This window comes from Coptis chinensis, chromosome 4, assembly GCF_015680905.1.
Source record: "Coptis chinensis isolate HL-2020 chromosome 4, ASM1568090v1, whole genome shotgun sequence".
Taxonomy (NCBI): Eukaryota; Viridiplantae; Streptophyta; class Magnoliopsida; order Ranunculales; family Ranunculaceae; genus Coptis; species Coptis chinensis.
In genome coordinates this window covers 5,735,365-5,806,367 of record NC_141459.1, presented here as the reverse complement: position 1 = coordinate 5,806,367, position 71,003 = coordinate 5,735,365, and the positions used below count along the sequence as shown (strand labels likewise).

Here is a 71,003-nt window from a genome sequence, read left to right as displayed (position 1 = left end):
GAAATTATTTATCTGTAATTTGTTGTACTTGCCGTGTATCATATATTTCTTTATTTATCTTAATTTTTTTCTTTTCTTTTCCAAACATGTTACTTTATGGTGTTCTTAGGAAGTTCTTTACCAGATTTAGCATATAGCAAAGCTTTGTACCGTGAATATTTTTGCAAGTAAAAGTGTAGAACAACTAAGAACAAAGTAGAAAATGAATAATGGGATCTTTTAGGAAATTAATAGTACAATTCATTTTTTTATCAAAGGATAAAAACCAAAAACAAAATTCATATTTATACATTCTAACCTTGATCAAAAGGTTTTGCCTATCACGTGCTCGTTTGCTAGTTGTATTTAAATGAAACTATTGGTTAGTACTTTAATTAGGAGTTATTGGTCATTTCATCTGGCGAATTAAAAAATCAAATCCACGCCTCTCATTTGAATTGTTCGCACCATAAATGTCATTTAATTAGGTAATTAATTAGACGTTTAAAAAAATGAAAAGACATGAGAGAGAGCACACTTCTTCATCTTCCCCTCAATTTGGTCGAATTATTGTGAGTTCAAGACACAACACACGTACGTACACACTCCCATAAATTTTTTTTTGTGTGCTTTCTCTCAAAATTTGCTGCTTCCAAAAACCCCAATTTGAAAATTAATAAAAAATGGCGAAGAAGAAGACTTGGTGTTTTACGGAACCCCAATTGAGCGTGAAGAAGATATAACAAGTTGAAAGAAGAAATCAGTTGTTGAAGTTGCTGGTCAATTACGTGTCGTTGTACCCTGGCAACAAGTGGTATTTTTTTTTCTCTTCAAATTCCGATTTAATTGTACGAATAGTTCTTTATGATGTGTATTTTTAAGAAATTTGACTGAAGATTGGAACTCTGTTCAGCAAGGATGAAGTCATATTGATCAACCATATACTAATTGCAACATCAGAAACTACTAAAAACACTTTCCTACTTAATAATCCTCCGAAAAAAAGAGAAAAAAGTCGAGATCTATGCTAATACCCAAGTTCCTTCAACCTTTTTCTTCACGCCAAAAAAAGTTTGTCTTAAGGTATCAAGTTTCGTCCTTCACATCACTTAAGGTTAGCACGTTATGTCTTGCTTGAATAAAAAATTTTACCATGGAAAAAAAAAAGTTGAGGAGTTGTTTGTCAAAGATTTATTGTATTCGTTTCATTTCGTGGGTTTTAGTATATTTTCATTCTATATTGTTGCATTGATTTGGAATGTTTTTACTGGTTAAAGCAATGGTTGTTTCAATGGGATTAGGTAACTCAAACTTTTAGATATGTAATACATACTATGAAGATTGTCTACTGAGAATTTTGATCTTATTGCGCACATTTCATGTAAATTCATCTCTTAACATACATTTGTTTTTTCTCATATATCATTCCAATGTTTTTGAGTTTGATGTTACGTCTCATTTTATTAACCATTTTGTCTCTAATCTCTTTGCAAGGGGCCCGAGCTCAAAATATTGATAGAAAAGATAAATAAACGTGTATATGGATTACCAGCATGCAAAAGAGGACTCCATAGAATTAATAGTTTAGAGGTCTGCTTGCAAAGGTTTGATTCATTTCACTTTCTCTGTTCTCACCAGATTTTGTTTATAGAACTGCTTTAGCTATATATCTAAGGTAATCTACTCTTGGTTCACATAAAGAATTATATGAAAAAATATTAAAGGGGGATTATATTGTAGCAACACTAACGCCACATGAGGAAACCTGTGATTTCAAAAGAAGTAAATGACACAAGTCAATCGTGATGAACTTAATTTCCACAGCTACCACTCTTGGTGTGCTAAGAGCTTTGTGTGATGGCTAAAGATCGAATATCTTTTGCATGCTAAACCCATTTCCAGTTTCCAATCTAAATAACTGGCAATGTATGGTGCTGGCATTTCGATAATTAAGCAGGTAGTCAGGTACATGGGTTTTGTTGTTTATGGTTTAGGTTCAGCACGGTAAAATCATTCATTAACCAATAAGAATACATTTCTGCCATTGTAATCAATGTACATATATGTGTATTGTACTCATCATTTAGAAGTAGAAATTCAAGTGGAAAAAATCGACCAAGTTGAGAAATGTGCCAACCAACATTATGAATTTGGTCCTTCAATAAATATACTAATCTGTATTTTAATAAACCAAAGTCACATTCTTTGGTTGAATATGACCAAATGTCTCTTACAAGACGTCAACGAGCGCTTCAGTCGGGCAAAGATGCATCGACAAGTTTGATTGAATTCCCAAATGGGTTGCCTCCTGCTCCACCTACAAGTAACAATTTTTAACCTTTTTTTTTTTGTCGTCCTTTGAATTTTTTTAGATGAACCTGTTGGTTTTCCATTAAGCTTTTCTATTTTTTTTTGGTTATTGGGTGAGCAGAGCATAGAGAAAAGCTTACTAAAGTGTAGCAACAGCTGAAAAAGGCAGAGGCTGCTCAAAAACGTAGAGTGCAAGTGGCAAAGGCGGCTAAGGAGTCTGAGGTTTGTCTATTATTTATGTATAACATCTTCTATAATTTGTATTTCCCTATATTTCCTTAAGTGTCAACTTCTAGAATTCTAAATGAACAAATGATTAACTGGGGGTTTTTTAGGCTGAGGCTATTAGGAAAATACTGGGTCAAGATTCGAATAGGAAGAAGCGAGAAGATAAGCTAAAGAAGCGTCGAGATGAGTTAGCACAGGTACAGAGGCCTATTGAAAATTTTAATCTTTGTGTTAAAAATTATTGTCCGGTATCTACAGCCCTTTGTTTATGCCATCAATATTTTTCTGCTGCCAGGAGAAGGCTGCCAATGCATGGACACTTCCACCAAATACTATTAGATGGGTCATTCGTCCTACTGGAACAGTCGTTACATTCTCAGAAGATGTTGGCTTACCAAGTATATTTAGCTCGAAGCCGTGCAGGTGAAAATCCCTCCACGCTTCATTCTCGTGGGATCAAAATTGAGACATGACATGCCTATCCCCTCTAAACTATATGCACATTACATTCTTTTACAAAATTGACGAGGTATTTGGTTTGGACTTTCAGTTACCCACCTCCTTGTGAAAAATGTGCTGGTTCTTCCTGCACCAATCCATAAGTATATCGAGATTCCAAGTCAGAGCTTCCATTATGCAGTCCCAAGTGCTACAAAGCAATACATGAAAGCCAACACCTTGACGTGAGGGATTAATTTATGCTACTTAAAACTTCATCAAGGAAAAGCAGTTAACTGGAGCCTCTACAAGTGATAGTATGTAGTAAGTCGGTCTTTACCAATATAGTAATTGTAGTGTTCAAGTCTCACAGGACGCACTGGATGGGCATGCTGGAGTGATGCGAAGGGTCTTATCGGTTTCGTGCGTTCACTGATGTACCTGTTTTGGGTGTCATTCCCATATCTAAAGTTGCTCTATAAGATTTGGGTGTCATTCAAGGATGTACCTTGCATATGCATATTGCCATTTCAGCAGGTATATTTAGAAAGTGGGGAAAAAAATTCTTTGTAATACTGGTCAAATTGTGAACATTAGGAAAACATTAATGTTAGTATTCACGTCATTTGTATTTTAATTATAGTCAATGACCCTTTAAGGTTTCTGTTGTAGTTGAGGAAAGTCCACACCTTACAGATTGCTTATTTAGTGGAAACTTTATTATTATTACTACTATTATTATTATTTTATGTCTATGGAATGGAGGGGGCAATTACTATCTTTTTCCGTCAAATTTAGAGGAAGCAATTATTCTTCGTGCCTATGTTTACCATGTCGTCAAGACTTCAATTCAGGTTAGAACTTACGATGGACAATTATATTTGTTTACTTTTTTTGAACTTACACAGTATTATCTAATTGTGTCCCACACTTACAAGTTCTACCTCTAAAACTACGTAATATTTTTTCTAAGATTATATATGTCGCCACTCTGAACACACGATCATATTTGAAATTTTTGAGTATGTACATGCAGATATATGGTATGACGGTATTTAACGGCTACCATCTTCCATATTCTTTTAGCATGCCAGTTTATGAAGCTAATGAACTGAGTATGATAACATAATTTCATAAAAATGAAATGTAGACACCGATATTATATTCAAATTAAATACAAATACCTATCAACATTCAAATACAAATACCTGTCAACATTATCTATTTGCCATACAAATACCTATCAACATTCAAATACAAATAATTGTCAACATTACCTATTTGCCATCCATATGCAGAGCATGTGCATTTTGCTAGTGTCATTAAAGATGCTCTTATTAATAGCAGACCGGCAAACCCTACCTTAAACAAATTCATTAGCGCATGAAGCAAGTCACATTCGTTGTTGTTCATATCCTACTGGAGCCCATCTGAGTAACCCAACCTTTTTATTTTTTGTTTTTGAATCTAGGTTTGTTTTTTCCTGTTATATAAACTCCATTTATGCGAATTCTAAAAAAAACTCCACCATGAAAAACATTTTTTGTGGAGATATACTCTCCTCACAATATAGATCATCCTTAGAAAAAATCAGCACATTTGAAGATATCTAGACATATCAAAATTTGATTACAATGTTATAAAATTATCCAACGATTTAAATATTCTAAATTTCAAAACAACTTTTGACAAGGTTAAATATTTTTGTTTGGGCTGATTTTCTGTAGGAAGATTCTCCATTATGAGAAGATTATCTTCACAAAAAATCAGCCCTCAATTCATCTTATAAATCCACTTTTGGTGGTGGAGTTCATATAACGGGCTCGTTTTTTTTTACCACTGATAATCTAAACCTCAAGCAATTAGAACATAAGATGAACACAATAATGTTATATGCTCGCAACTGTCGAGATTTCAAGAGTAGGCAGTAGATTATCACTTCCTAAATTTTATTATCTATAATGTTGAAATTTCAAAACCTGAATTTTTCTTTGCATACAGGTAAAATAATTGAAATTTTAATCATTGATAGACTCCACAAATGGGTTTAAGTTCCAATGATTTTGGCATTTTTTAAGGTTAACTTGATGGTTTATTTTGAAGGTTATCTTCGTCAAGAGGTTGTCAGAAACCCTCATCCATCCATATGCGTGGAATGAGTAGTACTTTGAAACATTTCAATACCGTGCGTTTTGGTATGGCAATCTCCATGATGATTCACAAAAAGTAACAACTAATTCCATGTCCAATATTTACGTGTGAACACTTGGAACTTGGAAGCCAAGTTTCCCACTGAAATAGAAAGATGGAAAATAGAAAGTAGGATCCAACTTGTATTCGGAATCCATTGGACTTCAGGTTTACAAATTAAGCAACACTTCCAGATCCTGACTACACCCCACGCTTATAAATACGTGAGTAGGCCCCTTGTGTTATACCAATTCTGTTCAACTTCACCACAGCACCTACAGAGGCCGGAAAATTTATCAAGAAGGAAATCTCTCTTCTGAGTAGTGAAACAAGATTGAAAATGGAAAGAATGAGTAAACCACTTGATTGGAAATTAGTTGGCTGTTCGATTGCTAATGAAGCGATATTAAACAGCGATATTGCGAAATTATCTTTGAGTGGGAGCAATATAAAGGTATCAGCAGATGAGAAGAGTTCGAGTATGAGTTTACCTGAGGAGCAGAAAAGGATGTCGCTAGTTGGTAGGAAGAAAGATTTTGAATGCGTTGAAAGGGTTAAGGGGAGGCCGGTGAATGTTCTTCAGGGACTTGAGTTACATACTCGAGTTTTCAATGACGAAGAGCAGAAGAAAATTGTTGAATATGTTTACGATCTACAGCGAATGGGACAATCAAGAGAGCTTCGAGAACGCACATACTTAGAACCACAGAAGTGGATGCGCGGCAAGGGGCGTGTTACGATTCAATTTGGGTGTTGTTACAATTATGCAGTGGACAAAAAAGGGAGACCCCCAGGCATAATTAGAGATGAGGAAGTTGATCCAATTCCGCCTTTGTTCAAGTCAATGATCAAGAGGATGGTTAAGTGGCGTATTCTTCCTACTACCTGCATTCCGAACAGTTGTATCGTCAATATATACAACGAAGGAGATTGCATCCCTCCACATATTGACCACCATGATTTCGTTCGCCCATTCTGCACGGTGTCATTCCTGACCGAGTCTAATATACTATTTGGTACTAATTTAAGACCTGCGGGTGAAGGAGAATTTTCTGGTGCTGCAAAGATACCTTTACCTATTGGATCCGTGCTCATCTTGAAAGGCAATGGAGCAGATGTAGCTAAGCATTGTGTTCCTGCGGTTCATAAAAAAAGGATATCCATAACTTTTAGGAAGATGGATGACAGCAAGCTACCATTCAAGTTCTCACCTGACCCAGAGTTGCAAGGCATTCAGCCTCTTGGAAGTTCCCAGATGAACAAGTTACCAGCTCAACAAGTTCCGAGCCAACAAAAGTCTCAAAACCAGAATCGACTGTCAAACTCACAAAACCAGAATCGACTGTCTAACTCGCAAAACCAGAATCGACTGTCAAATGCAGCACCTGATACAGCTAGGAAGACGAGCAGAAGCCCTACTCAGTTTGGAAACGATGATTTTCCTCCACTTTGTGCGACGAGATAGTGAAAGCAACATCAAAGCTGTTGGCAGACCAACTACTATATTTCCATCTTAAATTGTTGTAGAATGAGAGTGAAAAGTTTTGAATCAGTTATGATGTAATTTGTCAGTACTTAGTGAATTAAGAGTCAGTTAAATGTTCATTTGTACTCTAAATTCAGATGTTTTTACCTGAGGTTCTAACTTATCAATTAACTTTTTCAACAAAAACAAAACAATAAGCCGATATTAATTCTGCAAAACTCAACACCATAGCAATCACTAGGCAGAACTCTTGTTGATCTACAAAGAGGGGCATAGAACAAAGGGAATACAAGACAAGTTTGGACAAGACAAGTGCTCGCAATGGTTTGGTTTTGGCTGTACAATCACTTGTTAAGTAGTGCATAATTTGAACACGTACTTGTGCAGCTGTGCATACCCTGTGACAGGTTACCTGTCCTCAAACACCTTCCCATGCCCCAACAGCCTTCATAAATAAGACCTTCCATATCAACCTTAAAGCATTCCAAATCCATCCTTGTGTTTTATACCAATATCAATCGATTCCCCACTACACATATAACTTGTATTTAAACAATAACAACTCCAGACAACAATCTAGATATTCTCTATAACCAAACTAACATGGCCAACTCGCTAAACAACTATTAACAATATATAATAATGTAAAGCAGTAAAAACATATATACCACAACACAAAGATATACCGTGGTTTGGTCAATGGTGCCTACTTCCACAAGAGCTAATCATTTTATAAAGTGGGAAGGAAGATTACAATCACTCATTGCAGTCTCTCACCTTACTAGATCACTCTTCTCTCTTTACAGGCTTGTCTCTCTGTAAAGGTTATATCTCAATCTTGATTGCTTTCAAGATTGGGTTTCTCTCTCTATTCTTGTGTATTTTCGTGTCTTCTAACTTAGTTAGGTTTTGCCAAAAACCCCAACTTATATTGCAAACTCATGGTCCACAAAAAATAGAATTCTCAAATAAAATAGGCATGGCGTTAAGGGCCGGGCAAGGCAAGGCCAAGTCGAGCGTGTGGCGCCCTTAAAGTACTAGAGGTCGACCAAGGCATGGGCGCGGGGCGCACCTTGGGCAAGGCCAAGTCGAGCGCACACGTGCTCAGGCTTCTCTATGCAGGCTGAACTCATTTTCTCCTCATGTGAGGGATAACTCCAACAATCTCTCCCTCCCGAACAGTGAGGGGGGAATATCTCCATGCAATTTCCAAATTAACAAGAGGAGTCTGCTACCATTCCGGCGGTAGCATAGCAAATATCAAACTTACCTTTTGATAAGACTTTGGTCATCATATCCGACCCGTTTTTGTCGATATGGATCTTCTCGATACACAAATACTTATCTTCGAGTACTTCTCTAATCCAATGATAACGCACATGTATGTGCTTAGATCTAGAATGAAAACTTGAATTCTTGCTCAGATGGATGGCGCTCTGACTATTACATAGAACTACAAACTGTTTCTTCTTTAGCTCTAGTTCGTCGAAGAACCTCTTCATCCATAGCATCTCTTTGCAACACTCAGTGGTTGCAATATACTCGATTTCTGTAGTGGAGAGGGTAACACACTTTTGCAACTTAGATTGCCAAGAAACTGCTCCCCCTGCAAAAGTAACCAGATAACCAGAGGTGGACTTCATCGAGTCAACATCACTTACCATGTCTGCATCAGTGTAACCTTAAAGTAAGGGCTTACTGCCACCAAAATACAAACACAATTCGGAAGTGCCCTTGAGATATCTTAATATCCACTTAACACCTTCCCAATGCTCCTTCCCCAGATTTGATAGAAATCGGCTTACAACACCAATGGCGAAAGCAATATCCGGTCTTGTACACACCATTGCATACATCAAGCTACCCACTGTGGATGCATAAGTAATCTTTTCCATCTGACTCTGCTCATGCTCACCCTTTGGACACATCTCTTTGGCCATGTGGAGCTGGCCACCAAGCGGACAACTGACTGGCTTCGCTTGATCCATGTTGAATCTCTTCAACACCTTCTCAATGTAGCTTTCTTGAGAAAGCCACAACTTCCCACTCTTTCTGTCATGAGTGATCCGCATCCTAAGTATCTGCTTTGCTTGACCCAAATCATTCATCTCAAAGGACTTACTCAAGTCTTTTCTTCACTTGGATATTTTGTTGATGTTTGGGCCAACTATCAACATATTATCCACATACAACAAGAGCACAATGAAATCCCCGTCTAGAAATTTCTGAACAAACACACAATGATCGGAAGCAGACTTCTTGTATCATTGTTTCGCCATAAAGGAATCAAACTTTATGTACCACTGTCTCGGTGCTTGCTTCAACCCATACAAGCTCTTTTATCGGCTTGCATACTAGGTGCTCCTTGCCTTTGACCTCAAACCCTCCTCGGGTCCATGTAGACATCTTCTTCAAGGTCTCCATGAAGAAAAGTTGTCTTAACATCTAGCTACTCAACCTCTAGGTTCATACTTGCGGTCATACTCAATACCACCCGAATAGAAATCATCTTCACTACAGGAGAGAAAATATTATCAAAGTACGTCAATCCCTTTCCTTTTACCGAATCCCTTCACAACAAGGCGAGCTTTGTGCCTTGGGTGTGGATTGTTCTTCTCATGATTGACTTTGTAAATTCACTTATTCTTGAGAACTTTTCTTCCTGTCGGTTTCTCAACTAACTCATAAGTGTGATTCTTATGCAAAGAATCCATCTCGTCATGCATGGCCTTTAACCACTTCTCTTTGTCTATACCTTCAAGTGCCTCTTGATAGTACATTGGTTCTCCACCATCAGATAGTAAAACATACGTATGTGGTGGATACCTGGTTGAAGCTTGTCTCTCTCTGTCAGACCTCCTTGCCCCATCTACTGGTGCCTCAGGAGGATACACTTCTGCTTGCTCAGGTGGTGGTTCATGCACTTCATCTGCATCTTCTATACCAATAGGTTCTATCCCATCATAAGCAATGGGATTCTCGTCATGAGCTTCAAACTCATGGTTCTCTACATTCTCAATGCCTTCTGCATGTTCCATAGTAGGAACTTCTAGTTCTGAATCAACAAGATCATTCATGAAAGCCTATAGCTTCTCACCCTCCTCAAAGTCTGCTATGATTTGGTTTTCCAAGAACACAATATCTCGACTTCAGATTACCTTCTTGTTAATCAGATCATAGAGTTTGTAACCAAACTTTTCATCTCCATAACCCAGAAAAATGCACTGCTTGGCTTTGTCATCAAGCTTGGATCTCTCATCCTTCGGAATATACACAAATGCCTTGCACCCAAATACCCTCAAGTATCCATAATCAACATCTCTGCCTGACCATACTCTCTTTGGATAGTCACTATTCGTGAGGCTTCGCGGGCGATAGGTTGATCACATGCACGATCAGATGCATTGCTTCTACCCAGTAGGGTTCTAGGTAGCTTATAGTGAGACAGTATGCATCTCATCCTCTCTACAATGGTACGGTTCATTCTCTCTGATATTCCATTCTATTGCGGTATCTTGGGAACGGTTTGCTCATGACGAATCCCATGACTCTGGCAATACTTTTTAAATGGCCCAATGTACTCACCCCCATTATCTGAGCGAATACACTTCAACAACTTTCCTGTCTCTCTTTCCACCATGCTATGGAATTTCTCAAACACGCCAAGTACTTCATCCTTGGTTTTCAGACTATATGCCCATACCTTTCTTGACGCATCATCAATGTAGGTCACGAAGTATAAAGCTCCCCCATGGGACTTTACTTTTATAGGACCACATAAGTCTGTGTGCAATAGTTCAAGGACATTGTCCTTTCTGTGAGATGGGAATCTTTGGAAAGACACCCTGTGTTGCTTTCCTACCAAACAGTGAGTACATCTATTTAAATGTGTACCTTTGATGTCTGGCAAGGCCTTTTGCTTAGCAAGAACTTCTATCCATTTTTCACCCATATGACACAGTCTTTTGTGCCACAGTTCGGAAGAAGCTTCTTCTTCTGCCGCATTCACTTCTACTTTATACAAACTAGCCTATGTTTTGTAAAGAGAGCAAGTTTTCTTCCCTCTGGCTGCTACAATGGAACCTCTGCTCAGTTTCCATACCCCATTACCAAATGAGTTTACAAAGCCATCGTCATCTAACTTCCCAGCTGAAATTAGACTTAGCTGAATGTCAGGGACATGTCTTACATCCTTGAGTGTCATGGTGTAGCCGACATTGGTTTCTACATGAACATCACCAATGCATATAATCTTCGAGACTCCACTGTTACCCATCTTCACTTCACCATATTCACCACAGCTATAGGTAGTGAAGAATCCCCTGTGCAGTGTGACGTGATAGGATGCTCCTATATCTATCACCCACTCTCATTCCTGGCCTGAGGTACTAAGACAACACACCCACAATTTGACACAATTCCAATTAGATCGTCGACTAGTGCGGTAGTATCTCTGCCTGTGTTTTTGTTCCTCTGTACCATGTCTTCATGTACACAGTTATTCTTCTCATCCATCTTCAGTGTTCTGCACTCATATCTGAAAATCCTTGGTGGCACAATAGTAACATTGCCTCTCTGCCTTAGGAATTCTAGCTTCACCCCTAGATTTACTTCTGTCATCACTGTCAAAACCGTTATTTCATAATGTAAATTTCTACAAACCGTGAAAACCATGCGCAGCGGAATTAATGGTTCTCACGATTTTGGATAGAAAAATTTACCTTTTAGATCAGCTTCTTGATATCTCTGAGAATCCAATAGCTATGAAATCTGAAATCAACCTCTTGATCTTATGTTGTATTCCTATGCACAGAGTGGACGTTGTGTGGGCAACAATCTTCCAACCTCTTCTTTCTCTCTTGGCCTCTCTCACTCACAAAATTGGAGCCGATTTCTGGGTCTATTTTTCTTGAGCAAAACCTTGATTTTTCTTGTGTAGAAAAAAATGGCCAGAGAAAGAGGTTTCCTTTACATAGGCTACAATAGGGACCATGAGGAGAAATTAAGGTTGGGCCTCCTGACAGGCTTGGGCTTCCTATGTTTGCCCAGAACACACGGCCCAAGTCCATCAACAAATGGCTTATTCCACTAAAGGCCATTGTTGCACTACCGCCCTAATCCTAAATTACGTGTCAGCGTTTATGGGCTCCATATTATATGCTTGTTGATCTCCCTGTGTTTAAGATATCGAATGCCCGTTGATTAAGTCAAGTTATTGACAACTACATTAATCAACTTCTTATGCCCTTGAGTAGTACCACTCAACCTCATTGTCATGTCGGATCAAATCCACCTGCAGGGTTTACATGACAATCCTTATAAGCTCCTCAAGGGGACATCATCACCCGACTTCTTGCGGGACACGGATTCCTTCTATAATCAATAGCACACCTTACATACAATGTCATTACCCAATCCATCGAGTTTGTTGATTCACAAATGAATCTCACTCATTGATGATTTAAAGCAATGTACAATGCACGTAAGTACCAGTTATTATATCCAGATTAAGAGGACAAACATCCATAATAACAGAGGCGTTTGTTCTCTTGTATAGTCAGTATAAAGAGAAACAACCTCACTTGGTCCTGTTCAACACACACAAAGTGTACTAGTGTAATCTTATAGTCAAGATAGACTAATACCAGATTATACTACAACTGTACCAATGGTTTGTCCAAATCCATCTAGGTTGTGAACGATTACTTATACTTTATAAGGTACTGATGATATGATCTTCTGTGTGTCACCACACACCATATCATCTACAACATAAAGTATTAAACACATGCATATAACTAATAACATATATAATATGCATAACATTTGCCCATATGATTCTCATTCAAAATATAAAGAATTAGAGTTAATACAAAATTAATGCTTTTAGTATATAACCCTATCAATCACCTCTCGAACGAGATGGTTTTCTGCTCCTACCTCTCCCCCCGTTTCTATGTGATAAGGATCTCTGAGTGAGAGGAGCTGCTTTTTGAACTCCTTCTAGTCTCCTCATTCAACAAAGATGCAATAGCCATCTCCATGGAAATGATTCCATCTTTGGCTGCTCCGTGTAGAGAAACTGCTAATGTCTCCCAACTTTCGGGTAGAGAGCCTAATAGAAACAAAGCCTCAATTTCGTCTCCCAAGTTAATCTTCATCAAATGCATCTAATTGATGGTATTTTGTACTTCGTTAAGATGCTCAGACATTGAAGAACCTTCTTGGTACTTCGTGTTGGCAAACTTCTTAACGACCAACACTTTGTTTCCGCCCGACTTCCTCTCATAGAGGTCTTCGAGTTTCTTCCACAAGCCAAAAGCTGTAGTCTCTTGGGATACATGGTGAAAGACATTGTCGTCAATCCACTGTCGAATGTACCCAATTGCTTTTCTGTCAAGCTTGCTCCACTCAGCCGCAACAACCGATTCCGGTCTTTCTCCTCCATTCTCAATGGGTTGTGCCAAGTCTTTGTAATAAAGCAAGTCTTCCATCTTAACTTTCCAAATGGTGTAGTTCTTCCTATTCAGACTCATCATGCGAGTGTTCACGAAATTGTCCATCTCTACAAATTATTTAAACTCAAATCTTCTCTCAGGAGTTTTGTTAAACACCTTCCGACCAAAATTTGAATAACACCCTAGGCTAATCTAACCAAGGCTCTGATACCACTTGTTGGGGTTTATACCAATACCAATCGATTTCCCACTACACAGATAACTTGTATTTGAACAATAACAACTCCAGACAACAATCTAGATATTCCCTACAACCAAACTAACATGCCCAACTCGCTAAACAACTATTAACAATAGATAATAATGTAAAGCAATAAAAACATACCACCAATGGCAAAGCTAGGAATTTATTCCAGGGTGAGCCGATTAGCACTACAAATTTTCAGCACAATTCAATTAGAGTGTACACGTATCTTTTTTACTTTTTTCTTTAGTTTAATATTTGTCAAATTTTCATTTTAGTTTTTTTTTAATGCAAAAAAAAATTGTAATTGTTTAGTTTAGTTTGTCAATTTTCAAATTCAAAATCATATTAAAGTTTACGTAACAAAAAATTTTAATTTGAAAGAACAACCGTAACTCACACCTAATATACTTCCTAAGGAGTAAACAAGATCATTAATTGCATAGATTAGTTCATCAAATTGTTTGTTTTGTTAATTGATAAGGTGCATTTAAATGTCTATACTCTTTTACTCCTTTTTTTGCTCTCATTTTTTGTTGTTCTTTTGTCAAAATATAATGCCACATGGCCTATGATGGTTAGAGGAGCATGCAAACATTTATATGACAAACTTACAGTAGCACTAGTGCACTACAATCTTTTCAGTTGAAGTGTACGTGAAAGTGTGAAACGTTTCAAATGCGTCAGGTTCAAGTCAAACAACTAATAAATTCCAAAATTACTTTTAAAACCTTAGCCTATCTAACTAGATACACTTACTGTATTTTACTCTTTGTAAGCATAATTGACAATTCAAAGCATAATGGGTATGCTGAAGCCCTTAAGGAAAGTGAAAATTTACAGTTTTACTAATACTAATTGTTTTTTCTACCCAAACTCAGGGTAAGCCAGAGCGTACCCTGGGGCCCCCTGGCTCCGCCACTGCATACCACAATACTAGATATACCGTGGTTCTGCCAATGGTGTCTACTTCCACAAGAGTTAATCTTTTTATAAAGTGGGAAAAAATATTACAATCAATCTTTGCAATCTCTCACCTTACTAGATCACTCTTCTCTCTTTACAGGATTGTCTCTCTGTAAAGGTTATCTCTCAATCTTGATTTCTTTCAAGATTGGGTTTCTCTCTCTGTTCTTGTGTATTTTCGTGTCTTCTAACTTAGTTAGGTTTTGCCAAAAACCCCAACTTGTATTGCAAACTCGCGGTTCACAAAAAATAGAATTCTGTCGAAAATAGGCATGGGCGCGGGCATGCCTTGGGCAAGGCCAAGTCGAACGCGCGCGCTCAGGCTTCTCCATGCAGGCTGAACTCCTTTTCTCCTCATGCGAGGGATAACTCCAACACCTTGCTGATCTCAAAACTACTAAGCGTCACAGCCATAGGTACGCTCTAATCCGGTATTCCGGTGAACTATACATGCAGTATTCCTCAACAACCCCCAGAAAAATATGTTCTATTAACTCCCCATTTCTTATGAGCCCAACGTTGAGTAAGACTAATGTCCATTATAAGTTGTTGAAACTACAGACTGCCTGTGCCGCATGAAAGATCCTAGACCACTCCATCATTTACTACTATGCTAAGGTTGCATTGACTAAGCAAACGAGGAAATTTAAGCAACTTTTGCCGTTGAGTTTATGCTTTTTAGTACCTATTGAAATGCACCATAAGGTTGCAGCTAGTGGAAATGATGAGCTATTCCTAGACGCAGCTGAGAGGCAGCTTCTAGTTAGTTACAACTTACCTGAACTTCAATCCACGCAAAAACAAAGCAACATAGATAATGTAATGGGCTGAAAGCTATTATCTAAAACGAAATTAATCTAATTTTTTCCATTTATCTTAATGCAATTTCAGCCAGAAAATATAACTCTTGCTCTTGGTGAAGCCCTTCGGAACTGCATCATATTCTCCAATGTACCTGTTCTTTTAGTGCCCTTTTCAACTGTTGCGTCCCATGTAATTCTAATAGTATGAAGCATCACTGCACACCTGAGGACGAATTGGACAAAACTTACTTCATTCTTCATGCCCATGAACCCACTCAACACCAGATTGTTAAGTCGAGCAAAAATGATCTCTTCATGTGGTATAGATTCCCAAAAACGACCATTGCCCAAAAGGGTATGCTGTCCAGAAAAATCACTCTGCAAAATACAAGATAATGGAAGAAATTGGACATTAATTTAACACAAATTCCAGTAAATTCTCTATCGCAAGAACCATCATCTACTGAACTGGTACTCACCGTAACATGCAATGTTAGCAAACAAGGGGAGCTTCTAAACAGGCATAGAGCAGTAGAATTCTCAACTAGGCTCTCAAAGTTCATCTCCAATAACATAGTGGTAAGAATATGATAGGTAAAGCACAACCTCTCCGGTATAATATGAGCAGCCAGGATCTTCAGATTCCATCAATAGAAGGCACTATTATAATAATTATCAGCAACCAAGTTACGAAAATTAAGTCCGGGATATGTACACAATTACCTTCATGAAATTCTTGAAAATACAAAGCTCTTGAACATTAACTAAACCAGTCAGACGAGCATCCAATCTGCTTGTCACCAGGTGCCTTGGAAGCGGAATCCCACCAACCATCATCGGCAGCATTTCGATACTTGCAATTCTTAATTGCGGTGTATTATCAAAGTAGATGCTCCCACATGGGCTATATAGAAAAACATTATAAGCTTTGGGGCACATACGTTGAGACAGGAGAAACCATCACAATAAATTAGAGTAAGCTTTTCCAGTGGACAGTCGACTATAATACTTGCAATTGTCTCATTTGTAAGGGTTACTTTCCAAAGATCGAGATCGACTAAATTTTTGAAACCTATGGTATGAGACGGCAATTTCAATATGGAACGTTTCAGCTTCAATTCTTCCAATGTTTGAATAGAGAACAGAGCAGAAGGGACCTTGTACTGGTTACCCTGTGGAAATTCTAAGGTAATCATTTTTACGGATTTCCTCGATAAAAGAAGTATCCAGCGATCAACATCATTACAAGAAGATTCCAAATAACCACTCATTCCAAACTTCTGAAGTGTTCCAGAGTGAAATGAAAGCACATGTGTAACGAAATCCACAAGGTTTCTTTGTCCTTGCAGTGAGGCTGAAGGTGGGAATAGTGGGATAGAACGAGAATCAAATACTATTTCTGGAATGTACATCCATTTGTACCTCCAATTCCGTGATAATGCACTCGTTCTTACGACATCCCTTATGGGCACAAGCGTGAGGATATTATTGATGAGTTCTGTAGGTAAACCTGTAAGCCTATCGGAGCTCTGCAAGAAAACTCCCCTTCGGGTTGGAACACATCTAACCATTTCCTGTGTATGGACTGTCCGTAAAAATAATTAGAAACCATTAAAACAAATATCAAAATCTTGTAGCATATATAAGAACATCGACGTAAACTACCAAGAAGCAACTCTTTTAGTTTGACAAAACACACTAACGGATATAATGCATTGGGTTGCATAAATTAGCTTGATAGATTGTGATGCAAGAGTCATGCGATGATGCGAGGTTACATGTCTGATATTGTTGTACTAGGACAACAGAGGTGAACTAAGCCAAAACTTTGCCGCAATGTAACCAAGAGCACAATACATTTGATCCCAAACATTTGCCGCAATTCTTTAATATCAAAACATTTGATCCCTCCCTCCCCCCTCCCCCCTAACACACTACAAAAAAAAAAAAAAGTCAAATTTTTTTTGTGTATTTGGGTGTGGGACTCTAATTTCTCATCTAGTGGGGGAGAATCCTAATTGGCTCATCTAGAAGGGGGTAATACTCCTTAATCCAAAAAAAAAATACTTTTGCATCAACTTTAAGTCAGTTTTCAACACACCCAACCTAAAATCAAAAAGCAGAAAGGCCATTAGGTCCCACTTGAGTTCGCTTGTAAATACGGATGTAAAAAATACCCATGGGACGGGGCTCTATGGAGACCCGACCCTAATGGGGCGTGGTATGAGGAATCCCTTATTCCATCCAAGCGGAGATGGGGCGGGTACAGAAAATGGGGTCCTCTACCCGCCCCAGCCCCATTTAAGTATTTAGTGTATATAATGTGCATGTATTATGTATATTTGTTAAAATTTTACAAGAGCAAAATTTAAACTCACGAGTCACGACCTCATTATTGAAACCATGACTATCTTTCCACTAGGCTAATGCCAAATTCATAAATTCTCTTTAATTAGGTGAGTATAAATAAGGATTTTTAAGGGTGATTTTGTTAAGTTTTAGCTCATGGAAAGAAAAGGAAATAAAATTAGTGGTCCACTATGGAATGGAATAGAAATGAAATAATTCTAAAAATGGTATGTGTTTGGTAAACTGAGAAAATGAAAGTAAAAACTGAATAAATGAATAATCATATTTGTTTGCAAAAGCTATGGAAATAAATAATTGTATTGTTGGGTGTGTTAGTAGGGAGTCTCTAGCTATCCATTTCCTTTCCTTTCTTCAAAATTTCCAAGGGTTAGCTAAAGGACACAAAATCTTTTCCATTTCTACGATTTTATTTCCATATAGAAAAACTATTTTTTTTTTCCTGGGTAAACAAACACCTTAAAAACTATAGAAAAAGTAGACTACTCTTATTTTTCTTTCATTTTCATAGTGTTTCCATCATAACAAATACACCCTAAATTGGTTAATAGGGAGTGGGGCAAGTATGAGAAATCTAGTACCTAGGTGGGGCAGGTATGGGGAATCCCCTCCCCTCTCAAGTGGGGATGGAGAATGACATTGAAATCCAGAATGGGGATAGGGAAGGCAAACCCACCCTGGACCAAGCCCATTTACATCCCTACTTGCAAAGTAGGAAACTAAAAATGGGCAATTTGTTTTTGCCTCTTATAAGATATTGAGGTCTTATAACCTCTTATAAGATGTGGCCCAGTGATTTTGGACATTTTTTTTTATTTATTTTTTGCCTCTTATAAGAGGCATTCTACTATAAATGTCTTATAAAAGGCTCCAATTCTACAAGTACCAAAATTGGATCTACTTCAATTCTATAAGTTTTATAACTTGAAAAATTACTTAAACACTCCCGTCTATATACCCTTAGCCTCATTTATCTTTTATTCCCTTTTCATTATCTTCTTCTCCAAATAACTCATTGTCCTAGCCACCACCGGCTACCACCACCACCACCACCAAACTATTAAAACTACCACCACCACTGCCGCCACTACCACCACCATTATCATCACCACCGCCACTACGACCGTACTATTAATACTATCACCACCACCACCGTGCTATTAAAACCACCACCATCACTACTACTGTAATATTAAGACCAATATCATCACCTCCACTACCACCACCACCACTACTACCACCGTACTATTAAGACTATTATCACCACCACCACCGTGCTATTAAGACATCCACCACTTCTACTACCACCACTACCAATGTGCTATTAAGACCAATATCATCGCCTCCACTACCGCCACTACAGTACTATTAAGACCACTACCACCACCGCCATCAATTAAGGTAGTTTCCTAAAATCGATATTCTAATTATCAAAATTGATTTGAAACCGAAAATCAAACTATACAATTGTTTCAAATTAATCTATTCAAGTTAAATGTGATGTTTTGTTATATTTGTCAAATAACCATCTATAGGATGTCATGTATTTGTTTTTTCTATTTTTACAAGTGATTATAAGAGGAACTTAAAATGAAAAATAAACCACTTTATAAGATCATCTTAGAAGACACTTTTATAACACATAGTATTATAAGACCCTCTTATAAATTAACCCAAAAAAACAAATAGCCCCTAAGTACTGAACTAAGAAGTTAGGACTATTTTTTGTGGATATATATGATCTCTTAATCATGGCTTTCATTCCCAAAAAAATCATCTCAATCGAAATTTTTTAACTTCGTCAAAGGAGGGTTGCAAGAACCACCAGCGCTTTGTACCATCAAGTTAGACATCTTAAAATAAGCTGATTTTTCATGCATGGGGATGATCTCCGTGGTAAAAAAATCATCTCCACACAGAAAACAAACCCTCGGTTCATTGCGTAGGTCCTTCTTTGCAAGATGTATTAAGAGATATCCATGTCCATTTCCTTAACGTTGGTCATTGTTTCTACTAAGTGCAACACCTTCTGAGAGTTAACAGTACCATAAAACAAGTACAAGTACAAGTGTACGACATCATATTAACAACTAGACAACTAGTAATTAGATTTCTAAAACTGAAACAAGTAGTAACTAAGTTCCAAAATTTATTACCACTATAAAGTAGAACATATACAAAATATTAAAAGTACAAACACTATAAAGTAGAACATATACAAAATATTAAAAGTACAAAATAATTTAGAGGGAATAAAAACTCACAAAGCAATGTAACTTATGCAAGGATGTTTTTTTTGTGATGGAAAACCAAATGAACACCTAAAACTGGTGATGTTCCCCGGATAAACTCGAAGCAATGCATTTGAAGTAAGATTGCAAGTGTTAAATACAAAGATATTAACACACCCAAACTCCCAATTAACTTGACTGGAGCTCTGGAGCAGCAAGTGTTACTCTCAAGTCTCATGTGACTCAGCGAGCACTAACACTGGTAGGGCAGAACTAATGAACTAATGTAGGCAAACAGGAAGAGGGGCCCAGATAATTTGGTTGGACATACTCACTCACATACGTCAACAATTTTTTGAAGCTGACGTAAACCTGTCCATTACCCTCAAATAATAAAAAAGAACAAGGAAATTCCATTGCCGGGATTTGAACCCGGGTCGCCTGGGTGAAAGCCAGGTATCCTGACCGGGCTGGACTACAATGGATTTGTGATATGAGAAGGATAGCAATGTATGAGTAGTAAATATCAGCCCCTACTATTTCCTTGTTACTTGGGAAGTTGGGAGTAGATGACAAGGCAGAATACCAAGGACTGTGAATTGTTATTGTATTTTTTTCGATTCACGAGGTAATCTCCAACTTCAACAGCCACTCAGCCCGGAACGGAGCAAAGAATATTAGAAATATATGGTCTAAGAAATGTTTGAATCTATGCATTTTAACTCATTCTAGTGCATAATAATTGTTTTTACAAAATTTTGCCCCCTCCCTCCCCCATATCCATCACTGTCAACAGCCAGAAGCCCGAGAGCAATGATACTTTATATTATTTATTTTTTCATCCAACACTGTAATTTATGCCATAAGGGCTGCTTTTGCCAAAGTGTGGTGCAAATTGCAAATTGCAAAATGCAATTTTATTTTATAAACGACAAATTTAGCATTTCACTTGATGTTGCTAACGCACACTACCGCCCTAGTCATACTTTCCTCTTGACTTCACAACATTGCGGGAGTGTTTGGTAATGGCGAAATGCAATATCCGGTATTGGAAGAAATGCAAATGTTGAAGGTATTATAACTTTATAGGACTACAAAGGTGTAAATCGAGGGTGACACTTATACGATGATACTTTACTTCCATAATCCATCCATTTGGATTTCAATCATTTTCCATGACTGGAAAAAGGATGGCAAGATGCACAAGGGAGGTAGACAAAAGAGGAGAACAAGAAACAAAAAGTTCATATGCAACCGTGAAATTGAAAGTATCTCTTACGCTTTATATAAAAGCCAGTATAACAAAATTCACCATTCCATTTCCAATATACTAAATTGTTAGCAGGGCTATTATAGTATTTTTCCTATATTACCTTTGTAATTACTTTATTATCCTTCCCTAAAAAAAAAAAAAAAAAAAAAGGTTCTTGTCAGAACAATTTGCTTTTAATGGTTACGATACCATGTAGAAAGTAATTTAGGGAAAAGTTAAGTGAATGAAAAGCTCATCACTTATATTTATAGAATCATAATAGAAACCCTAGAAAGGATAATAAAGTAATTACAAAGGTAATATAGGAAAAATACTATAATAGCCCTGCTAACATAAATACCAGTAAAGAGTACAACAAGAACAATAAAAATTCGGACTCTCTTCTTCAGCCGAAAATCCTATGAAAGCCTGATGCTGTTATAATAAAGTCTGAAGGAGCTGATACAAGTTAACAAAATGGTTTTTGCTGTCATGTTTTACCTAAGCAATCCCAGGGCAACATTTAAAGCGATGTCAAGGCCTTTAAACACATAAACAGGTACCAAAAACCCGTTTAAACGGACTTTCGAGATGCTTCATACCTCAATGGATCAACAAAAGGTCTTTTAGCACTGCTTTGGAGACGGAACTGGAGAGCATGGGCGTTTTAAGTCCTCGTTACCTGTTAAAAGAAGATAAAATACAAATATAGCATAAATATTGTCCCACAATGGCATATATGTAAACAACTCCAACTAGGTATTGTAGATGGAATAATGTCATTCCATCTGAATGAGTAAAAGTAATTCTCATTTTAAAGCTTGTAGGAATGAGTTCTCTTGATCAAAGCTTATCATATCCAAGATTAGTTAACCTTGAATATTGCTTATATAAAGGACACTTTAGTCTCTAGCAACAATAACTACAGCAGATAAAGAAGAACTTTTCACATTGTGAAAGGTGAAAGAGGCCTTGGTTTTGATTCAGTTATGTGCTTTGTCTCCACCAGTTTATCAGACGTTGGAGGTTCGGCTATACCTGTGTCTTGCTTGGGAGATGACAGGGATCCAGCTTCTGTAGTAGATGTTGAGAGGGGTGAAACCTTTGGCGCATAAGGGGATGGAGAAGTGGGAGGCTTCAAATCATCATATCTGAAAACATTCGTTTAAAAAAGACTCCAAAAGAAGATGCTTGCACCAGATTCATTCACTTAGGATGTAAACAGTGCATAGTATGAAGCTGAAAAGGGTCAATAGGAAACCCGTAATTTACAAAATCTTGACCTAGTCTGATGATCAAAAGTTGCTTAGACAGCCATGTCCATTATGAGCCGAGACTATAACAACTAGAACAAATCATTTTAAATCCAGAAACAAGAAAAATGCAATTAACATTTAGATAAAATTCACAAAGAAAGGTACGAAATTGAGGATGAAATCATCATAAAATGTTGGCATTCAAACGTTGAGAATGATTTGCATGTGGGTAAGTAACAAAACAAGTAAGTATAAAAAAAATTGTACCACGAAAAGGGTTATAACGCTGCAAAAAATGACAATAATAAGTAAAGTAATGAGTAATTACTAAAGACTTACACAGGATATGGTGAAAGATAACTTGTTTTCGGAGTTGGAACTTCAGCCAACACCTTGGTAGGTGTTTCTCCTGTTATATTGCTATATTCAGATGAGGGCACAGCTTCATTCGTTGGTTGTGCAGCAACAACAAATCCTCTTCTGGGAGCACTAAAGGTTGGGGTTGGAGAAGTTGGTGGTTTCAAATCCTCATAACTGAAAGAAATTATCTTAGATTACAAAGACACCATTTCATTACTATAAATAGTCAGGACAGATATAGATGAACTCTTACACAAAATAAGGAGAAAGAGGCCTTGTGTCATGCAATTTTACAGTGGATGATCTTGCCTCGGTGGTTAAGGCTGAAACATCAATCTGACTAGCTGCAATAGCGGGCTCTGATACTGCTTGTACGACAATTACATGTCCGTTTGTACCAGGGGTAGGTGCTGTTGGAGAGGGTGACGTGGGTGGTTTTAGATCATCATATCTGAAGATAATCAATTCTATCAGTTCAGAGAAAATGAGATTTAATTATTTAAGGGGAAAAAAATACTAAGGACGTCGTGAATTAAATGTTCTTACACGCTATAAGGTGAGAGAGGCTTCAATTTCTTTATTTCTTTTATCGAGCTGTCCTCAGCAAAAGAAGAGACAGGCTTTACTTCTTCCTCTTTTATCGAGCTGTCCTGAGTATAAGAAGGGATGGGCTTTGACTCAGCCACCTTATCACTTGTATCTTTTATAGTAGTCTGAGAAATGCTTGGGATGGAAGTAGGAGTTGTTGGTGGTTTCAAATCTACATATCTAAGAAACATATATTGCATGAGAATGAGGAAAAATGCAGTGCATGGGAGGCAACATAAGTTGGGTGGCTCACAGAATATAGGGAGATGGCGTCATAATCCTCTTTTTTGTTTGGGTGGCCCCCTTCTTAACAACAGAGCTTGTGGTTGTAGGAACAATACTCTGCAGTGAAGCAGGGTAAGTCCCACTTGCAGTGTGTGCTTCATAATTAAAAACAAAAACAATGTAAACATGTAATCAATAATATTCATAATTGAGCTTTTCTTTCCTTCAGTTTTCTGTACCAGAATCCGAAAACAGGTTCAATATTGAGCATTACTGAACTTTCTAATTTTCCTCTTTTTTTTTTTTGATATCCAAGTTGTTGTTCCTGCCTTTGGCACTCTTAAAAGTAAGACCATTTAACTAAGTCCCCATGATTAGTCGACGTTCCTTTGACAAAGTTCACTCTATCAACACTTGGTGTCCTGCCGATGACATGCTTAGCATTACAATGAAAACTTCACATCCCAAAAAAACATTCCAAAATTCCCCTATGCCTTTCACACTAAAACCTATAATGCAACAGGTCACTCTTTCTTCTCAAATCCTCAGCCAAGTGACACCTCACGACAATTACATGTTATGAAATCTCCCTCATGTGCACTCATCACTCTAAATGATTTTCAATTGGAAAATGACTAGTTCTATTTCTTCCGAAGAATAAATCTAATATTATAATAACAATAATCATGAGTAACATAATTGTGATGATCTTGGAAAAAGTTCTCCACCAACACTACTTTCATGGAATCTGATGTGAGAATCAGCCATTTGGCATTTACAAATAAAGGAAGCACAAAAAGATATACAGATGGTTATAGGTGAGCCGTGAGCATGAAGAGACTACCTTCACTGAGGAGCGATCCACCCATTGAGATGGTATTTTGGAAAGAAGCTCTCCAAATGGACTTAATGGTGCTGTTGTTTCTGCAATTACTTCCACCACCTTACAGTAAGAAAGGTCTCGGTTTTTTGTCATGAATGCCATGAGTTCGGCAACCTGAAACACAATGAATGAGATTCAGTATTCAACCCACTCCCATCAAGAACATCATTATATTAACGGATCATTGGGTTTTGCAGTGTGACCATGCGGTCCCAATGACAGGATTGCCAATTTAGCTGAGGAATAAAGATAGACTCACTAGATTTTTGTTAATTTTTTAGAGTAATAAATGAACCCAGTGAAAAAATAAAAATGCTAATAACTTCGCTGCCATAGCAGGCTAACACTATCACATTTTTCATTTTTTTTTTTTTTTTTTTTTTCTAACTTTTATAATTGTGAACTCAATCATAATTGATGAGTAACTAATAAGAGAAAAACACAGTAGATTTTTGCAGCATTTATTGAATTTATGGAACTGGATAGTACTTAGGAGCCATGGATATCAAAATTCATTTTTCTTCCCTCTGACATAACATTAATTACCAGAGAGAGACAGAGACGTTAAAAGATCAAGTATTTCACCCAATATATACGTAAGTCCATTGAACTGATCAATACAACCTAATGTTTGTCCTGACCCTCCCATAAAATTCTTTTGGAATCTCAACTTTCAGAATAAGAGCTGAAGGCATTGCCGAGAAAGGGGCGTAATATGACATGCACCATTGCATCTTTAATGAAGGAAGCCCAGAAAATAATTAAGAATACATGACATAGACAATGTAATACCTGTAGATTTGACACTTGGCCACCAAATAAAGTATCTTCCTTGGAAAGGGAAACATTATGTGTTTCCTTGTAAGCATCAGTAGGCCGTTCCATTCCACCAGGCCTCACTATCTGAGAACCAGCAAATATGTTAATCAAAAAGCGAGTCCAATCAGATTGAAGTTAAAGTGCACACTCATACATCTACTACATTATGTGAACAAGCACTCACAGTGTAAGGAAGACCACTGGCTATCAGTGCTTCTTCTGCCTTTCTTTTCCATATGAGCACCCCCCAAAACAAACTTCGCAAGCAGCAGTAGAAGTAGGTAAATATATAGCACTAAAGAAATATTAACTAATGCACTAGCCTAGAGCACCTTTGTCGAAGGCTGAGCTATTTAAATAGCAATACAAAAACATGCACAATATTGTTCAGAAAAAAACAAGTCTGTTCGTAAATTTCTATGAGAAATACAATGAACGTAAAGATCATTACGCATGAATTTTGAGAGTTAAATGATAATAGGAGGACAACTGACCTAAAAACAAAAAATAAAAAGAACAATCCGAATGATGGGCCTTGAGAGGTTTAGGGGGCTTAAAAGTGCAAGGATGAGATTTTATATATCATATGAATTTGAGAGAACAGACAGGGATAGGCACCAGGAGGAAGCCTGCATTATCATTTTGTATGAAAATTTTGAAAGAATCGGGATAAGAACTCCGAAGAAACCTGCAATCTCATTGGATAGGAGAGGTTTAACGATCCACCTATCCAAAAATGCCAATTCTCTTAAAGAGTATATGATGGAGAGAGAAGAAGTTAAATGATCAAAGTACTTTTTTTTTTACAAAATTGATGAAGTAGCCCATTACTTACTTTAGAATAGCTGCAGGAAATCCAATCTTGTTTGTTCCCAAGGAAGTCAGCAAAATGAAATGATCAACTCCAGCTACAGTTGCTGCAAAGTTATAAGCACTATGCATTATTGTACAGGGATTAACTTTTTCATTGCCTATAAGGCCAGGCTTCTCAATACAAACATGGGTGGAGCAAATCAAACAGCACTTAAACAGTGAAAAGGGCAGGTATCATGATAACAACAATAGGATTCAGTAGTCCTGAAATGAATTACCTGCATCAATAAGGTTCTTAGTAGCTTGATAATCGATTCTGTATGGTCCAGTGACATCAAAAACCTCTTTTTCACTGGCACCTATACAGCATACTACAACAGATGCATTGGCAATTGCTGGTTCGATCCTATCTTGCTCCAAGTCACATTCTACTATTTCAAGCTTCTCTACAGCTGGGCTAAAGACCAAATATTATCTGTTACTAGAACTGTGAAGACATTACATTACCAGAAAATGTTTAACATCCATACTGTTCTTTTGTTCAGTTGTATTACAGAAACAAAGATAAAGAGAAACTATGCATGTAAAATTCTATCTTTGTCACTAAAATAAAACAAAAAGATTTAAAAAAAAAAAAAATGCTTTGCCTGAGTTCTCATACCTGAAGCTCCATCACTAATATTCAATTGTTTAACACTCTGCAAACAAATGAAATTATGTTTCATATGTCTTGACATTCTTTCATGACTAACTGGTAGAGGACCATAACTACTTATGAAGAACATACTTGCACCAGAGTTTCTGCTCTTTGAGCACTCCTCACGCCTGCTCTAACTCGGAAACCAAGTTTTAGAAGCTCCCTGTTCAGAATTTTAATATTTAGGCACAGACATTTCACTATTAACATTCATATGATGGAAAAGAACAGTCTAACAACCTCACAGTGCGTGAACCAACTTTGCCCGTTGCGCCTGCAACAAACACAAGATTTTCATCTTTTGAGCCAATGTCCTGGTTGATGGCATCTGTTGTTACGGAAATAGATTTCGCGCTAGCTCTTGCAGATTCTGCGGCACAAATTAAAAGAAGGAACCAAAATGTCTCAGAAACTAAAGATTTTTAGTTTGTCTTGGATATAGCAATGTCAACAAAAAATAAAAATTCATATTACATTCCAGGTAAGTTTCATACCTGAAGCTTGAGCTCTAAAATGAGATACTTCCAGCTTTCTAGCACTTGGGTAATAACTCTTATTATTAGAGATGAATGTGAGTTTATGGGCAGTGAGGAATGTGTGCTTTGCCTTTAAAACTTTCCTTGATAATGATGAAGAAGAAGATGGTAGAATAGTTAATGGACAAGGTTGTAGTAAGAGCTCCATTGCTAGTAGGGAATGTGACTGTTGTTTCATTAATAAGAAAAAGTGTTGTTGTTTATCTTTTTTTTTCGTGTGTGTGTAAATTGTTTGGTTCATCTGTGTTTTAGATATGATGGGTCCCACAATGCCACATCTTCATTCTTCATGCAATTTGGGCTTGGTTGGGCCGGGTCTTTTCAGTTTTTGGTACGTTCTGGCCCGTTAAATTAAAGTCCATGTTCAATGATCAAAATTATACTAGCCGACTAGGAGACACTGAGACAGAATTGAGAGACACTTCCACTCTGGAACAGAGGTTATCTGCTTTTCCTTTTACACTTTATCTTTCTTTCTAAGTAATGTTCTTCACTTTGTCCTGAAAGAATCATTTTAAGCTCCATTATTGAGAGACTTGCCCCATTCCATAGGGAACAATGATGCAAAGCAAAGTCAAAAAGTAACCAAAGCTACCCAACATATCAAGTTTTATTTGTTCTTGTGCCAAGATTATGTTATCCTTCTACTATTGCAAAATAGTACTCTTGTGATTCTCCATTGCTGTGTCCCTACCCTTAAAATACACAGTACACTTATCTTAAGGACCACCCAATAATTTGTGTCTCACGATCTTACCATATCATTTGTTTGAACTTTGAAATTCGAACTGTAATGTATTGTCAAACCAACCTTGGCCGATGTTCTAGAAGACCACAACCGTAAGAAGTCACTCTACGTCTATACCAGACAAGAGCATATATTCATGTCAATATAAATTATCAAAAAAAGAAACCACCCACAAAGTAAACGACCCACTCTATTTATAAAGCAAACAGAAAATATCTTTGTATGGTGTTATATTTGTACGAAAGAATTTATCGTGATTTAATAACAACTTGTGGTGGGGTGACACATCAACTAGAATCACTGGAAAATTCCTCGGTGGATTACACTATATCATCCCAAAAAATCAACTTTTCAATTGTCCAATCTATAGTGCGAAATAACTTATCAGGAACACCACGAACAATCAACACTGATTCTGACACAGTGACATGTGAAATAAGTCGAGTAAATTATCTACGTAGATTCTCCTGTAGTCTGTAGATTAGTCCCAATTTTCAAAGAGTCATCTCGTGACACACTGACACTGATAGATTTTTTTTTTTTTTTTTTTTTTTTTATAGAAAACCTTCCAACGGTACTGAAAAAGCAGCCAAGAAGAAGAATCACACTAGAAACCATAAAGATGAAAAAGAATACAAGCGTGGTAATTTGAACAGTGATGGTTGAGGATGATGATCATAAAAGAATATTTGCAGTGATGCTCAGCTCATCACACTCCATAATAAAAAAGCAAACAAACATTCCAAGCTGGTAATAAAGCAACACCCTTTACTCACACTCTCTCTCTCCCTCCCTCCTTGGTTCTCTAACTTCACTAGACTTCAAAACTCACTTAACAACACTCAATCATCTCTCTCTCTGAACGTTTCTATATTTGGTTTCCTTGATGCTTAACATCCAAGTTTGATACAATCATTATAAAGACACTCATTTGGTAAATTTAAAGAGAAGGGGCTTAAGAGATTTTGAAGCAAATGCTAGTTATGGTATAGCTTGGTAAGTGTGTTTTTTTATTATTTAAGAAACACCATTTTGTAGTTGAAGTTGTTGTACAAGTGGAAATTCTTGTTTCTAGTTTGTTGTAATTGGTAGTTTGTTGAAAGTCCTTTTGGAGTTCTAGTATCACTGTTTTTTTGGGTAAGAATGCTATTTATGAGGTTTTCTGAGATGCCCATTTGACTCAAAGTTTGGATCTTTTGGTTGATATTCACTTTTTGGGTAATGGACTTGAATTGTAGTGGATGGTGAAGTGTAAACTATGTTTTGGTATGTAGTTTGCAATTGTTTGTAGAGAAAGAGTAATCAGTGTTGACTGTTGAGCTTTAGGGGTTCTTTGTTATGCACTTGATGATTTTCTGGCAGCACTTTGAAGTTCTGTGACTTTCCAAGGAAACCAATTCATGAATTGAGAAAATTTTGGAAAATTGATCATGGTTCTTGATGTTGTTTAAGTGATTTGGTGAATGATCTAGTTTGCGAATCATCGGCACTTTTGTATTTATGGCTGAAACTAAAGTTTCAAGAGTAGATCAAGGTCATACAAAGATCAGAAATGTTCCAATTGCTGTAACACCAGAAGGATTTTGGTGCTGTCCTTCGCCCGTCATGTTTCAAAAGGCACTCAAAGCTCAAAATCTCCCAAACAAGTCTAGATCTTCATCCCCACCTCCAAAAATATCTATGCAAAAGAAGCAGAATTCCCAAAATGAGAGAAAAACTAGCTCCTAATTCGTCGAGGTCAAGATTAGTTTCTGATGATCAAAAAATTTAAGCTCAGATACTTCTAGTGTTAGTCCATCTGTGGTAGCGAGAGAACGCCAAAGCCAAACAATGATAGTACACGGCAGAAGGTCTCGATTGTGTTTGGTGATCCTGGAACCAGTGATTTAAAGCTTTTTCTTACTGGGAAGCAAGGATTTTCTGTGAAGATGAGTGTTCACAGGACTGTGCTTATTGAAAATAGCAGTTTTTTCGCCAATAAGCTATCTCAGCAAGAGCCTCCGTTGTCCTGCCTTCAAATTGGTGATTGTGAAGACGTGGAAATTTATCTTGACACTGTAGGATTGATGTATTGCAAAGAAATGAAGCAGAGGCTGATTAAGCAGAGTGTTCCTAGGGTACTCCGTGTCCTCAAGGTATTTTATACCTTCATTATAATTCTGCCGTTGTTGTTTCCATTCATACTTGATAGGGAAAAATTATAATAGGACTTTGTGGTATGTATACTACAATTTTTTAACTGCAACTGATCAATGTTGATTCAATTATCAAGAAAAAAGTTCATCTTGTAACCATCTCAATATAGTTTTTTTTTTTTTCAAATTATATGACAGAATATGAGTTTTCCTGAAGGTGTAGGGGGGAAGGGGGTGTTGGTGTTCAATAACTGTCCCACACAAATTAGCACCGTTTGGAGAAGCACATGCAGCATAGCTATATCCAATTGCTTTTAAAGGTTCCTATTATGGATACACCATGGTTACTTAGTGTAGAAAAATTGCGTTTCTCCGGGTCGAGGCCACCAGCGCCAGAGAAGCGCGACTTCGCTTCACTACTCCAGATGTTTAAGCGCCAGCTCAAAGAAAGCGCCGCCATCGCTCATGGCTTTAACAGTAGCCTTTTTCAGTCTTTTTGCGGGCCTACAAGAATCACGATTTTTGGTTTTGGTATAAAAACAAAATCGGTTTTTGAAAACCTAACTTTTCCAAAACCAAGAAAGAGAGTGATTACAAGAGAACAATTCTTTGTGAGTTTGAGTGTTCATTCTTTGTGAGTGAATTGAGAGAGACTTGTAATCTGTTACTCCGGACATCTATTAAAGCTTGGAACTTCGCATGTGGATGTAGGCAAATTCTTAGAACCACGATATATCTCGGCTTTTGGTTTGTTCTTCTTTACATTGATTGTTTTATTTCATATGCTTGTTATTTGATATTGAGTGGTGTTGGGATATTGCTTGGAGGGTGTTGAAGTCTTGTTATTGAGAAAGATCAATCTTTGTGTAGGATTGATCCGTTTGGGCGTAATGGAAATAACGTTGTTTCGCAGCTTAATTATTCACAACAATTGGTATCGAGGCGTGGTATACGACTGGGATTTTGAGTTTAATCTTAAAAAATTTGTGTAGACAAGGTGTTCGATTAAATTAGAGGTGAAATTGTTTCTTTTGGGTTATTGTGTGTAACTTGAAAGATGGCTCCCCAAGATGTCAAACCAAGGTTTGAAGTAGAAGTTTAATGGGAAGAATAACTTTGGGATTTGGCAAGTCCAAGTAAAGGACATCCTTATCCAACAAGGTTTGCCTGAAGGCCTTGAAGGGGATTAAATCTAAAGGCGCGAAAGTATGAGCAATGATGATGATTGGGAAGAGTTCGATCTTGAGCTTGTTCATCAATCCGGTTATGTCTTGCTAATGAGGTCATGTATAGTGTGATGGGAGAAAATACATTGCTAGGTATTTGGCTCAAACTAGAGTCTATGTATATGACAAAAAGAGCATGATTTAACAAGATGTACCTTAAGAAGCGTCTTTATCGGTACATGATGATGGTCGATGGTTCAACGATCTGCAAACCACGTTAGTGAGTTCCGTCGGCGTCTAGCGGATTATTTGAATGTTGGTATGAAGATGGATGATGAGGATCAAAGGCATGTTTGATATTCTCCTTGCCCGAGAAAGTTATGAGCATCTAATGACTACATTCATGAACGTGAAGTCGTCGATCTTGATGAAGTTGAGTGCACTTCTTTCTTATGAGTTGATGAAGAAGACGTGTAGAGAATAGCATTGATGCAAGTCGGGGCTAGTGGCAAGAGGAAATTAAATGCGAACGAGAATTATTCAAGTAATGATAATTCCCAGGTCCAAGTCAAAGAAGCCTTTAAAACATGTGCGGTCTTCTGATTGCAATGAAAAGGACATTACTGCTTGAATCAATTGTCCTCACCAAGAAAAAGAGAACAAGAGATGGTCGAAGAAAGGTAAGGCAAAATTTGAGGCAAATTATGCTTGAGACTCTGAAGAGGATGAGTTCATCTCGTGTGTCCACACAAGACTATACGAATCGAAGGTGGATTCTTGATTCCTGGATGTTCCTATCATATGTGCCCGAATAGAAAGTGGTTTACTTCTTATGAGAGCATTGATGGCGGTTACATTTTAATGGGTAATGGCGTTGCTTGTAAGGCGGTAGGAATTGGAACTATCACGGTCAAGATGTATGATGGTGTAGTGAGGACTCTAACCGATGTGAGACATGTTCCCCGAGCTAAAAGAAAGTCTTATTTCTCTTGGTACCTTGGATTCCAAAGGCCACAAGTTTGTGGGCGAAGGTGGAGTCCTAAATATTGTTCATAGCTCTTGGTTGTTATGAAGGGTCAAAAATATGGAACCTTGTATACTCGATTGGTAGTACGGTGATAAGCGATGTAGCGATGGGTGCATGTAGTAATGATTCCGAGTGCACTAAGATGTAGCATATCGTTTAGGGCATATGAAAGTGAAAATGGTTTGTCCGAGTTATGCAAGCGAGGGTTCTTGAAGAACTTGAAGAAGCCAGCTTTCGGTATGGGGTTACGCGGAGCATTGCGTCTATGGGAAGCAGATCAGAGTCAAGTTCAAGTCAAGCAAGCACCCGACAACGTGCATCCTTGATTATGTGCATACTGAGATGTTTGGGGACCTCCGGGGTGGCTTCCAGGGAGGTAACCGCTTATTATTATGTCTCATTCATTGATGATCATACTCGCTATGTGGGTGTATATGATGAAATCGAAGATGAAGTGTTTGAGACATTTAAGAAGTGGAGGCGCAAGGGTTGAGAATCGCACGATAGGAAGGTAAAGACATTACGGTCCGCAATGGTACAATGACTTTTGACACATTCATGATGCAATGATGAGTACACCAAGTAAAAGTATGGTGACGGTGTCTACTTTAGAAGGCTTCGTGGTAATGACTTCATCTATCTCCCCGCTTTATGTGGATGACATGCTTATTCTTCCAAAAGCATGGTGGAGATAGACAAGTTGAAATCTCAACTTAGCTCGAGTTTGAGATGAAAGACTTAGGTGGAGCCAAGAAGATCTTGGAGATTGACAGAGATAGGAAGAAGCGGCGGATAGTTGTATCTCGGAAAAATACATTCGAAAGTAATTTCTCGATTTGGTATGGAGAATGCAAAGTCGGTTTCTACTCCTTTAGGCTGGGCATTTTAGGCTTTTCGACTAAGTTCTCTCCTAGTTCGGTGGAGGAACAAAAGCATATGGCTAATGTTCCTTATGCAAGTCCGGTGGTAGTTTGATGTATGCTATGGTGTGCACACGCCCGGGACATTTCCGCAGCTTAGTGTTGTGGCGAGTATATGGCAAATCACAGGAAGCGACATTGGGAGGCGATGAAATGGGTACTAAGGTACTTGAAGGGTACTTTGGATGTGGGATTAGCTTATGGTGGAGGCACTTGTTATGTCGATGGGTTTTGTGGATTCCGATTATCGCGGTGATCTAGATAGACGACGATCGACTCCGGTTATGTGTTTATGATGCATGGTGCACCGGTTAGTTGGAGGTCTATGCTACAGCTTCTGATTTCTCTATCTACTTCTTGAGGCAGAGTATATATGGCGGGCGAGGCAAAAAAGAGGCACTATGGCTTCGAGGTCTTCTAGATGATTTGGGTATTGAAAGCGTAATCGGTGTTACGGTGGTATTGTGATAATCGAGAGTGCTATTCATTTGGCGAAGAACCAAGTTCATCATGGTCGGACCAAGCATATTGATGTCCGATATCACTTTATCTGGGATGTCATTGAGGATGGTGATGTAGCACTTGAGAAAGTAGACACCCATGACAACCCCCTGCGATATCTTGGCGAAAGTTGTCACCGGAGTTAAGTTCCAACACCGTTTGGACTTGCTCCAAATCCTACATGTTTGAAAAGAGCCCTCAGTGGGCATAGCCCGCCCGAGGCGGTTATTTCGAGTCTTCCTTCTTGGAGGTGTTCCCTCTTGGATGTGATCTTCTTTGGATGTGTTCGGGCTTGGTTTTATGTGTTAAAACCTCACCGAGGTGGAGAATGTAGAGAAAATTACGTTTCTCCGCGGTCGGAGCGCCAGCCAGAGTGGCTGGCGACTTCCACTACTCCGATGTTTTAGCGCCCAGCTCGCCAGCGCCAGCAGCCATGGCTTTTAATGGCTTTAAGTAGAGGCGGCGCCAGCGCTCAGTCTTTTATGGGCCTCGCTTCACGAAACCCGCGATTTTTGGTTTTGGTATAAAAACAAAATCGGTTTTTGGAAAACCTAACTTTTCCAAAACCAAGAAAGAGAGTGATTACAAGAGAACAATTCTTTGTGAGTTGAGTGTTCATTCTTTGTGAGTGAATTGAGAGAGACTTGTAACTGTTACTCCCGACATCTATTAAAGCTTGGAACTTCGCGAAGTGTGGATGTAGGCAAATTGCCGAACCACGATATATCTCGTCTTGTGGTTTGTTCTTCTTTTTTTACATTGATTGTTTTATTTCATATGCTTGTTATTTGATATTGAGAAGTGTTGGGATATTGCTTGGAGGGTGTTGAAGTCTTGTCTATTGAGAAAGATCAATCTTTGTGTAGGATTGATCCGTTTGGTGTGGGTAACGTTGTTTCCGCAGTTAATTATTCACAACACTTAGTTAATGCATTATCTCTCTAGAAAGTTTACATATGAGTGTTTTCTACTTTTTGTTATATTCACTTGTTGTCTTCTATTAGTTTGATATCTACGTAAGTGCATGTGTCTATACCATCTTTTCTTGTGTCTATACCATTTTTTTGTTGAAAGTTAAGTAGTCTAATCCTCTGTGACCCTTTCAAGCCTCGGCATTGACAAACGTTTGAGCATTACTATAGTGTTTCTTAGTTTCTTTATTGGACGGAAACATTTTCCCAGAATTAAGAACTTTTTCATGTCCGACAAAATAGTAGTACATAATTTCCAATTCGAGGCAGTAACATATGAATTTGGTCAAGATACTTACTCAAATTGCAAGTATTGATGGATATAAGTATATAACTGAGTTATTGTTATAGTAACAAAAGAATTATTAACAATGCTACACTATATTTTCATACAGTAGTAATTCTAAAACTATTAATGATGCAAATAGTAACTAAAAGAATTTGGATAGCTTCGACTTTCCGCACACATATCAAAGCATCATTAACTTACAAGATCGTAGCAGGTAATGGCGTGGGCACACACTGAATCTGAAAGTGTACATGGCATACATTCAGTGATTTGAATGTGTTCACTTTCTACCTTTTTTAAAAGCATATGATTGAGAGAATGGGCACGATCTAATAAAGCAATGGATACACTCTGGGATTTTTGTTGTCTCTTAAAAAAATTATATGGAGTCCTTCAATCCCAACCCTAAACAGTAGGCAATGGTGTAAAGTGTGCTACTACTACATGAATACTGCACATAGTTCTTACCACACTTTTGATTTATTCATGGGTTCATGATTGAGTGATGGTGGCACTCTTCCAAGGAAGTATACTTGATAAAGTTCCTCTATTTAGTGGTTGTGATTTGTTAGTTTCTGTAGTCCTCCGCTCTCTGTGTTGGTGTTCTAACTGAGAATTAAGAATTGTGGGTTGATGATTGTTCGTTTTAATATGAAATCCATTTAACTGCTCATGCACAGATCAATTTCAGTTGTGTTGATTGGAATAGGCTAGGCATTCTGGGGTTCAGAATTTGTTACTCGTGGATCATTAGGGCTTAGGGTATGTTGATTGAGTGTGAAACTAGAAATTGGAAGATGAGAGGGTTACTCTGCTAGTTGCTTCATAGTTTGCTAACCATTTGAGTTGCACTTTCTTAATGAAAAGGGAAAAAAATATAATAACTAAAAACAAACCAAGAAAGGCCATCTTCTCAAGCCCAGTAATATATTTGTTATCAAATTACATGATTTGGAAGAAAGAAATTGTCAGCTCTTGGTAGTGCTCGAGTATTTTTAGACTCTTGTGTGACACAGTTACAACCTTTATACAAGTTCACTTCCCGTTCGGAAAAATGAGAACACTCAGATATACAGATTAGAGCTTAATAACTTTCTCAGGCAAATAAATGGGTCTCTTCTGTTTCTTTTGATTGTAGTGTCGAGTGATCTTTCTTGAAGGAATAGTTTTTATTGTTTAGCAATAGAAATTTGAAATCATATGAAAATTCTTTTAATCCATTTGTGAATAAAATGATCTGCAGATCTCTGAATTACTTGGCTTCCAGAGATGCATTGAGTCATGTCTGGAATACTTGGAAGCAGTTCCATGGGTTGGTGAAGAGGAAGAAGAAAAGGTGGTCTCGTCCGTCCTACGGGTAAGGAGTGATAATACTGGAGTCACTCCGGTATTAAAACGAATAACTTCTGAAATATCGTATCCCCTGAACGACACACTTGCCAACATAATGGAGCTGGTTCTCAAGAGCAATGAAGAGCGAGGACGGAGAGAGATGAAATCCTTGGTATTAAGGCTCTTAAGGGAGAACAACAGTCCTCTCGGTGATGGAAGCTCTGCTGATGTTCTCAATGGAAGTATATATAACTCTTGCAAATGCTGTTTGGGTTCACTGTTGATTCTATTCAAATCAGCTTCGCAACCTGGGTTTATTGATCAATCAATGGACAGCAGAGGTCCTGTTGCGAAGCAGATAGCTCTTGAAGCAGATAACCTCCTCTGGTTGCTAGACATTTTGGCTGACAGACAGGCTGCAGACGAGTTTGCAGTAATGTGGGCTAACCAGAATGAGCTGGCAAGCTTACACCCAAAGCTGCCAACTGTGTCTCGCCACCTTGTGAGCTGCATAACTGCAAGGTTCTTTGTTGGGATTGGAAGAGGGGAAATACTTCCATCTAAGGACACTCGACAATTGTTGTTAGAAACATGGTTACAGCCATTAATCGATGACTACTATTGGTTACAACACAGTTGCAGATCATTTGATCGAAAGGTTGTGGAGGAAGGAATTGGTCGGACAATACTGACACTTCCACTGGAAGAGCAACAGAGTATTCTGCTTGAATGGCTTGGCAAGTTCTTGAAGGCAGGTGACAACTGTCCAAATCTTCAAAGAGCATTTGAAGTTTGGTGGAGGAGAACTTTTGTCAGGCCTCATGTAGAGCAGCAGGGAAGTCTTCTCCAGTCGGACAGCATGACGGCTAGCTAGTTCCAGTTCTCCGAAAGACAGTATATTCTTGTTATTACTGACACAGTGGGATGAGAGGTACTGCTATGTTGTATAACTCATAAGCATTTCCTTGAGTTATTAGGATATTCCTTGGGCTATAAGGGGAAGAAAAAAGGATAGGTTGTAGCATTTCCAGTTTTTATGTTGTGATTGCTATGTTTGGAAGTAAATGACTAATGTGCAATGAAGTCATCTTTTATGCTTCAAGCCTTCTACTGTTTTTGTGCATAAAAGGTTAAAAAAAATTGCGTTACTGGTTGCTTGAGGAAATCTGTGTATCTTCTTAGACCCAAAACCTTACTATTTATTTTCTTGATTACCTTGTCGAAGTCGAAGCATACAATCAGGATAAAAAAATAACTCTCAAGCACAGAACCCGTGTATTTTACATATTTTCTTGACATGTCTACTGTTGAGCATAGCCTGCAAATCAAATCATCTGAAACAATTAACCAACTAAAACCTGAGAAGCTAGTAAAAGTAAGATTAACAATATGAAGACAGCTATTTGATTCTCGGAGAAGCCAGTATTACTGAAAGTTGGTGAATTAATAATGCCACTGATTCAACTTAAAGATGGTAAGTTAATGAAGATTCTGGAAAACTATTCACTACTTGCTCATGGAGTCGATCATGGAAAGTAGTATTGTACACATCTGTTTTTCTGGAATGGTCTTGCGTATCTTGTCATTGATCGTGCTAAGTTTTTTGACTTGTTGAAGTAGACTGTTATCCATATTCAAAACATCGTGCATGAAGGGTGTATGTCAACGTAGTTTGAAGTTTGAACACAACCATATAATCAATCTACCACATGTTTGATAGCAACTTTTCACAATATTTTTCCAATGTCAGATCTGTGTGTGAAAGAATGACAAAAAAAAATTTAATTACTGAATTAACACGAAATCATTTAAACACCAAACCTTCTTGAAAATTCCAGAATTCCAGAATAACTTGTCAAGAAGAGGAGGCAAACCTTTGATAGTTTTGTCTTTTCCCTTTTCGACGCGACACTTGTAACCACAGGAAACACTTTTGTGGTGTTCCATTCTGTCATTTGATATTCAAAGCTTCAATAGGAAAAGGAGAAGTTTGTTTGGATATGTGATGTTGGCATTAGAGGCAATAATTTTGGGTTTACAAAGTTCTCATATGGATAAAACATTGGAGTTTTGACATTGATCTTTCATTGTAAGGATGGACATATCACATTATTGGAAGTTAAATGTCAATATAGAGAAAAGTCATTTTTCGTTTTGTGTCATCCAAGGATATGCGGAAAGGTCTTTCTATAAAAGAGTTTGTGTCTTTCAGGGATATATCTTTGGTTAGCTTTACAAAAATTAATCTATAACCACAAATTATATGAATTAAGCTCCAATTAGTGGGAATAGTGGATGAGATATATCATTCTACTTCAGTTATTTAGAGGAAGAGCGGCTAGCAATAAAAAGGAGACTAAGGAGTCATTTCCAAATTGGCTTGAACATCTATGTAGCAGTTAGTCAATAGCCCAACCTAACACATGGGAGAGGGAAAGAGATTTTCAAACAGGTTGACTTTTCATATGATGTCTTTATCAGCAAAAGGTTTCCCTACTTAAGGAATCAAACCCTCCAAAATCTACAAGTATATCTTTCTTTCTCAAGAGTTTGCCTTTTTCCAAAAACATCAATCTTCATCTGCAAAGACAAATAGCTGCTGCAGCTTGAAAGTTACAAACAAACATAATGAAAAACTTCAATATATTTCATTGTTGTAATAGGTATCATTTGTCATTTCTTTCTTGGCTTCTTTTCAAGTCTATGATCTTGTTCAAAGAAGTTATCATATGCACTATCAATCACAGCGTTTTCTTTGATAGTTGTAAATCACACAAGAATGTGCTGTTGCTCAAGACCTAGCTGTAGTTTTGTATTTCATGGTTGCACTGGCAATATTTCCCCTCACTATCGGTTTTTAATTACCGTCTTCATCATCCTAATCACCGTCATTGTCAGTGTCAAAAGTAATATATAAGTTGTAGCATAGAGGCAGAAACCCTTTTCTGAACTGGAATGGAATATGACTTTGCAGGACAAAATATAAATCGGAGCAAAGAGTGGTTAGCAGCATGACTACCGATGATGCAACTCATGAGGGTATAAAAACGATTGAGGTGGAGAAGCCTGGCAAGTTTTCAGCGAATTCAGTACTTCGTGTTTGCATAGTGACTTGGAACATGAATGGCAAGGTTTCGTCTCGGGATTTAGCACAGCTTGTCGGTGATGAACAGAAGTATGATTTACTCGTCATCGGTTTGCAAGAAGTTCCGAGATGCAACATTGCTCAGCTATTGCAGGAAGTTCTAGTTGAAACACACAGGTACTCCACCCTTATATGAAACACACACACAGACCAATCAAGCAAAATGAAAAAAAAAAAAAAAAAAAACAAAAGAAGAATATAAGTCTCTCTGTTAAAATGCTGATATTATACGTTCAGTTTAATTTAAGAAGAAAGTTTATTGAATTGTCAGCAATCTTGACTGCCTTCCTGATTTGCGGATTGTACGTGATTGTTTCTAATGTTTGTTTTTCTTTTTCTTTCTGAAATCGGGCAGCCTCCTAGGGGAATCAATCATGCAATCTCTACAGTTATTTGTCTTTGGACCAAAGAACTTTGATCCCTTGATCAACAAAGGTGAGTACGGTTACATTTCTGCTCCAAATTTTGAGGTAAATAAGTACCATTTGCTTCTCTAATTTTTATTTTTTTTCAAACCTCTTTATTCATCTTTGATCTGATTGAAAAAATAAATAAAAAAATAGACAAGTACTCAACTGGAGGATTGGGAGGACTTATTAGGCGAAAGAAGGGAGCTGTTGCAATCAGCATTAGTTTCAAAGGAATCCGTTTGGTGTTCATATGTTGTCATCTGTCAGGTTAGTTCTAAACTTCTAATATGTTATTTAGTACATTAATTTTACTTTCATGCATGTAATAAATTATCAGTAAAGAAAAAGATATCACTCGAAACAAAACAACGCAGTGGCGGAGCCAAGGGCGTGGAGCCTGAACTTTGGCAGGAAAAAAACAGTAGTATAATGATGATTAGATTTTTTTTAAAAAAATAAATATATATGGTGTAAAACTTTGCTACCCCAAATGTATAACTGAAGAGTGTGCGTTATCATTTTTTCATAGTAAAAAGAAAGAAGAAATACCTTCTTCGGACAGTTTCTTTTTTCGAAAAACCCCTTCCTCTTGCAGTCTTGCAACAAGTTCATCTTCTTCCCTTATTTGCACTTCTTTCCTACATTCTAAATTCTCAAATGGTACACCCTATATCTCAAATCATAATCCTTAAATCTTCAACTTAAATGGGACATAGTTCTTTTTTTAATTATTTTTGTTCATCTCTTTGGAAATAGATTTTTCTAAATTTGTTTTCTTGATTTTTGTAAGTTCGTCTTTTTTACAAGTTTTTGGTGTAAGGAATTTTGAGTCTTTTTCTTTTAATGAATCGTTTTTTTGTCTATTATTTTGCCCACCCTAAAAAAAATCCTGGCTCCGCCACTAACAAGCATACACCATGGTAGTCAACCTGTCAATCCCAACAGTAGTGCCCGGAACAAGAATCACTTGGCTTCTTGTTGTTGTTGTTGCTGTTGTGCTTTAACAAACTTTGAATCCCAGACACAAGAATGGATACTGCCACCCCAGAATTTTGTTGTTGTTAAACTGTTGTAAAAATGTTTGAATCTACAAAGGTCTTTTTTTTTTCGTAACACACACACACAAGAGTTGTCATTCCTGGCCCCGTCTCTGCTAAAACTTTGTTAGTCAAGGTTTATATTGGAATACATTTCTTTCCAGACATTCTTTTAATGAGGCCTGCCATTGCCTAATTCTGTTTCTGGTTGCCATAATGACTATATTTATCAGCATTTTTTGTCTACTTTAGCCCATGTTTTGTGCAAAGAAGTAGTACCTACACTCAGTCATCATATCCATCTAATTAAACTCGAGCAATCAAGCTGCTATGATAGTGACAATGTTTGTCCAATACAAGACAAAAGTAGTTAATTAATAGGCTTCATTTTGTTCGGCATGCCGCATTGCTCTTACTGTTGGGTTCAAACCTGAGCGGATCGGTATGCAAATCCAGTTCCACCCAGATATGAAGTATTCAATGAAAAAGATGAAACAATGGAAGGACTATGGGATTGTATTTAAGTTGGCTCTCAGAAACTGGTTGTTTCAATTCTATAATTACTATATACAATTCATATCCAGACTATTGAGTCTAGGACTATGATAAGAGATTGCATTTCCATATACCTTTTACAGAGAATATTAGAAACATAATACATTTTATTGGCAGCTCATGCACGTCATGTGGAAGAAAGGAATGCTCAATTGCGGCACATTTCACACTCGCTGTTCTCCAATAATCCGAACCCTTATGCAAGACCTTCTCAAATTACAGTATGGTTAGGAGATCTCAACTACAGAATACAAGGAATGGACACTTTTCCGGTCAGAAATTTGATCAAAAGAGACCTTCATAAGGTAAGCTCATTGTTTCATAGTTACATATACATAATGATATGTGAGGGCGGCCCTGAGCACAGGTGACCGTCTGGGACTCCCAAATTATTACACTAAATTTGGGCCCCGTCCTACCAAAAAAGACACTACTAACTCTACTAATAGTATTTGTGCTCATTTCAATCATGCAGTACTCTTAGCCAATTGGTTTCCTGAATGTGTTACACTACAATGCCCGTAATTGGACTCATCTTTCACGCAAATTTTACAAAATCAATTGATTAATTTTGACATATAAAGGCCCCACATGTGGAGTTTGTCTTGGGCCCCCACAACCTCAGGGCCTCCCCTGAACAGCTTCATCGTATGCACACTTCTGCTACCTAATTCTTTCTTCTTGGTTTCGAGTTTATAAACGAGTACATTTGCCTCGGATGGTAAATGGATGTTAAGATATGCTAGTTGGCAGAAAATGAAAATGGTAAAAGTACATTTTCCTCTGATGGCTAACTTCGAATTCTAGTGACTAGAAATTGGGCTCTAGACACTTTCTTTAGTGTCTTTTTTGTCTAGAGAAAGACCAATATTATCTTTTGATTCTACTCCAATTTTAACAACATGTCACTTTTTGGGTGTATTAACTGTTTTTAAAACTTCTTATTTTTCCTTTTTTACCCTTTCATTTGTAAATCGCCAATTTCTTCCACAAATAAATATCAAAAATCTAATGTCTCGGGTGGTGTGTGTGTGTCAATCGAGGCCACTCATCAGGCAAGGGTGCGTGTGTATTGCTCCAAGATGTACTGCAATCAAATAATACAATTGTCTTATAAAAAAAACTCATTTGTCCTTTCACAATTTCACAATTTGAATTACATCAAACAAAGCTTAAAGATGATATTCAAAATTATCGAGGAGATGCATTTTAAATTGTTAAGGCAGATTGAAATTAGTTGTAATCAACATACATTTTTCCGCTTTTGAAGTTGATGTTTTCCACATTGTTTTGGTCTCTCTAAAATTCATCTCACTTTTAATTGGAAATTTGTAGATTTTTGGATGAATTTTAGTTATTTTTTGATTAACCTACTACTTTTTAGTAACGATTTAGTTAAGTAGTTTTTTTTTGGTAGTTGGCTTTCTTTAGTTGGGACTAATAAAAGAGGTCAAAATTGTAAAGTTAGCCCTCAAATTTGAGATGGATGTCAAATTTCAGTTTTTATGGAGGAAAAACAAAAAAAAAGTTTGCTATTTCCTCTGAACATAAAAAATTTGCGTATGTGTAACTATACCCAATTTTCTGTAAACACAAATGCATATAACTAATTAACTGTTTCCCTTGTGACCATGGCCCAAAATATCGCCGAGATATCCGATATCTCGTCGATATATCTCGGTAAATTAGTACACCGATATCGATATTTCCGATATATATCCACCGAATATTGAATCCTTTTTTTCCCGAGATATATCGGAATTTCCGATATGAAAGTTTATATCGCCGATATAATCGATATTTCCGAGATAATCAATATATATCAGTTGATTTTTTGACCAATTGTTAATAACTTAATATTGAAATTTAAAATATCCATATATCCGAGATATATCGAGATATCCAAGATATATCGGTGAAATATCGATATTTTAGAAACTTTGACCGGTCACCAAAAACCGAGATATCCGATATATCTCGGTTTTTTACACCGATATATTAACCGATATCAAAATTTTGGGCCTTGTTTGTGACAACCGGAACTCACCAAGAAAGATCAACTCCTACTATTTGAAAGGGACGATATTTGATGGATACTGCGAAGAAATTTAAAATTCAAAATAAGTATAATGTTGGAAGTAGTAACTCATCGTTGGAGTTATCCCTCACATGAGGAGAGAAACCGGAGCCGAAGCGAAACGGGCAAATTCGCATCGCATCGAACATGCAAAGCGATTTGAGCTCCAAGAATATAACATAAGGCTTACCGCACCAAAGTGGAAGCGCCAGCCGGTTCATGTCAGGGCCTTCAGCGACTCGGCGCCAGAGTGAAGCAGCGCCAGGCGCCAGCATATTTTCGTGGGCCCTTGCTACAAGATTTTGGTTTTGGAGATAAAACCAAAAATCAAGGTTTTGGAAAACCTAACCTAACAGAACCAAACAAGTCAAGGATTGGAATCCGGACTAAAAGAGAGAGAACCTTTTTGAGATACAACCACAGAAAGAGATAAAGTGATCTAGTAAAGGTGAGATCAGAAAGGAGAGATTGTAATCTTCCTTCCCATTTTATTAAGAACCGGCTCTTGTGGAAGTAGGCATCATCATTGGCGAACCACGGTAAATCTTTGGTTGTGGTTTGTTGCTTTTACTTTGCTTTACATTATTATCTGTTGTTAATAGTTGTTTAGCGAGTTGGGCATGTTAGTATAGGTAGTTTGTGATATTTGAGATTCATCCGGAGTTGAAGTGTGTTCATACAAGTTATCGTGTAGTGGGGAACCGATTGGTATTGGTGTAATCCCCAACAAGTGGTATCGAGCCTTGGTTAGAATAGCTTTAGGGTGTTATCCGAATCTTGGTCGGGGTGTTTGAAAATTCCCCGGAGAAAGATTTGAGGTTAAATAACTTGTAGAGATGGACCATTCCGTGAACACTTTCGTTATGATGAGTCCGAATAGGAAGAACTACACCATCCGGAAAGCCAAGATGGAAGACTTGCTATCTTTACAGAGGACTTGGCACTTCCCATTGAGAATGGGGAGTAAAACCGAAAAGAAAAGGCCGATGAGGTCAATGGAAAAAGCTTGAGAAAAGCTATTGGGTACATTCGACAATGGATGGATATCGGCGTTGTCTTTCACCATGTGGCCCAAGAGACTACGCTTGATCTATGGAAGAAACTTCGAAGACCTTTATGAGAGGAAGTCGGTGGAAACAAAGTGCTAGTCGTTAAGAAGTTTGCGCACCGCGGTACCAAGAAGGTTCTTGATGTCCGAGCATCTTAATGAAGTCTGAGAATATCATCAATCGATGCATTTGATGAAGATCAATTTGGGAGACGAAGTTGAGGCTTTGTTTCTATTAGGCTCTCTTCCCGAAAGTTGGGAGACATTAGCGGTTTCTCTACATGGAGCGACCCAAGGATGGAATTGTTACCATGGAGATGGCTACCACGCCTTTGTTGAATGAGGAGACTAGAAGGAGTGCAAGAAGCGACTCTTCTAACTCGGAGGTCCTTTTCACAGAGAAACGGGGAGAGGTCGGCGAAAACCATCTCGCTCTAGAGGTGATGACGAAGTAAATCTAGGGGTGAAGCTAGAACTCCTAAGGCGGAGAGGCAATGTTACTATTGTGCCACCAAAGGCCACTTTTGATATGAGTCACACCGAAGAGGGATGAGAAGAATAACCGTGTACATGAAGACATGGTGCGAGAAACGGAAACACAAAGCGGAGATACTACCGCACTAGTCGGCGACCTGAGTGGGAATTAGGTCGGTGTGGTGTGTCTTTGCCTTAGTACCTCATGTCGGGATCTGAGTGGGTGATAGATAAGGAGCATCCTATCACGTCACAATCGCCGCGGGGATTCTTCACTACCTACACCGTGGTGAATATGGTGAAGTGAGGATGGGTAAATAAAGAGAGTCAAGATTATAGGCATTGGAGATGTTCATGTAGAAACCATGTCGGCTACACCTTGACACTCGAGGATGTAAGACATGTTCCCATACATCTGATTAAGCCTAATTTCGGCCGGGAAATTAGATGACGATGGCTTTGTAAACTCGTTTAGTAACGGGTATGGAACCCGACCCGGAGGGTTCCATTGTAGCGGCGAAGGAAAGAAAACTTGCTTTCTTTACAAAACACGCTAGTTTGTGTAAAAGCGAATAACGCGCGAAGCCCGAAGCTTCATCCGGACTGTAGCACAAAGAGGCGTGTCACATGGGCATAAAAGGGATGGAAGTTCTTGCTAAGCAAAAGGCCATGCCGGACATCAAAGGTACACATTTAAATACATGTACTTTCACTTTGTTTGGTAGGAAAGCAACACAGGTGTCTTTCCAAAGATTCCCGTCTCACGAAAGGACATGTCCTTGAGCTAGTGCAATACGACTTATGTGGTCCTATGAGAGTGAAGTCCCACCGGGGGAGGCTTCTTTGACATTCATTGATGATCGTCAAGAAAGATATGGGTCTATAGTCCAAGACCAAGGATGAAGTACTTGGCGTGTTTGAGAAATTCCACAAGATGGTGGAAAGAGAGACCGGGAAGTTGTTGAAGTGTATTCGCCGGATAATGGGGTGAGTACATTGGGCCATTTGAAGAGTATTGCGAGTCATGGGATTAAGTCATGAGCGGACCGTTCCCAAGACACCGCAAATGGAATGGAATAGCGAGAGAATGAACCGTACCATTGTAGAGGGATAAGATGCATGCTATCTCACCTCTAAGCTACCTAAAGCTCTTGGGTAGAAGCAATGCGCATGGCCGGCAGCATGTGATCAACTGTCACCAAAGAAAGCCTACGAATAGTGATTATCCGGAGAGAGTATGGTCGCAGAGATGTTGATTATGGATACTTGAGGTATTTGGGTGCGGGGCATTTGTGCATATTCCAGAAGGATGAGAGATCCAAGCTTGATGACAAAGCCAAGCGGTGCATTTTTCGGGTTATGGAGATGAAAAGTTTGGTTACAAACTCTATGATCCGATTAACAAGAAGGTAATCCGAAGTCGAGATGTTGTGTTCTTAGAAGACCAAACCATAGCAGACTTTGAGGGAGGGTGAAAGCGTAAGCTTTCACCAATGATCTTGTTGATTGAAACCCGGAGTTCCTACCGTGGAACGTCACGAGAAGGCATTGAGAATCACGAAGAACCATGAGTTTGAAGCTCATGATGAAATCCTATCGCTTTCATGATGGGATAGAACCTATTGGTATAGAAGATGCAGATGAGATGCATGAACCACCACCGTGAGCAAGAAGTGTATCCTCCCTCGAGGGCACCGCCAGATGGGGCAAGGAGGTCTGACAGAGAGAGACTAGCTTCAACCAGGTATCCACCACATACGTACGTGCTACTATCGGATGGTGGAGAACCTATGTACTATCAAGAGGCACTTGAAGGTACAGACAAAGAAAAGTGGTTGAAGGCCATGCATGACGAGATGGATTCTTTGCATAAGAATCACACTTATGAGTTAGTTGAGAAACCCACAGGGAGAAAAGTTCTCAAGAATAAGTGGATATACAAAGTCAAGCATGAGGAGAACAATCCTCACCCAAGGCACAAAGCTCGCCTTGGTTGTGAAGGGATTCGGTCAAAGGAAAGGGATTGACTTTGATGGATTTTCTCTCCTGTAGTGAAGATGACTTCTATCCGGGTGGTATTATTGGGTATGGCCGCAAGTATGAACCTAGAGGTTGAGCAGCTAGATGTTAAGACAGGCTTTTCTTCATGGAGACCTTGAAGAAGATGTCTACATGGACCCGGCCCGAGGGGTTTGAGGTCAAAGCAAGGAGCACCTAGTATGCAAGCCGATAAAGAGCTTGTATGGGTTGAAGCAAGCACCGAGACGATGGTACATAAAGTTTGACTCCTTTATGGTGAAGCAAGGATACAAGAAGTCCGCTTCGATCATTGTCGCGTTTGTTCAGAGATTTCCGGATGGAGATTTCATTTGTCTTATTCTTGTATGTGGATGATATGTTGATAGTTGGCCCAAACATCAACAAGATATCCAAGTTGAAGAAAGACTTGAGTAAGTCCTTTGAGATGAAGGATTTGGGTCAAAACAAAGCGATACTTGGGATGCGGATCACTTTCGTGACGAAAAGAGTGGAAAGTTGTGGCTTTCAAGAAAGCTACATTGAGAAGGTGTTGAAGAGATTCAACATGGATCAATGAAGCCCGGTTATCCGGCTTGGTGGCCGATTCGCATGACCAAAGAGATGTGTCCTAAGGGTGAGCATGAAAGCGAGTCGGATGGAAAAGATTCCTTATGCATCCGCGATGGCGTTTGATGTATGCCATGGTGTGTACTAGACCGGACATTGCTTTTACGCCCGTTAGGGTGGTAAGCGATTTACATCAAATCGGTAAAGAACATTGGGAAGGTGTTAAGTGGATATTGAGATATCTCAAAGGCACTTCCAAATCATGTTTGTGCTTTGGTGGAAGTAAGCCCTACTTGAAGCGCTACAATCGACGGAGACATGGCGGTGATGTTGACTTCGATGAAGTCCACCTCCGGTTATCCGGTTACTTTTGCGGGGAGGCGGTTTCTTGGCAATCTAAGTTGCAAAAGTGTGTTGCCTCTCCACTTCTGGCCGAAAGTACATTGCGTTCCCACCGAAAGTGTTGCAAAAGAGTTGCTATGGATGAAGAGGTTCTTCGACCTAACTAGGGCTAAAAGCGAAAAACAGTTTGTAGTTCTATGTGACCGGTCGAGGCGCCATCCACTTGAGCAAGAATCCGAAGTTTTCATTCTAGGTCCAAGCACATACACGCGTGCGTTATCATTGGATTAGAGAAGTACTTGAAGACAAGCATTTGTGTATCGAGAAGATCCATACCGACAAGAACGGGTCGGATATGATGACCAAAGTCTTACCGAAAGGTAAGTTTGATGTTGTTGTCTTATTGCCTAATGGCGGCACACTCCTCTGCTGATTTGGCAATTGCATGGAGGTAGCCCCCTCACCGCTTCCGAGGGGAGATTGTTGAGTTATCCCTCACATGAGGAGAGAAACCGGAGTCGACAAATTCCGCAAATTCGCAGACGACAAGTCGAGCCCGCAAGCTCGATAGAAACTTCGCCGAGCTCGATAAATATGACCAGCCAGTCAAAGTGGCGCCGCCCTCCTTCGATGTCGGGCAAAGCTTCGGTAGCGACTCACAGCCAGAGTGTAAGGCCAGCGCTCGAGGCATATTTTCGTGGGCCCTTGCTACGGATTCGCGAATTTGGTTTTGGAGATAAAACCAAAAATCAAGGTTTTGGAAAACCTAACCTAACGAGAACCAAACAAGTCGGAAGGATTGGAATCCGGACTAAAAGCAGAGAGAACCTTTACGAGATACAACCCCAGTAAAGAGATAAGAGTGATCTAGTAAGGTGAGAGTAAAGGAGAGATTGTAATCTTCCTTCCCATTTTATTAAGAACCGCTTTTGTGGAAGTAGGCATCATTAAAACCACGGTAAATCTTTGTGTTGTGGTTTGTTGCTTTTTCTTGCTTTACATTATTATCTCTTTGTTAATAGTTGTTTAGCGAGTTAAGCATGTTAGTATAGGTAGTTTGTGATATTTGAGATTCATCTGGAGTTGAAGTGTGTTCATACAAGTTATCTGTGTAGTGGGGGAACCGATTGGTATTGGTGTAATCCCCAACAACTACGACACCAGTCACAAGGTATATATATATATACTCATGTTTCCTCATTCTTTCGATTTGTTTGGTTACACGTCCATAGCGGTATATACTTAGTTTTTCTTTCCCATAATTGCTTTCCAGGTACGAGTACCATCATGGACTGATCGAATTTTGTTCAAGATCGAAAAGTCTGGGGACGTCGATGCAACCTTACATTCCTATGAATCACTTGATCATATTCATAGTTCTGATCACAAACCAGTGAAAGCACTTCTTTCCCTAAAGCTTACAGACTAGAATAACCAGCACTCAGTATGTAGATATATGAGTTCCTAATCCTAGTTGTACCATTGTAACCATTGATTTTGAACCAGGTCATTCTTCTTTATTTGTTTTCTGTTAGTACTATAGTACAACAGTTCTTGTAATCAGTACTATAGGACAACAGTTTTTGTATTAAATGTATCAATTACCAACAGTTGTCTGCCATGTATAAATAAATGATCTATTTACTTCCGATGTCCAGTCAAATGACATACGGAAGATTTTGCAAGTTGAATGAAATCACTATTCCAACTAAAAACACAAAGCAAGGGAGTTGGCCTGGCTATAACTTCAGGTTACTCTATAACTAGTCAACCACTTCTCCGTATATGTTAGGTGTCCGTCTGAAGATCTTATCAGGGCATCAGGCTGCCAGCAAACATATCAGGTGGGGTTACACGGGTGTCACACCAACGTGTTGCTGATTACTCATTCTGTCATTCACTGGAATTCCTCTATCTATGATTAAGATGTAACTATTCATCAAATTTGTCCTATTAAGAACTTCTTAAGTACCGCTCTACAGCAGCTGCAAGGACCAAAATTGACAGTTTCACTATCAACTTATCATTAAAGGTTTTGATTTGATTTTTGGCTCATCAAAATGATGTGTCCCATCGTTTATCACTCTTTGGGTATGTAGTTGGTACCTTCTACAACCAATAGGCGGGACCATGCTTTAGTACAGGTCATACCCATCAACCGTAAAAACGGAGTTGTATGAAACTCTTTGTTTTTTGTCTTTTTGAATCTGCCTATATTTCGTTTTCATGAGTCGTTATTACGTGAGCAAGACTGCAAGATAAATGAGGTTGGAAAGCCTATTTAATCTCCTACAGTCCTTGTTTTTTACACCAACCCTTACGCCTATTATCATGTTTTGATCGAACACATAAGAGGATTGCCCAGCGACCTACCTCTTTAGGGGAGTAGGACCATCCCAAGTCCTAGCCCACGCACAGACAACAACTACTGAGTCACTGACTGGGCAATGCTTCAATAACCATCAACCTTAGATAAGGGAATATTTCTTCTTTCCTCCCTCTTCTATTTCTCATTAGTTCTCACAATCTCACCGGTAAAACAAATCAGCACAATTAGCAAAATGGTGGACTGGACATCAAAACGAAATTGAACAAGCACCATAAATATATAGTTAACTGAAAAACAAACAAAATTGAACAAAATACTAACACACACAACAAGCTAAGTTTTGACTCATTAAGCTTAACAAGTTTAATTCATGGAAATAGATTTTGGTTGAATTGAATTGAATTAACTAACAATTAGTAGGGTCAATGTTCTCAAAGGAATATAATCATTGGAGTATAATTTCCAAAAGTGGCGGCAATTTTGATTTTGCACTAACTCCATTATACCAACTTCTCATCTACGTTTTTATTCCATGAACAAGGAAACTGATGAAACCACCAGATTGAACCAATTCAATTACAAGTAGCAAAATATCATTTGTGAATTTAATAGCAAAATATTTGTCAATTTTTTATATGTAAAAACATTAAAAATTAAGATTCCGACGATCTTTCGGGGAACCTTTGTCGCTGTTAGTGTCACCACCAGATGAAAACCGATTTGGTTGATGCCGGGGGGCAGTGGGTGGTTCATGTGTGTTGACGTGAACTTTGGAGAAGAAGAAGATTGAGTTAACTAAGTGATTTATTGTTGTTTAAATGGTTTAAAGTGTAACTTATTAATTACCGAAAAAAAAAGAATAGGTCCTCAATACATAATCGTATGACCAAGATGGTTTGGAGTTAGGAGTACATTTGTGGTTTTGGGATTTAACTTGGCCCGAAAGGTCAAAGGTTAATTAGTCAAAATGAAAATAATTCGATGGAGACAAGGATTTAGACGTTGGAAGTGAATGAGCAACAAAATATTAGAGACTACCAGTTTAGCTTTAATGAAGGCCAAGTGCACTCGAACAATCTATATATACATTTTTTGGATTCTTTTGCAGCTGTAGCTTTCCCGCAATACTTGATAGTTGATCCATACATTAATTTGGATTTCGTTGAAGTTAAACCATTTTTTTAAGTATCAGAAGAGAAGTCAAGCTCTATTATTATGAGATTTAACCTGATGAAAGAGAAATAAAGGGATTGTCCAGTGTCCACAACCATTTCATTTGAAATTATTGAAACTTTCATGCAAATCCAAATGATCGGGAATCCAGGAAAAAAATATATAGTTAATAATTTCATACCGACAGAGCCTTTAATTACCAGAATCTACTTGAAAAGTCATAAAATTTCGAGTTTTTTGCCCGTAAGCAAATTTAGTATTTTGGTATGTAATTTTGAAAGGGCTCCAGATCTTTACAACCGGGTACAGAGATCAATCTCTGTAACCGTGTTATCTCGCCGTTAATCCGAATCCGAGATGTGTGTGTGCCTCGATATCTGTGTGTGTCTGAGATACGAGATGTATGTATTCGCGGTCAAGAGATCAATCTCTGTACCCGATTATAAAGGAACCAGCCTCTTTTGAAAATTATGTCTATGCATAAACCTTGCTTATCATATAGACCAACTAGGCCCAAGCCCTCTCATTATGTAGAACATAGAGCCTATATTTATTGTTTAATTGTTTTTAGTAAATCCAAATTTACTAAAAACACGTTATTTTCGTTTTTATTCTTTAAGCCTAATTTAGAAGTGTCTAAAAGTCTAGTTTGTGAGTTCAAGTAGTCTTAGAATGAGACTTTCTTAGTATTTCAGTAGGTTTCTAAGATTATTTGATAGAGTTATCTATATAAAGAGTTTTATGGATGAAAAATTATAATCAACTCTTCAATACTGACTATTCAAAGTGTTAGAAAAATGGATTTGCACAAATTTATTGAGATATGAATGAGTAATTTGTCTCCCAAGTTATCTCACTTGAGATTAAATGGGTTTCTCTTGAAACAATACGTAAAGTGAGAAAAATCTTTTCGAAATGGTGCATTGGTTCGAAACAGTGCATTATGCCGAAAAGGGCGACCTTTCGAAATGTGCACTAATTCGAAATAGTGCATTTATGCCAAAAATGTGTGACATTTCAAAATAGAGCACTGGTTCAAAACATTGATTTATCCTAAAAATGGTGTGTCCTTTCGAAACATGTGACTTTTCAAAAAGTTGCTTACTTTTTCCCAAAAGTTACTATGTTGTTTCAAAGAGGCACCACTCACCTATAAATAGTAGATGAATTTGCAAAGAAATACACACCAGATCATATAGAGTTATGATATTTCTCTTCTCCCTCTGTTCTTAGTCAAATATTATGTTGTGTTCGCTGATTCTATAGAATTGAAAGGCTAGCTTTCTATAGAAAGAAATTTGTTCTATCTTGGGAGACAGTTTCTCATCAACCTTCAAGCACCGTGAGAGGGAAAATCTGTCTTAAGGACATAGTGTATCTATGCTAGGCTCGGATTTAACTAAGAAGTACAAGACACTTACAAGACAAAAGGTTTGTATAGTTTGGTAATTGGTAAAGAGTAAGTACAATTAAGTTGTATATTCCTAACAACTTAAGACAGATTTATATTCCTTCTTCTTCTTTACCGAACAGAATTTGTTTCTATTTTGGTTTAAAGGAATAACAAAGTATAGTTGTATTTCAAAATATGGCAACACCACCAGTTACTCCTGTTGTTATTGTTCATACTGCTATTCCCTATTCTGTTCCTCATGGGGAGAAACCTGAAAAGTTAATGGAACTAATTTCAAGCGCTGCCAATAGCAGATGCTCTTCTGTCTAACCGCCCTTAACTTGGCAAGGTTTCTGTGGGATAAGGCTCCTGATGTAAGCCCTGATGAAACCGACGAGGAAAAGGTTTGGGCCAAGGATGCTTGGTTTCATGCTGATTTCTTGTGTAGAAATTATGTCATTAGCGGATTGGCTAACTCATTATACAATGTGTATAGTGTGTTCAAGACTACTAAGGAATTTTGAGATTCATTGGACAAGAAATACAAGAGTGAAGATGCTAGCATGAAGAAATTCATAGTTGGTAGATTTCTTGATTTCAAAATGATGGATAGTAAGACTGTCATAAGCCAAGTTCAAGAACTTTAAGTAATCCTCCATGATGTCATTGCTGAAGGAATGACCCTAGGAGAAATCTTTCTAAGTGGCTGTGATAAGAGCCCAAAACTATAGTTTTAACCCTTAACAATCATACTTTTAGACTAATTATATGAGTAATAAATAAGAGTTAATGCTGATTACGTATTTTTATGTATTTCAGGCATTGAAGTCAATTATGTGCAGAAATGTGCCACTTTGGCGAGATAAATGAGCAAGGGTTGGTTGCTAAGAATTTTTGTGATTAAAGGCCAAGATTCAAGGAGACAAAGCCTTTGTAAAGCCCGGTCAAAAGCTGAAAAGTCAACGCGGGCAGAAATAGTACACAAGTCAGCAGAACTTCCGAAGACCATATCTTTAGACTCAGGCCTCGGAATTGGGCCTACCTTATATCAAAATGACCGGCTCGGAAAGAGCTTTCCAATGGTTTAAGCCTTGACCCAATCAGAGGAGCAGAAATAGACAAAAAGTTTGCTGAAGTCAAAGTCAGCTGAAACGGGCTCTGTGGACTAAAGAAATTGGGCTTTGGGCTCGATTTTCCGTCCCAAAATATGACTCCTCAACCCATGCACGAAAATATGGATTTGGTCTCCTCCTTTACAAAAGACAAGGCTTAACTCTTAAGTCATGGTTAGTTAGGTTAGAAGGTAGCCATTAGAGATAATAAAAACTAGATCTAGTTTTACATTCAATTAGTTAGTTTAGAATCATATTTAGTTTTTAGAATAAAGTATTAGTTCTTCATTTCAATTTAGATTATTGATTCAATTCTTAGTTATATTTATTTGTTTTAAATTCAATTTAAATTCATTTTGAATCATTGTTCTTATTGTTCTTGTGTTGGGAATGGTAGTATAGAAAATTCACATCATTATATTGTTAATTAATTTAGTATAAAACCGTAGTATCATCATAATAAGTTAATTTCTTATTCAAATCATTATTCTCATCATTGTTCTTTGTGTTTGTTCAATTGAATTTGTTTAAGTTTTGAGAGTTAAGAGTGGAACGAATCCGTACTCTTATCTATATTGCATGAATATATTTGAGAGAGTAAGGAAATATAATTGATAACATAAAAATTGTAATATTACGTATTAGTGTTGTGAACATTAATATTAGTGTTTAATTGTTTTTATGGTTATCAGGCTGCTACGATTAAGAAATTACCACCATCTTGGAAGGAATTTTAAGAACTATCTTAAGCATAAACGCAAAGATATAAATCTTAAAGAATTGATTGTCCGTCTAAGGATAGAGGAAGATAACCGTCTATCTAAGAAGAAGGGCAAGGATCCCATGGTGGCAAAGGTCAATGTTGTGGAAGGATCAAATGCTAAAGGAAAGAGGAAGCGCCAAGACAAAGCTCAAGGAGAAGAGAGTAGTACACCTACTAAGTTCAAGGGCAAGTGCTACAACTATGGGAAGGCTAGACATAAGGCAAGTGAATGTCGCAAGCTAAAGAAGTACAAGAAACAAAAGACTGAAGCAAATATGATCACAATGGACACGCTTTCTGACAATGTTAATGACATGAACCTAGCTGCTGTAGTTTCTGAATGTCTCATGATTGGAAATGAAAGGGAATGGTGGGTGGATACTGGTGCTACTCACCATATATGCTCTAATAAGTCGATGTTCACCACTTATTATGTTGTGGAAAAGGAATAACAACTGTTTATGGGAAACTCTTCTACGTCCAAGGTTGAAGGCAAAGGAAAGGTGGTGATAAGGTTGACTTCTGGGAAGGAACTAACTCTGAATGAGGTGCTCTATGTGTCTGACATTCGCAAGAACTTGGTTTCTGGGTCGTTGTTGAGCAAGAATGGCTTTAAGTTAGCCTTTGTTTCTGATAAATTTGTACTAACTAAGAATGATGTATTCGTGGGTAAGGGCTATCTTCAGGATGGGCTCTTTAGGATGTCTTGTTTTACTATTGTGCCAAAGAGCGCCAATAAAGTTGAATCTTCGATCTGTTTACTTGATTAATTCTTCACATGTATGGCATGGTAGATTAGAACATGTTAATTATGATACTTTGCGTATATTAATTAATTTGGACTATATACCAAAGATAAAAATAGACCCACACCATAAATGTGAAACTTGTGTAGAATCCAAGTTGACCAGATCATCATTTCATTCCATTGAAAGAAGTATTGAACCTCTAAACTTAATACACACAGATATATGTTATCTTAAATACGTGCAAACTAGAGGTGGTAAAAAATATTTCATTACTTTTATTGACGATAACACTAGATATAGTTATGTTTACTTGTTGAGAAGTAAAGATGAGGCAATTGAAGTATTCAAACACTATAAAAATGAAGTTGAAAATCAACTAAGCAAAAAGATTAAGGTTATAAGGAGTGATAGAGGAGGTGAATATGAATCACCTTTTGAAGGTTTCTGTTCTGAATATGGAATCATTCATCAAACTACGGCTCCTTATTTACCTCAATCAAACGGTATTGTGGAACACAAAAACCGAACTCTAAAAGAGATGATGAATGCTATGTTGTTAAGTTCTGGTTTACCCCAGAATTTGTGGGGGGAAGCTTTGCTTTCCGCTAATTATATTCTCAACAAGATTCCTAACAAGAAGGACGCTTAAAAACATCATACGAATTATGGAAATGTCATAAGACTTCCTACAAATTCTTAAAAGTGTAGGGGTGTCTTGCTAAAGTGAAAGTCCCTAAACCTAATAAGGTGAAGATACGACCCAATACTATTGATTGTGTATTCATTGGATATGCAAACAATAGTAGTGCATATCGTTTTCTAGTTCATAAATAAGATATTCAAGATATATATGTTAATACGATTATTGAGTCAAGGAATGCTTCATTCTTTGAAAATATGTTTCCATATAACATGTGTATAGAGCCAAGTTCAACAAAAAACTTTAGATGCTACAACTAGTAACCATCCTACACAAAGCGAAATTGAAGAGGACCCTAGACGTAGCAAAAGGTCAAGAATATCAACGCCTTTTGGACTTGATTTTCTAACATACTTGTTGAAAAATAATCCTCAAACGTTCAAGAAGGCAATGTCATCTTCAGAAACTATTTATTGGAAAGAAACAATAAATAGCGAGATTAAATCCATAATGCAAAATCATACATGGGAATTGATGGATTTACCACCAAGTTCCAAGACTTTGGGATATAAGTGGATATTCACAAAGAAATTTAAAACTGATGGATCAATCGAAATCTCTCCATTTAGAATATCTATTTAAATATTTCAATTCCAGTCCGTTCCAGCTTTTCGAAAACCTAAATATTCGATGGAATCCGATATTTGAAATCATGAGCAATATATATTTAGGACAATCAAAATCACAAGTTTTTTTGAATGATGGTATCTATTTATGTCGAGATCATCTAGCAAAATATTACAACCTTGTCATTCTAGCAAAATGGTGAATACTTTCGTGTCCAACGAGTAATCAAAATATCTCCTCTACATTTTACCTTTGAAATAACACTTGAGATCATTCTTAACGCTTTTGGAATGGCTGGAATTTTGACATATTTCAACTAAATTTCAGAATTTACATGTTTTGAATTTATTATTGTTATTTCGATTTCTCTGAAAACTGAAATATTTTTTGAGATTCTATTCGAAATCATGAACTATCTATATCTATATCTTAATATTAAAGCTCCTACAAAGGGTATTTTTCGAGCTCTATTAAAATTCTACGTCATCTCCTATTGAAACATAAATTTCTCTCCTATTTGAAAACGAAAATCCTTTTTTACAATGGGAATTTCTCTCATATTATAATGGGAATTATTCTCCTATTAAAACAAATTCTAGCACTTTTAATTAAAGCGGGAATCTTTCTCCTATTAAAACAGAATGTCTCTCCCAATTGAAAAAATGGGTTAAAACTTAATTAAAACTTCATTAAAAATAATTTGTTAGAAAATTAAAACGGATTAACGACTAAAATGGTAGTCCCAATTTTCTAAAAAAAATCTACATGTTTTCAAAAGAGCCGATGCGTATGCACGGGCCTACAAGCTAGTCTTGAAAATTCTTTTTTACAACGGGAATCCTCTCCTATTATAACGGGAATTTTTCTCCTATTAAAATAAATTATAACACTTCTAATTAAAGCGGAAATCCTTCTCCTATTAAAATGGGAATTCCTCATTTATTGAAAATTAAGAAAAAAAATCTAGCGTATCTAATTAAAACAAAAATCATTCTCCTATTAAAACAGAATCTCTCTCCCAATTGAACAAACGGGTTTTTTAAACTTAATTAAAATTTTATTTAAAACAATTTGTTAGAAAATTAAAACGGGTTACCAATTAAAATGGTAGTCCCAATTTTCTAAAAATAATCTAAATATTTTCAAAAGAACCGGTACGTATGACCTACAATCTAGTTCTTGAGATAAACCAAAAAAACGAACCTAAAATATTATTAGCCTTCCGCTCTTTCCATTTTATCTCTTTCGCCACCATTTATCCTTTTTAACTGCATAGAACTATGCTAAGTTATTTTTGCATTGAAAAATCCGAAAATGCTGGATTAAATATAATATCCATACTTCATCATTTTTAGTTTGATTGGGATGACCTTCATGCATGCGCTAGCTAGAAATTGTCCATCATCTTGAATTTTGCCTACGCTATATATCACTCTCCCCAATCCCCATCTATACCCTGAGTTTGCTTTGGAACCAAAGCCAGTGAATGTACCGAGGTAATTGAACTTTTCAATTCAAAGCCACAGCATCTGTGCGTGGTCTCAACTCTCTCCCATGTGATTCTCCCCCATTTTTATCAACTACTTCGTTCTAGTCTTAAATAATCAATCATGATCTTATAGATAGAATTGCAGACCATATATATCATTCATCAATAACATTCACATTAAATGACATACATTGTTTTCTTCAATAGACGGTTCTCTTAAATGTTAGTAATGCTAATTCTAAGAGCACAAAATCTTAAATTACAAATAAAAGGAAATAGGCAAAATGACAAAACAGTACTGCCGTAAAACATAAAATTTCTTTCTAACTGCTATACATTTATCGTTGATCTCAAAATAACTAGCTAACGTGGTGCTAGTGTACTACACTGCGCGCTACATTTATCATTCAACATATATTTTCCCCTAAGCATAGAACAAAATGCAGTTTTCATTTTTATTGTTTGCGAGTTTATTTTGCCTGTAAATAAAATTTAATTTCAGCAACCTCCAAAATCTCTGACTGAAAAATGACTTTTCTCAGGCAGATTTCCAGCGTGTCGAAGTCCCAATGTGAGCGATACATCACCCATGGTGGTCCCGAACCTTACGAGTGTAGATGCCATATCGGCATTGGCGCTGGTGGTCCTATAATCTGCACCAATAATACTTCCCATATGGCACGACGGGTCGTCGACCCCAAAATGAACCACATCTGAATGAAGCGCCGCGAAAGGTGACACGTCATGGTGAGATGTTGATGTGGTGGCCATAATAGTATCATGGGACGTGGTGGTGGAGATGGAGGGAGTGGCTTGTGTTGCTTGGTTTTCCGAGAAGCATTCAGTATTGGTGGCATTATTAAGTGAAGGGTCATTATCTGAGTCATTGATTTGGGATCTTTTGCCTGCTGCTGTTGTAGTTGTTGCTGCTGATGTTTGCTGTTGCTGTTGGTATTGGTATTGTCGCTGCTGCTGTTGTTACTGGTTGTGATGTTGTTGTAGGCGTTGGTGTTTGTGCAATATTGCTGTTGTTGAGTTGGTCCTGATGTTGGTTGGATTCTCTTTCATCAACATCCGCATCTTCCTCTTCTTTGGCTTCTTGTTGGTACATCTCTTCAACCATAGGTTTCCACAACCGAACCCTGGCGTTAATGAACCAATTTGAAACCTGAAAAATTGATGTAATAAAAAACAGTGATTAATAAAGAGGTGAAAGAGATTGGCATTGGGATCGAAAAACTGTCTTATTAATAGGTTTGATTGACTTTATACAGTTTCGTATGTTATGACTGCCATATTTCTTTGTTTTTTAATGCTTAAAAGTCAAGTCAGACTACGGCCTATATTACCAGGTGTATTCAATATGTACATTCAAAACAAAGTATGAAAAAATTGAAGGCTCTTTTATATGATTTAAAATTTAGACCATACATATATTGCATGGAGGAATGAACTAGCGGCCTTTATTCTTTGAGTAACAGATAAAATCATAGGAACATTATAAAAGGTTGATCGTCAATTTGAAGTCGGGCCACAAGCTCACTCCATATGGTAACCGCAAATAATAATTATGTAATTTAACTTCAGGTATATACAAAAAAGGTCGACTTACAAATCAAATAAATAGAAACTTTGATTTCTAGACTATTACTACGAACCAAAACAAATATTTATCGATGAATTGTGGTCTAAATTAGGTTAACGAGACGTTACCATAATATTATGGTACAACTATCAAGATATACTAAGGCCCAACTCCCAAGTATTCTAATATCATGATCAAACAATTAGTCATTACTCATTACTTGTTCAGATCAAATACGTTGTAGTATGTAATAGAAGAATTGTGAGTGTCATCATCACAGTAATAAACATAAAATGCTGAAGCTGTTAACAGCCACAAAAAATTGTGGCAATATCAGGACTATAGAACTATTATTTTGTTAAAAAAAATATTGAGATAGCTTTTTAGCACAACTTTAACATTGTATACTATTATTGATTAAAAGAGTATTATCGGAAGAAAAAAAAAGTTAAAAGTTAAAACTAATTAATATCAGTACTAGCTGTTCTTTTGTGTCCATAATATTCCCCCTAACCAAGCTATGAAATAGTGAACTAGGCGTAAAACTCCACATAGTAGCATGCAATGCATAGTTGCAGACCAAAAGATATAAGAAGAAATCTACAAGACAATCTACAATAGCAAGGACAGCCAACTACACTAGATCCTACTGCCATATGAGTTAAAAAAACACAAAAGAGATTCAAAGCTGATCGATATGCAGTATTTTTCATCAGAAACAACTTTCATAAATTAACAACACATGGAAGAAGCAAAGGAAAAGAAACAAAACCTTCTGATATTTTTCCCAACAAAAAGTAGAAATCACAAACAGAAATGTAAAGCCAAGACTATGCAATGCCTAGTTCCCTAGCTAACTGAAACCCACCTTTGTTTTTATTCTTCGATCTCTTAGGGCTTCTTTTCTCTTTTCTTTTTCAACTTTCACAATTTTGTATATGTTTTAAGGAAAATTATATAAACAGTAAGATAGTGAACCTGATTTCTTGATAAACCAGTCTGTCTTGCTAACAAATGCTTATCTGCATCACTTGGATACCTGAGAAATTAAAAAAGAAAGACAAGAAAATGACATCAGGTCCTTCACTTACAAAGTTACAATAAAGAGACCTTAAAGCTTTGTGTACCATTTAGATGAGATGGAACGTTTCTCATTTTTTTCACTACATAGGCGTGAAAATCGAAGAAACAATGAAACAACAGCAGCAGTCCAGCAACAACTGTATATAAGACAACTGTACCTTCTGAATTCTGATCTCCCCTTTTAATATCCCCTATACTAGCTATACATACCTTACATAGTTACATATCTAACATTTGATCACTTAATATTAAAAATTGGGCTTTGGGTTTTTCCTGTTTTTTCTTGATAACTAACTCTATACAATTCAATGATGCACTACTATTTCAGCCGTTGCTTTTCTGAAAAGGTTAATAGTAAAGAAAGAAAGTACTTACAAAGTTGCAAGCACAGTGCAGTACTGTTTTATCAATTAACACTAAACAATAAAAGAGGCAAAGATAATAATGGACTTACGGATGAAGAAAATGTTCAAAGAGCCAAGCTCTTAAAATGTTGACAGAACGTTCAGGTAAGCCTCTTTGAGGTCTCCAAGCTTCTTGTTCCATCATTCCCATTTGATGAAATACTCTCTGTTGCCTTAAACTTTGTTCAAGCAATTTAAGTCTTGGTGTTTCTCCTTTAGTAACACCTGAACCCCCTGCACTATCTTTATCTCCAAGAAGTTCACAAGTATGCTTCAGTTGTGCTGTAATGGCATCCTTTAAACATCGAAAATGCCTTGACATCGCCTTTTGAGCTAGAGCCGTGTAAGGGATCGCCGCGCCAAAGCCCATCACTGAATCAAATGAGTTCACTACGACTTGCATTTGTTCACAGTAGTGGTTATATCTTCTATCCACCTACAAGATAGTAAACAACAGTTACAATTAATTAACTGGAGGAAAAAAAAATGATTGGAGCGATTATTGGTAATAATGTGGCCACATAATTAATTTCAAATTTGGAAAAATGGATATCAGAAGCAATGTTGGGCTTTGTAAATAGGCACTCTTGTGAATAATACAGAACATAGGATCAATGAATGCGTCAAAGAAAGCTTAAAACAGTGAGAATGATTGTTCCGAGGAAAAAGGATATCCAATATTTTTCTATCTTTGCCGGTTTGCCCATAGATTTGTTATTGTAATATATAATCAAGAAAATTAAGAAGAAGAGACAAAATATCTATAAGTCAACTTAAGAGAAGAATCAATAACTTGTTCAACAGTGTGACTAGTAAGTGTAATTGAATCTGTTTGAATAGCAAGCAACCTTAGGACACATTATTATAAAATCACAGACAGTATCGAAACACCATATCTTAAATTATAATGAATCAATACTGCTTGGTTTTGTATAGACATTATTTGGCTTCAATAATGGCCGGCTTTAATCTATATTTTAGTTGAAAAACTTTAAAAAATAACCAAAAATTATGTTATTTTCCAGTGGTTTAGGAACCTTAATGAAGTAGACAATAGGCAATTGACAGAAAGCCATGAAAATGGATAGAGAGATTGGTTATAAACAAAAGAGAAGAGTGGGCTTTGGAAAGAAGGTAGAGAGAAAGAGTACATGCCTCATCAAGCATGGACAACAGCTTAGTTTTCTTCCTTTGATAATCAATCCTATCGGCAGCAGACAATGGAGGTAGATCTTTGGTTGTAGACGTTGAAGAAGAACCATTACCACCACCACCAATACTACTACTAGCTTGATTAGGATTAACACTTGAATTATTTCGCGCAAGTCTATTATTCTTCAAATGAGCTCTTCCAACACTACAAAACTCTTCCAACAATTCTTGTGCAGCTTTTACATACTTAGAATTTCTCAATAAATTCACTATCCCCATTGATGATCTCATTCCAAAATGCTGATTCTGAGCTACTACTCCTTGCAAATGCAGTCCTTGATTATGAGTACTTCCACTAGTACTCCCCATATTTTTCAAATGGAACGCAGTCGAAGAATTCGCACTTATTCCTTGATCGTAATAAAACACTCCATCTTCTCCCATTCTAAACTCTTCGGCTTTCGCTGCTTCTAAGTTTTGTAAGGACGTCGAAAGTGTTAACGATAAGCCTTGGTTTTCTATAGCAGCTCCAATTTTATTAAGTTGACTAGCAGTGTTATCGCCTCCTGTGGCACTACTCGACATCCATTGAAAATGAGCCGGAGGAATTGGACTAGTACCAAAACCTGCTCCGGATGAATGAAAAGTGTGTTGATTTGGATGAGGTAAGAAATGAAGAGGAGATGAAGTAGAAGTTTGTTGAGGGGAAGGAGAAGGTGATCTTGGTTGTGGATTCATAAGAAAAAGCTGCATGGCAGCAGCACTGTCCGCATTTAAACTTGAAATCTGATGATTCTGAGCTATACTGTCACGGCTATCACTATTGTTGTTGTGTTGTTTTGAATCTCCCAATAATGGACCCATTGATCCGATCCCGCCCACAATACCTTGTCTACTTCCGTACCACTCACCTGCCACCGCTCCAACTGGTGTCGCCGCCTCGCGCTGTAACCGGTAATTAGCCGAGATCTGATTGTCCAATAACTCGTTGGATGTCGAGGCGGTACCAGATGGAAAATTGAACATTTCAGACCACATCCCACCAGTTTCATACACCGGCATCCCACCGGGTTCTACGTCTAAAGAAGGCGGCGGTGTTTCGAAGCCTTGTACTCTTAATTTCTCTCTTCTACTTTGTTGAGCTATGTGGGATTGTTGTTGGTGATGCTGATCTTCTAAGCCATTTGAGAAACTAATATTAATACCTTGGGGAAAACCTTTGGACATAGATTGCACTGTATTAGTCCCTTGGGTATTGGCCAAAAAGTTGTTATTCTTCAAACTTGGTGGTGGTACATGTGTTGCTGCTCTCATAATAATAACTTAAACATCTCCATCTCTTTCTTTTGAAACTCCTTGTTTTGCTGTTCATCATAGCAATATATGAGTTAGAAGGAACCGTAGAAGAAAAATAGAAGTGCCTCGTGAAGAGAATTCAATAGAGAATAATCGAGATATGAAGATAGATGGTACTGAAGTTATATAGTACTATGTTTATAATTACCTCTAGAACTGAAGAGTCTGAGCAAAGGGTGTGTAAAGCTAGCTATTACACATCGTTTTCTAGCTATATGGGATTGAAAGCTTCTTGAATTATTCTTCTATCTCTCTCACACTCAGTACTGTTTCTCAGTGTGTGTAACAATCTTTCTTTCACTTTCTCTCCCTTTCTTTCTCTTTGTTGCTCTCTGGAAGTGTGTTCTACGATCGCCTTCTTGAAAAGAGAACAATATAAAAAATAAGGATGATGATGAAAACTGATCTCTCCCTCACACTGAACAAACCTAAGAGAGTGATAGAAGAGAAAAGGTCGCTATTCTTTCTCTACTACTACACCAGTACACCTCTCCACTTGCCTTTTTTTTTTCCCCTTAGTGTACTTCAATTTTTCATTTCATTTGTTTATAAAAACAAGTTCGTAAATTTAGAAAATAACTGATTAACTTCAAATATTAATGTCAATTGACAAGAATATCCACCACATGAGTTTTAATGGCAGATTAACCACTAGTGCTCGCCAATTCCAAACAAATATTTCCGTTATTTTAAAATGGTCCTACTATTAACACCTTCCAAATTGTGTTGGGTAGACCCGGGCCCAATTTGGAGTCTGTACTTTAGTTGGGCACTACACAAATTCCCGTAACACCCCCTAAATTCACCAAGAACCGAGAAACTAACCAGTTTCAACCTTCGTGTCTTTCTTCTCTTTTCGTGTCTTTTTTCTCTTTTCGACCACTCTCTATCCGCATTCACCAAATTATCACCAAATTTTGCATTGATATTTGCACAAAATTTTAAACATTTGTAGAAATTTTGAATAAAATTTGAAATTAAGATAGCTATTGAGAACAATTCATATGAGACTTTGGTAGGAAATTTGTTAACCCTAAACTCTAAACTAGTTGTTGATTCACAATTGCACAAAATAAAATGGAAAATAACAAGTTTAGATTTAAAACTAAATATTATTTGAAATTTACAAATGTTTGATTATAATCATTCTTATTAATCTTGTTTATGTAAACCCTAACTTTGAGTTTTAAATGTGGGGGAGAAGGGCTATAAAAGGTTGTCAACAGATTAACTTGATGTATTTGCCGCCCACCACAAAACATATTTTTTAGGTTAATGACAAATTAAACTTGTATTTTTTTTTTTTTTTTTTGGTCTGCCCAACACGAAATGGAAGGTGCCCATAGAGGAAGCCTTTTGAAAAACGGCCTGAAATTTATTAATTCCGAAATTAAACCGAAAATACTTTGCATTTATTGAAATTTTGTTCGGAATTTCCATTTTGAAAATCCCAAACTTTGAAATTAACACATGATTTATGAGAAAAAAAAAAGAATAAGAGATATTAACACATTTTCTTTCCAAAAAACATATAGATTAAGTAACTATATAATAGTTCGTGATTTCAAATGGAATTTCAATTTTTGAAAAAGTCAAAATAATAATCTAAGAGTTGAAAAATTCAAATTTTGGAATTTACTTGGAATATTTTGAAATTATGTCTGAAATTCCAAATTTTGGAGTTCTCAGAATTTTGGCAATTCCGAACTATGATTATTACTCTAATTTTCCAAAGAGAATCACAGCAACACAAACTATTGTACGTAGTCATATTTATTTTCTTCTTGGTTAAGTACTCTTAGGTTGAGAGTTCTCCATTCCATCTCGATTAGAGGGTGATTGACTCCGTTTCTTAAATCATACCCCCTAACATTTAAAAGAAGTTGGCGGATGCTCAACTCATGCTCCGGTGCCACTTGAGGTTCGTATCAAGGTCATATTATCGAGGATGTACGTCCATCTGTTGGAGAGTTTCCACGGTAGTGCCAAAGTGCCATATGCTTTAACTGCAGCTTCTGAGTCACTTTCAATCCATACATCCATCCATCCTTTCTCAATAGCCACCTCGAGTCCTTCTACAATCGCTAGACATTCTGCCCAGTAGCTAGTAGAAACGCCTATATGCCTATGGTAGACAAGTGGGAAATCTCCATTACAGTTTCGATATGTGGCTCCAACGCCAGTGTTTCCTGGATTGCCTCGTGAAGCACCATCGGTATTGATATGTAAACAAGGTCCATACATAATGGATGTCTTCGCTTGGAACAGCTTGAAGCACGATCTTAGACTTCCTAATTGCACAAGGAGCCGACCTTGATGAGTTAGGAAACAAGTCCAATGCTAAATTATATTGGCATATTCCAAACAGATAAACACAATCTCGCTGTTGAAGCAAGATTGAGATCGTACAGGAAACATCCTAATTTGATTAGGACTCCTTTAAACGGTCTAAGTTCCCTATAAAAACATAGGGAAAATCCTACAAGAACTACGCTAGCAAGAGTGAGCAAACTTCTCATCTTGTTTGAGACTTGATCCCACACTGAAAGGGTATATAGGCAGCTCCCCGGAGTTCAGTCTCACCGATCCCAGATTGGCCATTTCCCAAATCAGTCATTATTCTGTTTTAGGCAGATTTACCCTAAATAGTACTGTATATTCAAAGAATTATCAGTTATAATCGTGTGAAATATTATGTAATGGATTGGATATGTGATATCAGTGGAATTAGCAGTTTCATGCAGAAAAATAAGTTGTGACGACTAGTGGTCAACCTTAGTCCTCACTATATACTTCAATTAAAATGTAGTTTCTTAGCCAAATAATGTTTAGATCCGTGTCCTAGAGCCCAATTATCCAAAGTATTTAAAATGTTACAAAACACAATGTACTTAAGTACTTTGTTTGAATGAATCACTAAAACTGAGCGCGCAAGTCTACTGTTGAGGTTGTTTGAACTAGAAAATCTTAAATACAATTAGAATTGTAAATAGTGGCATGGATGGATTGATCGAGAAGATGAGACTAAACCTCTGATGGTTGCCTACATACCCAATTTCAGAATGGAATCAAGTCTCAGCATTGTTGCTAGCGTAGTTTTAGAGTGAGAGCGAGCTCTCTTACGGGAAAGATCCGAATTCCACTAACTACTGAATCTCGGAATATTTGGTTCATGTTTATCTGTTGACTGATATATTGTTTTTTACTTATCTGATATCTCTATTGACCAGAACTGCATTTATTTTGATTAAGAATTTCATTTGCCAGAGCAAAATATGTGCATGTTTAATTAAATTTGTGTCAGATGCACCTGTAACCATTTGGATCTGACCCAAGTCTAGAAACATGTTGGGTTGGATCTGGAAAGGTGTAAAGCCAAATCTGAAAAGATGTTGGGTTGGTTTTGAAAATGTGTTGGGCTGGAGTCAAAGTCTCTGAGAACATACCGAAAATAGGGCCAAACGGAGGTCAATTTAGAAATTTGATAATGAAAAACATTAGTTATTTTAAGAAATTACTCGTTCAATAATTAGATTGAACGAATGTAGGATAAGAAAGTTGACGACAATAGGAAAAGAACCAAGAAAAAGAGAAAAGTGAGAGGAAGGTGGAGCATCAAACAAAATAAATAAAGTATATGCAACCTCCTACTTGTGAATGAGGTTAAACACGTGGTATAAGGGAAGTTAGGCACGTGTGAAGTCGAAAGGCATATGTAACTGTTTGGTGTTGGGAAAGAAGAGGTTCGTTTGGTGACACATCTTTTTTGTGTAGCTTCAAAGAGTTCAATGTTGCTTATTTTTATTTTCTCTTTTTTTAATTGCTCAAAAAAAAATTTGTTTCCCTGTATATTAGGGTGTATTATTCACAATCACATTCCGATTACCACTTCACATAATTAAGCATATCAATCGAAGGGAAAATAAGATGCAGCAAGAAAAAAACACCAAAAATCAGTATCTTTTTCTTGTTCTTTGCTTGGTCTAAGCCTTCACGTTTTTGTGTCCAAGACTCCAAGTACATTATACGTGTATTACCAAAACGGAACTGCCTTTGGTTTCTATTTAAAATTTCTAAGTTAAGCTGTATTAATCATTTTATTATATTTCATACAATATTTGCAGGTTATACAGACAGTTATACTAATCATTGCAACAGTAAAAATTTCTTAACTGCAAACCAGATTGATAGTTGACAAGCCAACCCTCTCCTACATCCTTTGCCTTTTATGGGTGAAATCACGTGAGTCTCACCTCTTTCTCACACGAATGAATAAGACAATTAATTCATAAAGCTTGGAGCTAATCATTTCTTTAACATCTCATCTACCCCTCACGTGACAAAGTCGGCTACACTTTTTTTTTCTATCACCACCGTACCAGTATCTTTTCTTTGTTCACGTTCTAGATGAAGAGCGAGACCTGAAAAAAGAGTAATTAAGGTCGATATACCCATAATGAGCCACAAACTCAAACACCACTTATTTCGAGTAGTTGAATGACGGCTATATTGGATTAATATTCAGGTTAAAACGTGTAGTTTCCTACTTTCCTTTCGTCCTTTCGTTCAATTTTGTTTTTAAAGCTGCTCTCATTCTTTCTTTTGTGACGGTACACTAGTTATTTATTTACTAGCTACTGTACACGTGGTACCCACGTAGAATTTATATAATTTTTTTTTTAAAGTTTATAAATATTAAATTATTATTTTATCTCTCAAAAATTAAAAAAATAATAAAAAAGTGAAATGATCAAAATACCCCTACATCACCTCTCGTTTTTCTATATATTAAAGATTTATTTTTAATTTTATTTTTTGAATAATCGAGCATTCTTTTTATATAATCTTTTATCATACTAAATTTTGTGAAATGCAACTGTTTACATACTTACACAGATTCTACAAGTATATATGAAATCCATGGATTATATAAGTATAATAAAATGATCAAGGTAACTGACTTCTCTAAGATCAGTATATTTGCAAAAAATTGATTGCAAACATGCTACTTCGAGATTATATGGTGGCTAATCAGTTAAGCTGGGCATTTTTTTTAAACTAAAAAGATAAATTGCTTGCATTTGTAGAACAAAATTTTGAATTTTTAGTACAGTACACAACAAATTTCGGATTTGTAGTGTGGTGTTGGACTGTCAATTTGAATTTGTGGTCCGTCCGGCCACTTGGATGTTGGAAGCATGACATAGTTGAATTCATGGACTAAATTTGCAAAGAAGGTTTTCACTTTAACAATTTTCCTGTGCAAGGACTCTGACTTAATTTTCACTTTAATTTATCCTTAAGAAAATATTATGATGTACGGGAAATAGATACGACAACTAGGAGTTTCATTAGTCCGGGTACTAGATTTTGGACCCTGCATACGCCCCGATCTATTAAATATTTTGTGTGTTGAAAAGGCTTTACAAAATGTCTCACAAAAAATTTCAAATTAGAATATATTTTTATTGAAAATAAACCGAAATACGTTAATGAGTGCCAATTATGGTGTATACGTACTTGGAAACTAAGAGATCAAATTGAGATAGCCTCTTCACTTTGTGGTTTAGGATATTAATCCATAATTTTCAAATAGAATTATCTTAAACTTGATCTAGCTTGTATAATAGTTTTCTTAGATTTATAGTGATTTAGCGGCAAATTTTCGAATCAGAATATATTTTTATTGAAAATCAACCGAAATTCGTTAATGAGTAGCGATTATAGTGCATAAGTACTTGGAAACTAAGGGATCAAATTGAGATAGCCTCCCCACTTTGTGGTTTAGGATATTAATCCGTAATTTTCAATAGAATTATCTTAAACTCGGTCTAGCTTGTATAATAGTTTTACTAGATTTATGGTGATTTAGTGGTAAATCATCACCGCTCGGCTTATGTAGTAATGTGTACAAATCACTAAAACAGATTGATTGTTTCCATATCCAAAAGGAAACAGATTGATTTATCACATGAACGTGTCCTACGAACGGGTGACATTATATTAAATTATTCTAAAAAATATTAGCAACTATACATAGCTATGAGATATAAAAATTATATTAATTACACATTTAAATTTCTTGCACCACTCTCTATAAAAAGGAAACATCAAACCTTGATAAAATTCATCGACTTCTTTTTATTGTTAGGATTAACAATATAAGTTTGATTGAAGTTTTATGAGAATTCCCAATGTGGCGAAGATAATATTGAAGCTACTTGAATAGCAAGGCATTCCCAATCACAATAAAAGAATTATGATAAACACTACTTGAAATGCAAAACTATATTTGTCAAGACATTTATTCCGCCTACATATAATACAAATATGTTTTAGGGTTATTAGTTCAATACATTTGCATCAAGTTTCTGATTTTCCATTAATTACTCTTTAAGGTTAGTTTAATGTAGTACGTTGCATCCAGTTTCCAATTTATCATTAATTATTCTTTGAGGTTAGTTTAATGTAGTTGCATCAAGTTTCCGATTTTTCGTTAATTATTATTTGAGGTTAGTTCAATGCAATTGCATCCATTTTATGATTTTCCGTTAGTTATTCATTAAGGTTAATTCAGTACAATTGCATCCAATTTTCGATGTTTCGTTAATTAGTATTTGAGATTAGTTCATTGCATTTGCATCCGGTTCCAATCTCCGTTAATTACTCTTTGAGGTTAGTTCAATACATCTACATCCAGTTTCTGATTTCCCGTTAATTGTTTTTCTAAGTTAGTTCGATACTTTACAATTTTTATACAGTTTTCATACATGTAAGAGTCTGTTTTTATAAACTCACATTCGTTTTGGGTTCATAATTACTCGTAATTACTCATATGAGAAGGCTTAAAAGCAGACATTAATGTAGTACGTTGCATCAAGTTTCTGATTTTTCGTTAATTATTATTTGAGATTAGTTCAATAAAGTTGCATCAAGTTTCCGATTTTTCGTTAATTATTATTTGAGGTTAGTTCAGTGCAATTGTATCCATTTTATGATTTTCCGTTAGTTATTCAATAAGGTTAATTCAAGTTGCATCCAGTTTTCGATGTTTAGTTAATTAGTATTTGATATTAGTTCATTTATAGTGATTTGCATCCGTGTTCTAATCTCCGTTAATTACTCTTTGAGTTAGTTCAATACATCTACATCCAGTTTCTGATTTCTCGTTAATTGTTTTTTTAGGTTAATTCGATATTTTACAATTTTTATACAGTTTGCATACATGTAAGAGTCTGTTTTTATAAACTTACTTT

General features: G+C 37.0%; 5 protein-coding genes, 1 long non-coding RNA gene, 1 other non-coding gene and 2 pseudogenes across 15 annotated transcripts; 4 read left to right on the top strand and 5 right to left on the bottom strand.

Annotated features, from left to right (window-relative positions):
- Positions 1-424: 424 nt before the first annotated feature.
- On the top strand, positions 425-3,687 carry LOC147501444 (uncharacterized). Of its 3 annotated transcripts, none has more exons than XR_015221384.1 (7): positions 432-793; positions 1,474-1,583; positions 2,176-2,302; positions 2,411-2,511; positions 2,625-2,714; positions 2,813-2,940; positions 3,068-3,687. It is a non-coding gene; the product is annotated as an uncharacterized LOC147501444 (long non-coding RNA). The 3 variants fall into 3 exon arrangements; XR_015221385.1 differs by having other exon boundaries at positions 434-793; positions 2,217-2,302; XR_015221383.1 differs by having other exon boundaries at positions 425-793; positions 1,474-2,302.
- Positions 3,688-5,248: 1,561 nt separating this feature from the next.
- LOC147501443 (RNA demethylase ALKBH9B pseudogene) lies at positions 5,249-6,671 on the top strand (annotated as a pseudogene).
- Positions 6,672-15,134: 8,463 nt separating this feature from the next.
- Positions 15,135-15,959, bottom strand: LOC147501442 (uncharacterized). Its single transcript, XM_086603798.1, has 3 exons — positions 15,826-15,959; positions 15,582-15,737; positions 15,135-15,480 (listed from the first exon to the last, which is right to left on the bottom strand). The coding sequence occupies exons 1-3, from the start codon at positions 15,946-15,948 to the stop codon at positions 15,187-15,189; spliced, it is 573 nt and encodes a 190-aa protein (XP_086459924.1). The 5' UTR covers positions 15,949-15,959; the 3' UTR covers positions 15,135-15,186.
- Positions 15,960-15,965: 6 nt separating this feature from the next.
- LOC147501441 (F-box/FBD/LRR-repeat protein At1g13570-like) lies at positions 15,966-16,673 on the bottom strand. Its single transcript, XM_086604309.1, has one exon. It carries the CDS (start codon positions 16,671-16,673, stop codon positions 15,966-15,968), a length of 708 nt encoding a protein of 235 aa, XP_086460435.1.
- A 3,438-nt stretch (positions 16,674-20,111) lies between these two features.
- On the bottom strand, positions 20,112-20,185 carry TRNAE-UUC (transfer RNA glutamic acid (anticodon UUC)). Its single transcript has one exon. It is a non-coding gene; the product is annotated as a tRNA-Glu (tRNA).
- A 777-nt stretch (positions 20,186-20,962) lies between these two features.
- LOC147501439 (protein TIC 62, chloroplastic-like) lies at positions 20,963-27,309 on the bottom strand. 5 transcript variants are annotated; one of them, XM_086606500.1, is made up of 16 exons: positions 27,088-27,309; positions 26,834-26,963; positions 26,684-26,756; positions 26,558-26,594; positions 26,175-26,348; positions 25,919-26,000; positions 25,268-25,340; positions 25,057-25,167; positions 24,226-24,378; positions 23,410-23,498; positions 23,115-23,336; positions 22,822-23,019; positions 22,548-22,742; positions 21,989-22,103; positions 21,306-21,631; positions 20,963-21,030 (listed from the first exon to the last, which is right to left on the bottom strand). In XM_086606500.1, exons 1-15 carry the CDS (start codon positions 27,305-27,307, stop codon positions 21,620-21,622), a joined length of 1,884 nt encoding a protein of 627 aa, XP_086462626.1. In that variant the 5' UTR covers positions 27,308-27,309; the 3' UTR covers positions 20,963-21,030; positions 21,306-21,619. The 5 variants fall into 5 exon arrangements, with proteins under 5 accessions (XP_086462626.1, XP_086462625.1, XP_086462624.1 ...); XM_086606499.1 differs by having other exon boundaries at positions 21,306-21,634; positions 21,991-22,103; XM_086606498.1 differs by lacking the exons at positions 20,963-21,030; positions 21,306-21,631 and having other exon boundaries at positions 21,831-22,103; positions 26,834-26,951.
- Positions 27,310-28,288: 979 nt separating this feature from the next.
- On the top strand, positions 28,289-37,383 carry LOC147501438 (BTB/POZ domain-containing protein At3g50780-like). Of its 2 annotated transcripts, XM_086606496.1 has the most exons (3): positions 28,289-30,012; positions 30,211-30,332; positions 36,130-37,383. In XM_086606496.1, exons 2-3 carry the CDS (start codon positions 30,300-30,302, stop codon positions 37,090-37,092), a joined length of 996 nt encoding a protein of 331 aa, XP_086462622.1. In that variant the 5' UTR covers positions 28,289-30,012; positions 30,211-30,299; the 3' UTR covers positions 37,093-37,383. The 2 variants fall into 2 exon arrangements, with proteins under 2 accessions (XP_086462622.1, XP_086462621.1); XM_086606495.1 differs by lacking the exon at positions 30,211-30,332.
- A 1,366-nt stretch (positions 37,384-38,749) lies between these two features.
- Positions 38,750-49,577, top strand: LOC147501437 (type IV inositol polyphosphate 5-phosphatase 11-like; annotated as a pseudogene). Its single transcript, XR_015220873.1, has 8 exons — positions 38,750-38,881; positions 39,193-39,480; positions 39,719-39,798; positions 39,927-40,040; positions 41,483-41,733; positions 43,443-43,512; positions 49,047-49,063; positions 49,166-49,577. The product of XR_015220873.1 is annotated as a type IV inositol polyphosphate 5-phosphatase 11-like (transcript).
- Positions 49,578-58,466: 8,889 nt separating this feature from the next.
- Positions 58,467-64,035, bottom strand: LOC147501436 (BEL1-like homeodomain protein 2). Its single transcript, XM_086606494.1, is given in 6 exon segments — positions 58,467-59,104; positions 59,106-59,335; positions 60,731-60,791; positions 61,290-61,675; positions 62,395-63,755; positions 63,896-64,035. Coding segments are annotated over 5 exon segments (2,427 nt in total). The 5' UTR covers positions 63,706-63,755; positions 63,896-64,035; the 3' UTR covers positions 58,467-58,665.
- Between the last annotated feature and the right edge of the window lie 6,968 nt (positions 64,036-71,003).

Excerpts from the sequence above, each read along its gene's own strand:
- LOC147501438 (XM_086606495.1), top strand. The coding sequence starts at position 29,806 with ATGAGTGTTCACAGGACTGTGCTTATTGAAAATAGCAGTTTTTTCGCC. Across the intron at positions 30,013-36,129 it reads GGGTACTCCGTGTCCTCAAG|ATCTCTGAATTACTTGGCTT; the intron begins GTATTTTATACC and ends AATGATCTGCAG.
- LOC147501441 (XM_086604309.1), bottom strand. The coding sequence starts at position 16,673 with ATGGTTAGATGTGTTCCAACCCGAAGGGGAGTTTTCTTGCAGAGCTCC.
- LOC147501439 (XM_086606497.1), bottom strand. The coding sequence starts at position 27,307 with ATGAAACAACAGTCACATTCCCTACTAGCAATGGAGCTCTTACTACAA. Across the intron at positions 23,020-23,114 it reads CCTCTCTCACCTTATAGCGT|ATATGATGATCTAAAACCAC; the intron begins GTAAGAACATTT and ends GATTATCTTCAG. Across the intron at positions 22,743-22,821 it reads CCTCTTTCTCCTTATTTTGT|TTATGAGGATTTGAAACCAC; the intron begins GTAAGAGTTCAT and ends AATTTCTTTCAG.
- LOC147501442 (XM_086603798.1), bottom strand. The coding sequence starts at position 15,948 with ATGCTGCCGATGATGGTTGGTGGGATTCCGCTTCCAAGGCACCTGGTG. Across the intron at positions 15,738-15,825 it reads TTTTCAAGAATTTCATGAAG|ATCCTGGCTGCTCATATTAT; the intron begins GTAATTGTGTAC and ends TGGAATCTGAAG. Across the intron at positions 15,481-15,581 it reads TGCTAACATTGCATGTTACG|AGTGATTTTTCTGGACAGCA; the intron begins GTGAGTACCAGT and ends TGTATTTTGCAG.